Source organism: Caloenas nicobarica, chromosome 1, assembly GCF_036013445.1.
Source record: "Caloenas nicobarica isolate bCalNic1 chromosome 1, bCalNic1.hap1, whole genome shotgun sequence".
NCBI lineage: Eukaryota > Metazoa > Chordata > Aves > Columbiformes > Columbidae > Caloenas > Caloenas nicobarica.
Genome location: NC_088245.1, coordinates 157,212,067 through 157,284,155, shown reverse-complemented (window position 1 = coordinate 157,284,155; position 72,089 = coordinate 157,212,067).

The following is a 72,089-nucleotide window of genomic DNA, read 5'->3' as shown; positions in this document are numbered from 1 at the left end:
CACAAATTCTTTTATTAAAGGGTTAGAGTTACTGCAGATGCTTTGGGGCAAGCAATGCAACTTAGTGGAGAAACAGTGATCTTAATACTTATGATAAAGTGATAAAGTCCCTGTTTTTCTCTGCTGACCATATCAGGAAATGGCCCATTTTGCTTTAAAGGCATAATGACATAATTGCAAAGGAGGAGACTGAATTAGGTAGCCTGTACTTCATTCATCACCTATCTGTCAGTTATGGAAGGGTTAGTGTCAAGGCGTGCAAATTTCTTCTTGATGATCCTATTAGATTTTGTAATCTTCAGCATTCTTGCATAACTGAAAATCTTGGCTTTTGTACAGTTTGTTTTTTGCATTCTTGCTGTTGTAGGTTTTATTACTAATATTATAGGTATTGCTCGAATGGAGGTAATATACAAGAGAAAACTTACTTTAAACTGGATCTACTCTAGATGCACCTGCTTTAGCAGGTGGGTTGGACTAGATGATCTCCAGAGGTCCCTTCCAACCCCAACCATTCTATGATTCTGTGATTCTGTGATTCTGTGATTCTGTGAAGTTCAGGATGTTTATAAGAAGATTGAGTTCTTAAGAGTGATTGAGAAAATTCAGTAAAAGTTTGAGACATGAATGCTGCATTCAGCATCTCTGTAATTTCATGGAAATATTTTTTCAGTTATATAAATTAGTAATATAAAATATTTCTACATTTTCCTTTAATTCAGTTATGTAATGATTCATTTTCTCGCTATTGAAGTCTCAGTAATAAAGCTGGAGAGGGGTATGAAGATGAAGGAAGAGGGACATGTACCTGTTCAGGTATAGTCATAGATCTGATAGTGACAACTACTCAGATGACACCTGGGATATCCTTCCCTATGTCTTTGATGCCTTTCTTGAAAAGTTGTGAAGCATTTTGTTTTTGTCTTAAAGTGATGTTCATAGTTTGAAGTTCTATTGATCAGCTGGAGAGCATGGTCTAGAGTTAATAAGTTTGTTTACTTCCATCTCTTTGGAGATTTGCATTATACTGTTTCTGGGCACCTTGAAAAGGAAACTCTTAAATTAAACTTGAGGTTTTATTCAGATCATTTATAGTAGGTGCCAAAGTAACTCTCAGAAATATTTGGAGGTCTAAGACCAAAATATGAGAATTTCACACCATCTGCTATTTAGAGTTGCCAGACTGATTTCAAGTACAGACAGTACTCTCTGCCTGAACTAGGCAACTATAGTAGATAATCTGAATAAAGATTTTTGGTTTTTAATGATGTCTTTATCCTCTTTTGAGATACCACACAAAAGAGAGAATAACTGTCACTACAAGACTCTTGACTTTCACAATATTTAGTACAGACCTAGGTTGACATTCAACAATTGTTGCTGCCTAGAAGGACATGGGGAGTTTTTCAACAGAAATTAGCTTCAATAACAATATCTGAAGCAGTTGCATTCACTGTCAATATCCTGATGGAATCGGGTCACCTCTGCTGGAATTATAACAAGAGAAGGAAACTGTAGTATTGTGCTGCATTTCTGCAGTTTAAAATTAAGCAGTGTCATGTCCTTGGCCACTGAACCATAAACCTGCAGGTCTCTAGTGGATGGAGAGTGCAGGTGCACTGTCAATCACAGCCTACGAGACCTATCTCACTATTGTCTGGCTTTACATGCAAACACTATCTTTTAATGAGATCTTAGCTGTTAGAAATCCTTCCAGGTTGTGCTAGAATTCCGGTTCTTTAGGCATTCAACTTTTTTGATTACTTTAGCCTCTATCAGCATATTGAATTTTGGTGTTACTTGGGAGAGTTCCTTGGTAAGGCAAAGGTGTGGTCAGAGCACTGCAGTCAGCTCCATATCTCAGCAACTTCTTCTTCACTATGTGAATGGACAACTGTGAGGTCTTGACTACTTTTAGGCAGTCTGGACATTACAGTATTAAATGTATTACCTTCTAAAATAACACTTGACCTTTTCTATAGTGTAAAGCTGTATTAAAGTAGCATCTAGAAGTCCCCACTGATGCCTTGCTGTGTAAGTGACATACCTACAGGTAGTAAGAGACAACCTCTTTGCTCAGGTACCTTGCTATTAAATAGACAAGACAATTTCCTCATGCCTTAATTAAGTGCTTTTCTCACACTTCTGTTGGTTTGCCCAGTGTCAGTCAGGGCTTCTGTGAGAAGAGCAAAATATTGAACCCAGATTTGCTGAGTCCTCATTTGGTATCTTAAACACAGTGCTATTTTTTTTTCCTTTAAGAGCCGGTGTATTTTCTTTCTATTTGTCAGAGGCTGCTTTAAAGACAAGCTAAATTATTAATCAGAGGCATTAACATTTGGAAGAAAAAAAGCTCAAGGACACACACACAGTAGGTCTCAACCTGCAGTGGTGTGGGGGACATTTTTCAACTGATACTGTAAGTGCAGAGTTAGCATAAACAGCAATCATTACTCCAGAGTCTCTGGACTCATTGATGCTCTTGCTGTGAGCAGAATGTGCTCCAGTGTGCTGGGCTCTACTCACTGAGAAAATGAAAGATTCTGAGAGACCACGAATTAATGATCTCCAGTTGGCCAGTTTCACTTATGTAGGTAACAGCAGGTAGGTTGAAGCTGAGGAAAAGTTTCATTTCATGTATTTGAATTTGAAAGGGAGTGTCTGTCCTTCGAGTGTATGGTAGCACGATCCCCTCTGCAGTGTAGCAGGGCACTGTTAATGAAATCACTGCTGGCTTTTTTATGTTTTACTGCTGTTGACATTTTTGCAGCTGTTAGAGCCTATAAGTTCCTGGTCATTTTTCATTTATGGGATATTTTTCTCCTTTACATATGCAATTCTGACTTTTATTTTTAATAATTTCTTGTTGTACCTGGGGATCAAAGTGATATTTAATAGGGTTTTTACAACCTTGCACGGAGATAGGGTCATTATCTGAAACCATCTTTCTCAACCTGATGTCTACTTAGGGCCAAATTCTGACACCCTGGAGTGAGTAGACCCTCTTTTATTCAAGTTGCTTAAGACAATTTGCATGATGCCTCTAAATTTTAAAATTTTTTGTTGATTGAATTTACATGGAAGATCTAGAGCTTACAGTGTTTAGTAGCAGTCTGAATAACAGTGGTGGCAGTGGGGCATACAGTTAACTGCAAACAGTGACAGTTTGGATTTAGCCTTTTTAGTTTTTGACCTTCATAGGATAAACTGATCATTAAATACACAGCTTGTACTTCAAAACCTTCATGAGCTACAGCAGAAACCTCTGTTCTTGAATAGTGTCGATGAGATTAAGGTGACACTTAAAAAAACACACAGAAGAATATATTTAGTAACCTCTAAATAACCTCAATATCTCTGTGTTTGAAAGAATGGCATACCATGAATTACTCCTAATCAATCAAAAATTCATTTCTGTTGATTCAGCTTCCTCAGTGACTTGGCAAGATTCTTAAAATTGGCAGTGGTAAGAGATCACAGTCTGTTTTGTAATTATCAGGAACAGTTTGATATTGCCTGACCATTTTTGCCCTATCCAAATGATATGTTCTACCTTTCTGTAGTAATTATTATACAATTCCATACATATCAGGTTGGAATAGTTAATGGAACTAAATGGCTCATTTCCCTCTTTCCTTCATTTAATCTCCAAGGTTTATTACCCCCAGTAGAGAGAGAGAGGGATGTCCATCGCAAGAAAATGTCTACAGTGTTTTCAAATGAGATTGCATGGAGGTGTATAGATTTTTGTGTAATTACTCATCTACACTTTTCCTGCTAACCTTTATTACTCATGCTGCTTTTGATCTCACTAACAGCATTGTCTTAAAGGATGAGAGGTGCTTTAAAAGGCTTGCTTTCTGAATCAATGCACACACACCTGATTGAATGAAAAATTAGTATTTTCGCCATCCTTCTATACTCTAAATCAGTGGGAACCTGATTCTGGCTGTTCCAATGTTACTAAAGCCCCTGATCAGGGATTGATTCTCCTTGGTGATGCAGGATGAGTCATCCCCCAGCATAACGTCCCTCTCCAGTGGCCTGGACACATCTACATTATGTATCAGGTAGTCCAGCTCTCCTCTGTGGCCCTGTGATCCAACAGGCCTTTAATGACATTTAATTTTGAAATACATAAAGACAGAAATGTGGCAGTGTGCTTATAAGGTTTTTATGGAGAGATGGTAAGAGTATGTGCCTTATGTTGCAAAATGTGCTATGACAGCACATGGGGGTGTTTGAGGATATAAAGGTGCTTGGGATAGTCCTGGAGGACTGCAGATGGTGTGGAATGACCTTAAATTGCCTTCTCACAAGCTGCAGTCCTGTGGACTAGAGCAAACTATCCCTCAACCATACCTGGTTTTGTCTCATAGAAACAACTGAGTGAAAAGAGGACAGTAAAGGACACTCAAGAGTGAACTGGAGTGCTAAGCCATCAGCCTGAGAGCACCCTCAGTTATTACACATGCTATATTGCAGTGCCTTAAAAATAATAATGGTCATGTAATGGCTATTAGGATCATAAGATGCTTCCTATCTTGAGCTTGGATAGTAGAAATGGCATCTATTATCATGGGTAAAGTTTGCTCTATAATATTTTTCATCGTAAGCCTATTATAACTTCCCCAAACATTAATAGCTTTGGCATAAGTTTTTCCACATCTTGAATAGTTATTTTATTTGAATGCCTCAGTTAAAATGTCTCAGTCACTTAAAATAAAAATTAATTTAGGAGAAGAAAAACATTTTTCTTTCAAAAGTAGTATTAAAATTTGCTTCTTTGAAGTGTTCTAGTACCTTTGGGCTTAGGAGCACTTGTCAGGGTGCTTTTCTTCTGTGCTCATGAAAGTATAGTTAGTTTGGAACAAATTATTAGACTCTGAAAAGCCACATGTTCATATACAGTGAAGTGTGCTGTCAAGAAGCCTGCTGTTCAATTTTCTGCATGCTCAGGTGCAGAGCAAATTCCCAAGCCTCACAGGCCTTGATCTATGGATGAAGTACAGCAGCTGAAACCATGTCTTTGGTACTGGGGGAGCAGGGCTGGGCTGGGAGATAGGTGTTTCAGCTCTTTCTTGTGGTTTTGCTAATAATTCTGGGTTCATCGCTGCAAGACCTCATATATCTGCCTCAGATGGGATGGTTGAGCAGTTTCATAGATATTTGGTCTGTCCTTTCCTTTCCCCCTCATTTCCTAGCAGTTCATCCACACAAAGAATAACTTACCTTCATCAGCTATGCTATTCATCAAAAGCTCTTGGTCTAGGCTGCTGTTTTAAAAGACCTGAATCAAAATCTATTGACTTCCAATGTCATGCTGAAATATAGAATTATTGGCTTATTTACAGGGAATTTTTCTTTTTTTTTTAAGCTTCCTTTTCCTCTCCGTTCTTTTAAGAGATATTTTACCCCCACAGCTGAGATTACATATACCATCTTATTTCAGCCTTTGTATATGTACATGCTGATAATCTCCTAATTGTTCTATTTTTATATGTCCTTTATTCAGTGCACAGCCTGTATGCTGAATGAAAAACAGAACAGTAACAAAAGCAAATACAATTTGTAGTTGAGATGAAAACTAACTGGCCTTTCTGGATTTGTCACCGTTCTCTACATAATTTTATTTAAGAATTTCTTATAAGGATGCTGACTTATTATAAGGATGCTGAACTGAAGCTGCAAAGGGAGACTGATTCTGTCATTTCCTATTTTCTGTGTGTTTACCTTTGTGGTTGTGGTGAGCCATGAAGTATTTCATTTAATAATTATGTTTAAAAGAAAGTTAATTATACAAATCCACACATTGCCACACACACATAAATACATTTAATTGTCAAAATTGCTGAACAAAATATCTCCTAGGAAGACCTTTACTAATACATTTTTCATACTTCAACAGCAATTATGTAAATAGCAGAGTCTGAACCCTAATGTTACTTATTTTCCAATGATTAGATGAGTTTTATTGCGAATATTTTTGTTGATAATTGACACTTTCATTTTTCAATGAGACCCATGATGCCTTATTGCCAATCTGAAAAATTAGATTTCTGAATAGGATACTCAGCAAACACAGGGATGTCTCAGTGGAAATCCAGTCATTGATGTGGCCTTCTCATGCTCAGCCACATCATATTTGTAAGATATGTTGATCTTTCTGTGTTTGGAAGTGAAGGCAATACTTTACACAATTAGTAATATCTACTTTAAGCTGCTAAATAGCATATCCTAATAATGTGACAAGTAAGTGTATTGTTAACTAACACAGATAGTGCAATCTCATTGTGAGAGTTAAATGATGAGATGAAATGGCCCATGAATTGGTAATGTGGGTTACAGTTCTTTGGGTATTATAGACTACATCACTAATGAAGCAATTTGTTCTGTGTCCACTCACATTTCATTTGCTACCATCAACAATTAAGAGATGTCGTAGTAAGGTCATTCCAGATTAACACCTTGTCTTTACAAAAATCTCATTAAAATAGAGAGAAATTCTTATTTCTAGCCAAGATAATGTTAATTCAATGGGAGAACAAACATTGTGGAAGCAATTTGTGCAGGAGAAATGAATGTTGGAGGCATTTATCTCTTTTTACTAGAAGAAGTAATCCTTACATGGAAAGACATCTTATTGAAAATAGTAGCAAGGCATATTACTGTAGGAATTGGCCGGGTACCTTGACCTGGTTAAGGAAACATGTCTTGTTGTCTGAGCTTTGCATAGATGTGCAGACCCATAAATAAATCGAACAGAAAATAAGATTTCTCCCTTTGCTGGTTGCCAGCATTACAGCTAAACTACAAAGAAAGTAATTTTTCCAACCATCATGTATTTACTTCCCAGTCATCCTCGGAAACCTGTAACAGTGAAGGGTGTTGTAATTGACATTTCATTCTAATATATTGGCTGCCTTGCTTGAAGTCTGACTGGCTGATAAAGCTCATGGAAATCCAGAGTCTCATCATGTCCTGAACAATTTCAGTCCAGCTCTGTGTCAACCTAAGTGCTTAACCAGCAAAATGAGAAAGACAATATTTGGAGATTCTACTTTTCAAAATGCACAAGAACACATAATTGAAATAATAAAGTTTTCCCTGTATAATGCAAAGCAGAGTGAAGGAAAGAGTTAGAAGAATATACATGATGATTTAAACAAATAAATGCACAGGCATGAATTAATTCCAAATATAACTTAACTGAAGATATGTTTCAGATAAATTTCATCACAATATCACATTTTTTAAAGGACGAAAAAAATCGATGATCTTGTCTACAGGTTTTGCATTACATCCCAGTTATTTGAAAGAAAATGTAATGCACATCAACTCATTCTTCAGGTGATACTTTCTGAATAGATGTGGATAATTTTACACAGACTAAGGTATTGATCTCCCAGATCCTCCAGAAATGAAGTGTCATGTCTTGCAAGTTGTTCTTCTTTACTATTCCATCATGTTTTCATTCACATGGGCTTCTTTTCTTGACAATGAATTACTTATATAATGAGCTTTACTTCATCCTAAGTCTCTGAAAAATGGCCATTTTTTCAGCTTTCTTTTTCTGTACATATGAATGTGCTTTGTATTAGAAATGCAAATAGACGTTTATCTGACATGATAGTTAAGCAGAAGACTTTGTGTACCTTTTTTGTATTTGGGTTGTATAAATGCTGTGGATTTTGGATTTGTTTCTTTTTCTTTCTTTCTCTTTCTTCCCCCTACCCCAATGTTGCAGAGTATCAAAATCCATGGTAACCTTCTCAATAATGGCATGACCACTGGACAGCTGTTTCCCAGTCTGCAAAATGCCTTATTAGTGTTTGGCACCTAGCCACAGATCATTTTTTTTTTAATTGTTGGGCAAATTGTCATGGAGGCATCCCAAATATAAGTTTAGGCAGACTAGCACTCCAATAACATAAGATAAAGGTTCGGATATTAGGTTAGGAAATTATTTGGGGTGCAGCGAAATAAGAATAAGGATCCACAGCGTGCATATACGCACTCACAAGGAAACAAACCAGAGCCCTCTCTGCCCCGTTTTGCCTATAATACATAAACACTAGCCTACTGCGGCCAGGAATTTACACTCGTCTGCCCCAGACGAGGAAGGTACACTTGCCTACCAGGCAAGGACTTATTAAAGCGTATATCCAGTAATTTATCACTCACCCACACACGGAGGTGAGGCGCTCCCAATCCCGGGAGGTTACCTTAGACTGCGTCTCTGTCTAAGGGGAGGGACTCTGGCAGCATGGCAGACCCACAGCTCCGAGGAGACCACACAAAGGGCGGTCGCCGGCGGGAACCCCATTTATAGTCTGCTCAGATCTGACTGTGGGCATTCCAGAAGCTTCTCGGCTTCTCTACACCCCGCCCCCTCGAGTGTGGGCCTTCCAGAAGCTTCTCGGCTTCTCTGGGCTGTGGGCGCTCTTGGCCCCTCCTCTGCTGACGACCCTGCCCAGCGACTCTGGGTCTCCACAAAGAGCCGTTGGCTGCCCCACTGAAGGCCCCAGTTCTGAGAGGGGGATGGGCAGCTACCAGTGCAACTGCCGCACCAGTGCTCAGGACATGTGGGGGAGGAAAGTGCAACTGCCAACACACAAATAAAAAGGGATCATGTAGTCATCTCATTCCCAACAGAAGTAGCAAGAAACTCTCGTAATCACTAAAACACAGAAACTTTCAAAATAGCACTGCCTACCAGACTCCTGGAGCCAGGGTTACTCCTCAGGTCTTGTATTTCTATGTCAAGCTGGAGTCTTGAAAGTCTACTTGTCAGGCAGATCTCTGTGGAGGTGTGTGCTGGGCCAGGGTTTCACACAGGCTCCGTGGGGTTTGCCCCAGAGACGAGAATCCCGAAACTTCAGTGCTGGAGCTCCCTGGTCATGGTCACGGCTCAGAGAAGTGGAGTAGACAGGGAGATGGCTTTGCCTCGTCCTTCCTCTATCAGGCCTCTGAGAATAAAAGCCTGCCAGTAAACTAAAGGTTCTCCTGCACTGAGGTCATAGAGTGGTTTGGATTGGAATTGACCTTAAAGATCATCTAGTTCCAAGCCCCCTGCTCTGGACAGAGACACCTTCTACTAGATCAGGTTGCTCAAAGCCCCATCCAACCTGGTTTTGAACATTTCCAGGGATGGGGCATCTACAACTTCTCTTGGCAGCCTGTTCCAGTGACTTACCACCTTCATGGTGAAGAATTTCTTCCTTGTATCTAATCTAAATCTACCATCTTCCAGTTTAAAACCATTACCCTTTGTCCTGTCACTACACACCCTTGTAAAAAGTCCCTCTCCAGCTTTCTTATATTCCCTTTTTAAGTACTGAAAGGCTGCTATAAGGTCTCCCCGGAGGCTTCTCTTCTCCAGGATGAACAACGCCAACTCTCTCAGCCCATCTTCACAGGAGAGGTACGCATAAACCTTCTTGTAAATATAACATTCAGCTCCTGCTCTCCAGGCAGGTCTAGTAAAGGTCTCTTACCCATCCTGACCCCTGACCTGTGTCCAGGAACTGCTTGGGAGCATACTAATTCATTCAGGCCACAGCAGGGCCAGGAATGGTTCCAGGGGGTTGATAGCATTGACAGCCGAGATCCACTGCCTGTGGAAAGTGTCCTCCATCTTTGTATAAGCTGGGAGCATATGCTTAGCCCTGAAGCTTTAGCACTTTGATTCCCATATGAAGTCACACTTAGAAATCTGTGAAGCAAAATTATTTTGGTTATTCTGAAATGACATTTCTATTATTTTGTCCCTGTGCATAATTTATAAAATAAAAGTGTATCTTATTCTAAAAAAGGAAGGTCTTCTATAGCAACTTTTAATTACTCGTGAGAACATCACTGTCTTTCAGTCCTGTAACTTCCATGTCACCTTGAGCTCTCATTTCCTTAAGGGACATATTATGTCTGTGTTTTGTTAAAAGCTTAATGCATGATAAACAGTTTCAGGGGAATACATTGCTGCTCTGCTACATTTGAGCCACGCAGAGGTAATGGTCCATGTGCATGCCTTACCTTGTGAAACCCTGTTGGGAATCAGAAATTATGCTGGTGAGAACACTCTTGCATGAAACACAGATAAATAGATCATATTTATCTTGGAGCTGGAGAGGAAAAGCATACAGACAGTACGATGGATGCCTGGTAGTGTCCTTCCCTGCAGTAATTTTGTTCATGTGTTTGATCCCTGTGAAGTAACTCTATATGCATCTTTATGCTCTTATCCAGAATCTGTTCTCTTTCATATTCTCTTCTTTGGTCTCCTTCTCTTTTACAGAATTACTTTCCAGTTCTTTCAAGGCTCTCCACAGACATTCTCAGTACTACATACAAACTAGCCAGTACTGTTAAGCTGTCAACTCACGTATCTGATTTCCTTGCTGTGGTGAAATGAGTCACTTTTCTTGAGTATTTTTGAAGGAGCTTCCTATAAATATTAGCAGGGTTTTGTTTTGGTTTTTAATATTTGTGTGTGTGTGTTTAGGTTTTGCAATAGAAAAATACAAAACTTTCTTTAAAAGTGCCCATGAAACACTTGACACCAGTCAAATATCTTTTTGTACTGGGATCATTTTTCTTTCATGATGGTCATATCTTTTCCTTGTGTCTACCCCTCCGATTATCTAGAAAGTAGTTATCTAGCCATGTGTTTCAAACTAGACTGTAAATACTACAATGTGTCAAACAATTGGGGTGTCACTGAACCATGACTTATTTTCTTTCCATATACAAATGCAAAACCAGAGTTCTGTGATCAGCCTGCACAGCAATCGTTACTTTCAGAGGCCTAGGACAGGTGCTGATGACCTAAACGGAAACTTTATTTTAGAAACTAAGCAGGTTCTCTGCTGCTTATAGGACTCTGCAGAAACCAAACCAGCCACCTACATGTTTTCAACATTGCCTTGTGCAGATTAAATATTCTTCCAGACATAAAGAAGAGGAGCTTGGGAAACTGTGGAGAGGAGCTTTATTGACCTAATTTTCCAGAACTTGGGGTGGGAAGGAGCGTCCTCATCTCAGTATAGTCTGGAAGCCAGGATCAATAATGGGTTTTAAAGACAAGCCTGGGGTGATTCTTACTATAATTTCAGTTGATATACGTGGAAATATATGTATGCAGAAGTATACGTATGAAGATAACACATATATGTGTGTGCATGCATATGTATATCTGTAATGGCATGAACTTTCGTTTCTGTACTCTGTGCTACTGAATTAAAATGTGGAGAATATAATCATTTTGGAAGAATTATCAAGTCTAGCAAATCTAAATCAGTTTCAAATCAACCTCTTTCCCCTCCAAGAAAAAAAGCTGACAACATTCAGCATAAAAATGAGTTGTGCATCCCTGACTCACCTTTAAAATTGTAATATTCTTGATATCATTACTTCTTATGCTCAGATTTTGTCACAACACAAAGTTTCATTCTAGAAGCCCCTTTCCATAAAATACAATAATAATAAATAACAATTATTATTAATAATATTCATAATATAGCAACAGATTGAAAGATACTTATGTGTATATAGTCCTGGAAGTGAAGCAGTATCAAGGAAAATAATTTGCTGCTGTGGTAAGAAACTATCAATTTTCTCACAAAAAGTCATTAACTTTTCTTTCTCTTTAGAATTATAATTTGGGCACTTTCATATAACACCAAGGTAATAGATTTTCATTCCATCCGGGATGCGAAAACACTGGCTGTGGAAAAAGCAACAGGGCTCAGAATAATAGGAGCCGACAAACTGACCAGAGAGGAAGTGGCAGCATGGCTGGCACCATGGCTCAGTGGTTGTGACAGGCAATTAGTGAACAGAGCAGAACAGATGTAACAGGAGGCAGCAACAATTTACTGAAGCATTAGCTTGCTCACTCTGTAGGGCAGAGCACTGATAGTGCTTGCTGATACAAATAAATACTAATATGATCTTGGGAGGGGAAAAGAGGCAATGTGCACAGTCATCTTACAGGATTGAAAAAACTTGCTACAAAGCAACAACAACAACAAAAACAACAAAACAAGCTCAGGTAGACTTAAGGGAAAGAAAGCAAAAAAACCCAGTCTTCTAGGCTTTTGAAGACGAGATTGAGATTCTTACCTCATTACCAGGTTGTAACATGCTTTGAAAAAAATAGCATACTATAGAGAATTTGTAATAGCATGTTCATCTTTCATGGTATACAAGGAGGATGCACAATGTTAATTTTATTTCTCCCCTGTTGTTCTGCGACAGACATTACTGAAGCTCCTTGAGACGGCTGCTGGTTGGTGTGCTGATGTGGAGAGAGGAGCCTGTTATGTCCTTACCTATGTGATCAGAGAAGAAAATAACAGTCATGTGGGAGTTTTTTTGTGGTTACAAGTGTTGCCTCATAATTTTTAAAACTGAACCACAGAATTTATACCTTGCTTTTTAAGATTTTTTTTTTTTTTTAAAAAAAAGATCGCACAGATCTCACAGTGTGCTAAATTAATCTACCTCAGTGAACTTATGGGTGTGGTTCCAGAAGAATCTGGGTAGATGTCTTCTGTCTCAGAGGACAAAGCCATCAATATATACAGGGAAGCTGAGACTGGATGAGTTATCATTTTCTACTATACTATGAATTATTGTGATTTTTCAAAAAGTAGCAGTGAAACTACTATGTTGTCATTAACAGTAGAGAGTACAATAGCTTCATTATGTAAATTGTCATAAATTCTATGGCTATGGGAGCATACATTTTACTTAGAACTGAAAAAGAAAATGGTCAGTCTTATGTGTACAGTCCATAGAATCACTATTGACATCTTGTATTGACAATATTAACAGCACAGTAATTTGCTCAGTTCCCACAAAGACTGGACATTTACTTGCAAAGTACTACAAATTAGGCCAATTGAACTGGGGAGAAGGTTTACCTTCTGTCCTGGTAAAGGACTGGACCTTAAGGGGCAGTTTCCTACCACCAGGTGGAGCTTGAGAATAATTTTTATGGTACTAGATCAAAAATAGTCATATTTCACTGTAGTTGTTCTTCCCTCACTGAGAGGAGCATGTTTTACAATAATGGAGACATGATTAGGTGCCATTCACTCTGGGTCATGCCATTTTTACACTGCAAAGACTCACGTGATCTCTTCTGCCTGCGGCTCCAGTTGGTACAGTGAAGGCAGAGATGATTTCTGGTAATTACTCACTGTTTCTGGCTGATTTTCCATTAGGAAGATCTTCTCCTACTCGCTTTTTAGCTCCCTCCATTCAATACTGGTGCTTGGGTGTAAATAAAGAAAATATGCTTAGCATGCATCCTATTTAGTGTTACAGCACTTGTTTCTCTCAAGGGAAAAGCATAGACCTGCACCCAAAGATGTGCTGTCTCTGAGTCCTTGAGGGAAAAAAAAAATGTGTCAGAATCAGACAATATTGTTTTCCTCAGTGTAAACAACTGTATGTGAATACTTGAGAAATACTTTATTTTAATGTGATTTTATTAAGGTAGACAAAAATCACTAATGTAAACTAAACCAAAAACTTTTCAACTAAATTGGAACAGAATGAAATTCTGAAATTTTTCCTTAAAATTAGAAGAATCATTTTAGTTTGCATCAAGAAGGTCTTTTTTCTTTTTAACAAAAATATGTGTGTGCGTGTATGTAAGACACAAAAAAAAGATGGGATTTGAGAGAATATCTTCTCTACTTGAGTGAATAGCTAATTCAGTTTCACTTAAAAGTGCAGTTGTAAGCTGAGAAGAGAATGGGAAAGGGAGGGGTACTGTAGCAAATGACTTAATGTGAAAAACAAACAAAACCAACAACGACAACAACAAAAACAGAAAGCAAAATAAGGAAATAAGAAAAATATATAATAGGATACAGAGCAAGTTTTTTAAAAGAAGGCAGAATGACTAGCTAGTAGCAAAACCCATAATTAGATTGCACTAAACTCTTCATTGTAAAGGATTTGCATACTCATTATTGTGCTAAATTGTTGTTTCTCCAATGTATGTGTCAGGCCTTTTGATGTTCATCAGAAAGAACTTAAACTGTGGAAGTGCCCTTTCCTTGTCCCACAAAATTTGGTGCAGGCTTTTCGTCAGAGCTAATCCAAGGGATGGTAATTTTCCTTTTGTCACTGGCATGCAGTAGGCAAGTCATGGCTGTGGGCCAGGGAACAAATGCCCCTAAGATATGAACCAAGATGACCACCACCACTCCCACTGCAGCAGGGGACATGACATAACTTGGGAGCTCCTAGGGCAGCAGACAGGGCAAAAGGCAGGAGTCCTTCTCCCAGGTCTTCAATGTGTGCTTGTCTTCCAAATCCTGCTCCTCCAGCATCCTCCAGACCCTGCGGCTCACTGTTGACTTGTTCTACCTTTTGAAGGTGGAAAAGAGAAGATGCAGATCACTCTTCACTATTCTCCCCAGGCATATCCCATATTAGAAGTTTCTCTCTTTCTCAGTTACATTATCACTTGCTCTTAGCTAACATGTTCAGTCCCGTGTGCCACTGTTGCTAAAGGTTAAGATTTCAAATCTTGATGGCAGAATAATGTTACAGTTATGTAATTTTGATCTTTCTTTCGTTCTTGAGAGAGATATGTTTCCTAGGACCTCATCTAAGTTGGTTTATATAACCTTTTGGAGATCATGAAAAATGGCAAATGGGAATTGCCTATTGAATCTTAAATCTGGTGATTTTTTTTTTAATATGTTGCAAGGGAAGAAAGATGTGTTTTATTAAACCAGTCACTTTAGTTAGAAATGAAAGAAAAGGGTTTGGTCTCATAAGTTATTCAGGTTTTCTGCAAATGTGTATGTGGTGAGGTATTTAATTACACAACTAGAACTGTGTTTTCCACAAGGCCCTCTCCTTGTTTGCTGCAGAAGATAGCTGGAGAAGAAAGCAGAGTTATGGCTGCAAAAAGAACTGTAAGTGAAGCCTTGAGATTTTCAGACACAGTAATTTTGTAACTGTAGATAAAAGCTATTAGAATCTGCTTATCCACCAAACTGTATAGTATGGTAGAGTTGGTTTAATTCTTGTAGCTGTTAGAGAAGGGTGTTTACTCGTTGGGTCAGGTAGGATAGCAATACTGTCTCTTCAATTCAAATGTTAAAGTCATTATTGGACATTGGAGGTCTTTAGAAGGAGAAATCCATGAGGATATTGTTTTCCTCTTTCACGTAAGCCTAATTCTTTGTAAAGAGCAGGCATAGCCATATTTTCTGTGCCTAACTGCATTTCTCATGTTCACAGTTTCCAAATCTGTTCCTTCCGTCACTTTTGTTCTGCTAAGCTATATCTCAGTCCACTGTTAGGGCCACATTTCTCCGGCTCCTGGGCTATAGGCCCAGTGCTTTGAGAGCTCTCACCATGACTGTTTCCTAATATCTGTTTCCAGCTATTGTCTTAAACAGCTCAGTTTGCCTCCTGAAAAAAGAGACCTGGTATTGTGGCAACTTTCTGCCTGCAGCTTACTACAGCAGCCAGAGACCACTTGCGGTATAACCGCACTTGATGACTTGAATTGCCCCGTGAAAGTAAGAGCAGCAGCAAGGAACAGCAGCCTGGCACTTGAAATAGTGAGAATGGCCAATAAGAGCTGTGGAGAGGATTCACAGAAGTGAATAATGAAACAAGAGAACTGGGTAGGGAAATCCATTTGTGATGAATAATCACCACCTAAAATGAGGACAGAAAAGGATGCTTGACTTTTTGAGTCTGTAGGACAGAACAATAAGTGATGGGATGAATTCTGGAATATTCTGCTGCTATCCAAAGGAACTGACTAACTTAACTGAATAAAATGCTAATGACAGAAACCTCAACATGGTTTGATACAGGAGCCTGGGCCTTTATGCATCAGCTTTTTCTTCATCCTCTCTTTTCCACCTTGGAGGTTTAGATCCCATTAACATTTTCTGCTTCCTTCTTCTATTTAGTCAATGGAGGGACTGGCCCTGCATCCAGGTTCCCCCAGACACATGACCTTCATGGCCTGGTACCCAGCTCTGGTACATGCCTTGCTACAAACATGTCTCATGGCAACTGGTAGACAGATTGAAATGTTTTTGTTGCTCTACTTTTTCCCTAGCTACACGTCCAAGACTGGTTGCAGTTACAGACTTATGGAGTTTCTAATTTAGTTCTGATCCCCTGAGCCATAGCTTATTTTTTCAGAGGACAAAGATATTCTATGAAAATGGCATCTCTATTTTTGGAAATAACCTGTTCTTTAACTGAACATATCAGTAGTATTACAAAAATCAGTGATGGTGTTCTGTGGTATTTCTCTCAGGTTAGTCTAGGAGTCTGTTTTGTCTGTGCCAGACTTCAGAAACAAGTATTTTCAGAGGTCATAGACCTCACAGACCCATCTAGAATTGCTGAGCAGGAAGACTTCTTGTTATCTGTGAAAGAGACTGAATTTATCATCTAGGACATAGCTTGATAACACAGCAAGAATATGATCTGTATTTGTGAAAGTACTCTCAGAGAGATTTGCCAGCTGGTAGATTTTTTTCTTTAAAAAGATTTTACAGTTTGTGGTCATGGAAAGATCACTTGACACTAATAAAAAAATCCCACTGAATAAATAGCAATTCTGAGGGAGAGAAAAACAAAAGGCACATGGTAAGATGTTCTGAAAAAGTTCATATATATTTCAAGTCAAACTAGTCATAGATTTGCACTATGAAATGTGTCAGTAGCATTTATAATACAAACAAGAGGCATAAAAAAATCACAGTGCAGTAGCCCAGAAAAGAGGTGCAGATTTTCTTGGCTTTTTCTTTTTTCTTGGCTTAACACAAAAGTGGATTCAAAAGCAAACCCTGCATTTAAACGGAATGTTAAGATTGCAAAGACAGTCTTCATGAGATTTAAGACTGGTTTATTTTGCTTAATTTGTATATATGGCTTCCCTTGTAATAATAGACTTGTGATAGCTATCTGCTAATATCAGCTAATAACTTCTAGCCTTGAGTTCCCTTAAGATAATGGAATAATATATAGTTTTATTCTAAAGGACTCTAGTGTAATTGCATGTTTAGAATAGATAAAGCTCTCAATAATTTGATTTTGCATTGCTCTATTTGTGACTGTAGATCTTATTTACAATATAACATTAATTTTCTCAAATGGTCTTCTATAACTGTAAACCTTACAGCTTCTGAAGCTCGAAAATATAAAGAAGGAATTTGCCGGTGTTATAGATGGGGTACAAAGGTATTGAAAAAGAAAAGTCAAAACACCCGCTAATTTTGTTGATCTAGATTAAAATGCTGCAGGGCTAGTCTTTTAAATTATTTCGTATTTTAAATACACTGTTTCCTGTTCTGTTTTTGAACAGTTAGCAGAGAGGGTTCCCAGCTCCCCACCAGTGTGTGCTGCTTGAAGGGTGTGTGGCAAAGTCTGCTAAAGGAAGACCAGCAATGAGAAATACAGGTGGAGCTGGAAGGGACAGTTGTAGAGAGATCTTCCTCCAACTTCCCAGAAGCAGATGCTTCCTCATAGAGTTTGAACCCTCATGCAAGGGAAAAGTGACACAGCAACAGCCCAGGATTCTTAATTTTTCAGCTGTTACCCTCAAAGTCTTATTACTGTCAAAATGAAGCATGCAATACACACTGGATTAAGAGACAATCACCATATGGCATAGACTAGTCCAGTCAGCTTTAGAGAAGGCAAACTTGATCCTGAACGTCCTTGGAAAAAATGCATATGGCATGCTGGGAAGACCAAATGGTACATTTAAGTTGGCACAACCATAGTTAGGGCCAAGGTGAAAGTAAATGTCCACAGTGATCAAAGAGTAGGGCTTCTGTTCTTAGCTTCATTACAAGCTTATGCTAACTTGAGATGTTCATTGGACTACAACCGTGTACATACTCTGTTGTTCACTCCTAAATTATCTGTAAATTTCTTAGGATTACAAGCTTGTTTATGAACAAGCAGATGAACAGGTAGATAGAAAGTATGACTTATCAACATTGTTACTGAGATGAACAGTGGTACTTTCTCATATCAAAGCATTTCTTTAGAAGAAAAACTGAGGAAAGCTTTTTTAGTTCTGCAGTTTGACCTAGTTGAAAGTATTCCAAAGATTTACAAACTGAATAATTTTTCTATTTTTCATCCTACAAGCCAAATTCTTTAAAAGAGCAAAATCAAAAGTCAGATGGTCCTTAATACTGTGCCTTAGTTTTCTGTTAAGTTTTAATCATGGTTTAGTGATTTTTCATTCACAGGAATGTGATATACAGGTTTTAAGATAAAACTTTAAAGATGACCAGCTTTCCAAAAGACATAAATTGATATTTATATGATGACAAGAAATAATTCACTTCCTATAGAAGTATTAGAATATTCATGGGAGAGCAACAGAAAATGTCCTGTGGCAAGCATAAATGAATTAAACCGTCTGAAAAAGAAATCAGATTAATATTCCTAGATTTTTTTTCTCCATATTCACTCCTGTCAAATTTATAGATATTGACAAACAGAAGAGAAATTGTTGAGTTTGACTTTTCTTATTATTTACTGAAATCAGCTGATCATATTATAATAACAAATAAATCTTAATTTGAGGGGGGAGAAATTTATATTTAGTTTATCTTTAATTTTAAACAATACAAATATTGCTGATTCCCATCATCTATTCATCCAGACCTTTGTGCCCTCATTCTGTTTATTTCTCTTCTCTGGTCATACTGCCTTATCTCTGTAAAAACTCTTTTAGCTCTATAATTTACTGATGGCAGTACAAATTTCTGAAATGAAAGGTTAACTTTGTTCCTCTACAGACTATAACCTGGCCAGAAGTAAAAACTAAACAAAATCAGAGTTCTAGAACAATTTTTAAAGTATTTGAAAAACCTCTGTTTTTGTTCAGTACTAAAAATTTGATGTCTAAATAAGTACTTAATTTTCAAAAGCATCCACTATTTCTTATTGCAGTTAATATTTACATTTTATTTAATATTATTTTTATTTTTGGTTTAAAAAGCAACAGTCTCTAGGGTCAGATAAAAATTGATTCCATGGCTGCTGACATTTTTTTCGTTTAAGCATCAAACCATCATATAAATCAGAAAAACCAAACAAATAAACAAGCAAAAATGCATGTTTCTACCAAAGGAAAACACTGAGGATACTGAGTTTGAGTTTGGTGTGTTTTGCTTCTATGTTTGTTTGTTTGTTTGTTTGTTTATTTTAAAAAAGGTCAACTAATTTTGTATTAAAGTCTGGCTGGATAACTTCAAATTAGTTTGAAATACATATAAACCTCATCACTACAGAGAAGTGGGTGATTTTGTGCTCCTTTAGAAGAATTACCTCTTTCCAAGCTATTGATTTATTTAGTTTATGAGCATGTTATATACATATATTTAAAAGGTCATTTCTTATAGAAGTTTGCAATAGAAAGCTTTCATGACTTCAATTTTTAGAATGAAAAGTTTCAGGGGTAAGAAGAAGGAAAGATGGAAATCTCTTCTGGTTATCTAAACTGTTTTATTGGTAGTATTTATAATGGAGACACTATAAATTACATGAATACAAGAAACTAAGCTATATTGCTCTGTCTCCCTCCAGATAAAAGCTTGATGTAGAAATGTGAAGAAAAACCTATTCCAGTAGACCATATGGTTCTGTCAAAGCTAAAATCCAGATGAAGTAAAACTAAGTTAACTGGGTTTTTTTGTTTACTTGTTTATTTGGGGGTTTTTTAAGGCAATACAGGAGCTCCAACAATATTTTAATGCTTATTAATATATACAACTATCAAATATAATGCTCTCATTAATATTTTGAAGGAGCTTTCCAATAGAACATCTTATTTAGTATTGCTTTTTTACTAGGAGATAGAGTATACAAAATAACAAAGACAGTATCCAAAGGAAATGCTATGGTTTCCTTTTCTAAAGTCACGCATTTTGATCTGTTCCTGTGGTCTTAATAGAATTCTCTTCCATTCAGAGCAAAGAGCACAACTTAAAATTGTGAATGTCATCCTCTGAAAAGTGCCACTTAAGCTCCCTTCATTATACATGTTTTGTTTGTTTTATAAAGCATTTTTGCACATTATGATATCAAAGTTGTAGAAAATCTAACACTAGATATCGCCATAAGCTATTTTAGTAGCAAATTTTCAAATTCTTTTTCTAAGTGACAGACCTTTTAACAGAAGGTCAGCAAAGTAATCACCCTTGAAGTGTGAGAGGTTTTGCATTCTATTAGATATTTTCCTTCCTTGAAATGCACTGCGAAACTTTACACTTAATATTTTCATTCTTTATACTTTATCCTGTCATTCACATTTGACAGATGCCAGCTTATAAGGCTCTATATTTAAAGCTGTCCACCTAAACGAAGTCAGTAAAATCTGTGTATGTGTTGCATGCATAAACAGACTAACATTTACTTTATATTCACCATGGTATTAACTGATCATCAAGTACCACGTGTATTGAATAAATAGGAATATTAATAGATACAGTGGGGCACAAACTTCCATAAGCTTCTGGTTTAAATTTTGCAACACGCGTTCCTTTACAAGGGAATTCTCTCCTGAAGATGTTCTTGGTACTGAAAATAATGGAAACCTTGCGTCTATAGGTGAATATTTAAAAATTCTGGATAACGATGTTGAAAAAATATTTTCAAGCCTGTGTATTTGATCTGCCATTTAAACTAATCTATTTGGTTTGCACTGAGATGTGAACCATCATCAAAGCTGGTCTTGTGCCGTGTGTCCCCTTTGTGAAGTCCTGCAACTGAATCAGGACTGACAGCTGGAGTGTTTGCCTGACATGTGTTAAGAGCTGCTATGCCCAGGAGTTTCTTACTCATACAAAAGGGCACTGGTTTTCTTTATTCACCCCTTTTCTCGGGTGCTGTTTGATAACAGGTCCATTCTATTTCACAACATGTTTTCACGCACTGTAACCCTCCCATGCCTGATGTACTCCATCAAAGTTTGCTTAGGTGGGAGGCACAGCCTCTTCTGTTCAGACTGCTGGGAACTGTGAGTGGAAATTAGACTTGGCCACAGAAAAATCATATGTTCCAGAAGTCTTGAAGTTCTTCCTTAGAGCACCCCCTCAAAAAATCAAAGCTCTGTTTTGGGGGAGGAAACACACTGCATCAGGTAAAGCCTCTTCCTAGAGATCTTCACTCGTTCAAGTGTGTGCTGGAGAAATGCGTTGGAAAGCTGTTGCATTTCTGCAGTTTCACCTGTAGTATTTAGTTCAAACTAAGTTAGAATTAAATTAGATCAGATATGAAATGGCTCCAGCACAAGCTCCGGCCATGTTTAAAGCGTAGGTAGATTTCTGCCAAAACATATGGCATTTTACTGTAATAGTTTTCTTTCTCATAATTTTTAAAATAAGAATAAATCAGAGTCATCATCTAAAAAATACCTCCACTTACAGAACGGGTCATCAAATTTTATCTAGTAATTATATTGATGTATAATTTACAGAAAGTGTCTTAGATATAAATTACATGTTTCAGATGCTGAAGAAGTGGCAGGGGTAGTAGCAATGGCTTAAGAAAAAGTATTAATTATAAATTAAAAAGGTTTGGGAAGTTGCTAGGTACAAGGCGAATCCTGTAAAAAAGAATCTCGATAACGACTGTGTTGTGAAAGTTGAAGGATATCTCATTTCCTTGAGTAGGCTCCAAGATAGGTAACTGAAGGCGAGCCACAGCAGTTGGAATGGAAGGCAGGCTTAGATGAAAGCCCTATTCGCAACAGAAGGACATCTGGGGAGCTTGTTTCTTTCAAGACATTGTATAAATACAGGTGTCCAGGTTCTGTGATGAGCTGGAAAGCCACAGTTTCCTGTCACCAGTCAAGACACTAGAGTAACTACTATAGCAAAATACAGAAGTACTGACTGCCTATATTTCCTTCTTGGTGGACAGCTGCTGAGTCCAGGCCTGGAGTAACCAAAGCCATGTCCTCAGATCTCCATTTTCTGTAAATCTGACCTTAGGACGCAATTCAGTAGCTGCACATACAGTGCAGGTGTTCCAGTTTGTGCTTTGCCTGCCACATCTATGTATCCCATTTTCCTTTACAGTGCCCTCGTGCATCAGGTGTCTGCTCTCAGGCAGAGGAGAGAGATGGAGATCCTTTATTAAGAGGCTTGAAACATGATGTATGTCATCTGCAAACAGCTTGAATTCAAGTTAAAATAATTTTGCCTAGAATAGCACTGTGGATGAGTAGAGTCAGACCTGAGAAATACTTCACACTTCAGTTAGCACTTAGGGACTTTCATATTGGAGAGCCCATATGTTTCAGTTTGGGCTGTTTAAACCTACCAAATAACTTAAGCCCATTAGTGACTTGCTAGACTTGAAGTCTTCAGGAAGATCATTCTAAGTATAAATTCTGCTAGTCTGGACTCATCTCGATCTTTGCTCAACTCCATCTACTTACCGCTTTAATAACCCTCTGGTATTTGTTTTGAAATTCGGTTTATATGATAAACCTTATGTTCTGCTCACAGCAATCAGGAAAGGCTTTTAGAAACCCTTTCTTAGGAGTTGTTCTGCATTCTGATATAAGCCTGTTTTGTTTTATCTGATCTACAAAATTTTTTTGGTGTCTCAGGGACTTTCTGGGGCAAGCTTGTCTGACAGACTGCAGAGACAGGCTCCTGAGCATCACCGAAATGGAGAACGGTGTAACAAGTTGTCATTTATTTGTTCTCAATTTAGCCGTCAGAAATAAATAATTTTAATTTGATGTTTAATAAACATGCAATTTTTGGAAGAATAAGAGTATGAGACTTACCTTATTGAGTCTGAAATTCTGAAGTACAAAATTATTACGCTACACTGTATGTTACTTTTCCAGGGATGCTGTATCCAGCTAACAAATGCTTTCACTTTGTTTTGTCAAAAAGGAACAAATACTCCATCAAACAAAGAAGCACTGTCACAGAAGTGCTAACATATATGATGCAAATGTTTACATAAAGCCTTTTACATTGAAAAAGTGCTTCCCAGAGCAGGAGTGAACATGGAGACACATGCATACCCTTTTTGATGAATTAGGTCTAATGCAGCTTCCATTGATATCAGGGATTAGAATTCAGATAAGAATTAGGCTTCTGTAGATAAAGGGAAGGCAGAGGGATGAAGAGAGGAAAAAGGGACACTCATGCACAACTCTGGGCCTATCTGTCCTAAATATCCACATATAGACTCTCCTGGAGTTGATTCTCTCTTTTGACTGGCTATAGAGGTTTAAGCCAAATGCCTGACTTTCAAACGGCTGAGATCAGTTCTATACCTAACTTTTTAATTTTCTTCTTCCTAAAAGCATATATGCAAGAAGGTCAGAACAGCTATACTTGTTTATACAAAAGGTCTCCCAACAACAGCCAGTAGTTCGTGTCCAGAAAAGAACATATGATCAGGCAAACAACCCTGCTGTTCCCTATGTATTTAGTCTTCTGTCATCTGGCACTGAGTCTGATTCCTTGTTTGGGGTCTGACTTTTCTACCACATTCTGGTTTCAGATATGAAAGTGTGAGTGATCTAATGTGATCTTTGTCCACCAGAGAAAGATCAAACATTAAGGGTGCCATTTTTCTTTATGGCTACTGAAGATTCAAGGACATTGCATCTAAATGAAAAACAATGCTTTAGACAGTGTTTACTACAAAACTATGGGTGTTTTTAGCTCAACAAAGCTAAATCAAGATTGTGATCTCCATGTAAAATCTGATCAGAGACAAGCTAGTTTTAACCTGAGACCACTATCTGAGATAAACGTCAAGAAGGACATACAGAGCTGACCTTCACTGGCCACATCAAGGCACAGATGTAGATGGCTATCTCATTGTTTGAGATATCCTCTTGTTTGTTTTAGTCAAAACAAAACATTTCTGTCCTTCGTTTACCCTTACTTCAATGGTACAATATGGCTGCCTTTCCAGTTCAGAGGTGAGAGTTTTTCTGTGCAAAAAGGAATTAGGTTGCATTTTTCTGCCATGATCTGTATAGGAAAAAGGTGACATCTTGGAAGGTCCACTGTTATGGAGCTGACAAGATAAATTTGTATTAAAAATTACCATATCTTTCAAGTTAGTAGCATCTCTTTCACAAGCTTCATTTCATGCTAATTTGTTCACATATAAACCAGCACATTTTAAAGCTTGCTGTTTCCTGATAGAAAGCAATGCTGTGGTTGCCAGATGCAAAGGTGCTTTGAAAGTTATATTGCCTCATTTCAGTGATTGAATAAAGGGGCTGGCATTACCTGAGGGAATGTGTTTTGCCTCTTTTTCTAGAGGTTACATTCCCCAATTATAAGAGCTCTGTCCTTCATTTAGAGAGACAACAGTGGAATGAGATACTCTGCAGGATATTTATAACTGTCTATTCTCAGCCTGCTGCATTGTGGCTAGTTACAAGTGTAACATATGGCACTGATGAGAAAATAATTATTACTCTTTGATAACTTACTTAGGGGCAGTTATTCTAGATGACTTGCATGACAGACTCTTAAAAAACTGTGTTCTGTAAAGGTATTGACACAATAATGCAGTAAATGCATAGCTTTTTTCACAGTTTTCAGTGTTCCTAATACCCTTTAATGTGTTTTTAAACTTCCATATATGTATCTATTGGTGGTATTTGCAAAAGTCTCAAAGGTAATCACTGTCCTATATTCAGATTAGTTGTTATTTATGAATAACTTACTGTGGACCAAAGTTCAAGAGGAGGGTAACTGTTTCAGACTACCTTTTACCTAAGGCCGATGAATTTGGGGTTCCAATATAGTCAGTCAGAAGAAGTGGTCATAGGAAGTACGTTAGAGAGCATTAGTGAAAATATTGCCCCTTATGGCAGATCTTTAGTAGAAAAACAAACAAAAAACCAAGCAAACAAACAAATGTTTTTGTTCAAAACCCAGAGATTGGTTTTGTTTAATAAATCCCGTCATGTTTCAGATTCTGTTTTATTTGAACATTATCCCCACTTTTACAAGATGCTGTATTTATTTAGAAAATTTTTGTTTCAACACCAGTTGTAGAACATATTTTATCATGCCACTTCACAAACAGACTTGGGCCCATAAGCGGAAAGGGAGGAGGTTGATGGCCAATTTTGTAGTTTCACAGGAAGTAAAACCAAAAGGAAAACTTCTTTAAGTGTCATGGAAGAGACAATAAAAGCTCCTTGGGATATAGATTTAGGTTGTGATAGCACAGGGGCTGTAGTGTTGCTCTGGGACTTGCTGTTGAACTGGGGGCTGAAATTCATTATATGCTTTTTCAAGCATAATTACCTGGTCTTTAAGTAAGTGCAGAGAATTTTGCCCCTGAGAAGAATCATTATCCTGAATGACTCCATTTGACTTTTGATTCGTGCTTAAACTAAGAAACAGCAAACAAGAAAAAGAAGTTAATTTCCTTGTCATCCTAAATTATATTTCTCATATTTGTGGCAAGTTTTTTAGAAATATAGCAAGATAGATGGGTGTCGAATGTTTTCCTTCTCACAAACATATGGAAGGTAAAAATCTACACATCACAGTTCAGGAGGAAAGAACTACACATCTTCCAGTTAGCCAAAGGCAGAGATAATTCAGAGTTAAAGGAGCACCTACTGGCCTCCTGAATGAGGAGAATCAGACTCTTTTTCATATATCTATCACCACAATCAACGGGTCTTTAGAATTGTGCTTAAAATATTGCCCACAGGCAAAGAAGCAGCACACTTTATATGAGAGTAAATGAATAACATCACTGAAATCTTAAGAGTCTGAGCATTATTAGTCCAGGCCTACTTATTACAGAAAAAGAAAAAATAATAGTGGAGTTAAACTTCTTATACACACACCGAAATTCTTCCAGTTTTCCTGGTGTTATGTTCACTCTCCCTATCCTCCTACAGGTCCAAAGGTAGGTGGTTTCACTCTGGTGGTGGCGGTGGGAGGTGTTACAGCAATTTGTGAGCATCTGCAGTTCTTTGGTGGGAGGAATATGATGTTCGCATTGATAGTTTCTTTGTCATCACCTTAGGTTCCATGTTGGGGTGGGATTTTTGGCTTTGTTTTTTTAACATTTTTACTAACATGCTTTCATGTTTTTCTTTTTTTCATTGGTTTGAAGATGTAGTTGGAAATTACATCTGAGTTTGCTATATATAGTGCCTTTTATGCACAATAGATGCCATTACTTTGCTTTCTTTATTACCTCTAAAACCAGTTTTGTCCACCACCAGGTCCGCATTTCTTTAACTGATCATTGGTGAGTGGTTTATAACTGTGAGGTTTCCCATGCCAAGCCTGTGCCTTATCTTTGATCAGCACATGCCTATGCTTCCCTATACCGCATCCTCTGTCTCTCTCAAGACTTCTGCTGCTGTGCCAGCCTGCCTTTCTCTACATCATGCTGTGACAGAGTCACAAATAACTCATTCTACATTGAGTAATTTCTTAGTAGAATCACAGAATCACAGAATATCCAAGTTTGGAAGAGACCCATAAGGATCATCAAGTCCAGCTCCTGTTCCTGCATATGACAGCCCCAAAATTCACACCATGTGTCTGAGGGTGTTGTCCAATCGCTTCCTGAACACTGTCAGGCTTGGGGCCGTGACACCTCCCTGGGGAGCCTGTTCCAGTGCTCCACCACCCTCTGGGTGAAGAACTTTTTCCTAATGTCCAACCTAAACCTCTGCTGGCACATCTTCCTGCCATTCCTTCGGGTTCTGTCATTATTTGCCAGAGAGATCAGTGCCTCCTCCTCCCCTTGTGAAGAAGCTGTAGCCGCCATGAGGTCTCCCCTCAGCCTCCTCCAGGCTGAACAAACCAAGTGACTTTAGCTGCTCCTTATATGGCTTCCACTGTAAACACTTTGCTAACTTCTTGGCCCCTCCTCTGGACACTCTCCAGTAGCTTTACATCCTTTTTATCCTGTGTTGCCCAGAACTGCACACAGGGCTCCAAGTGAGGCCGCACCAGTGCAGAGCAGAGCGGGACAATCCCCTCCCTGCCCGGCTGGCCATGCTGGGCTGGATGCACCCAGGACACACTTGGCCCTCTTGGCTGCCAGAGCACACTGCTGGCTCATGTTCAACTTGCTGTCGACCAGAACCCTTACCTCCCTCTCTGTTGAGTTGCTTTCCAGCTTCTCATCTCCTAATCTGTATGTACAGCCAGGGTTGCCGTGTCCCAACTGCAAAATCCGGCACTTACCCTTAATCTGCTGTCTGCATAAAATTATTAATTTTATATGATATGAAGTTAGATAAAAGTAAAAAATATCTATGGAAACCCGGCCAATTAGAGAAATTGCTGTCACAACTAAACCAAGTCAAAGCAGTAAGCAGGTCAAGAAAAGCTCAAACAGAGAAGATCTGACAAGCATCAGTCCTGAGGCCTCAGAAAGTCAGTAGAAAGCTTACAGCCTGTTGTTAGCAATGGCAGTACCATATTACAGAGTTAATCAGTTCCACTAGTCTCAATCACACAGCTGAAACCCTGTACTGGTTTTTCTGTCTCACCGAGACCTAAGCATGAACATCACCTCCTTAGTGTCTCGAGGTCCCCTGTCACCTTCCTGTGGTGGCAGCCTGCGCTTCAGTCATTTCTGTAGTAATTCTCTGGATAATCTCTTTTGGCCTCATTTCCTTGGGAACAGGCTCTCTGAAGTGGTGGTCCCACAGTTCTATTAACACCTGCTTTACAATGGTGTGAAGATGGGTGGTATGCAATATGAATAAATGAAGTGTATTTCAATAAATCCAGGTCATAAGTTACTGAAGACAGGTAACTTTCCACCCATAGAATGGGAATGCAGAAACTATGCATAAGATAAAAATATTAGAAGGTCACTTACTTTTTATCCCCTGAAATATTTTACATAATCACATGCAAGACAGTATACTTAATGACTATTAAGTTTTCATATTTGAACATTTAAATTCCAATAAATGTCACAGAGAAGATTGCCCCAAAATTCTGCAAATGTGCTAACCAATATTTTTTCTGCCACCTCATGATACATGCTGTATTTATCACAGAGAAGGAAACGTCTATTAAATGACTTTTAGGAAAATTTTTGTAGAAATGAAATAAGGTGATCTTCTTGACTCTATAAAGCACAGGCACTGAAATATCTCAGCAACATTTGCCCAGTCTTCTTCTGAAAAAGGCAGAACTCTTGTCTTGAAATTCCCTTTCCCATAATATGGATAATAATAACAGTAGAAATTCTGATAATAATGATGCTTTCAGCCCAAGGTTATATTTTGGCAAAGATATATCAAATTGAAGAGAAAATTGGGTTTTAAAATCAAAGTCATCAGACAGTCTTAACTCTAGAAATTGCCAAATTGTCTGCCTGTAATAAGTGACGTGATGTTGTGCATTCTAACATTGAAGTAAAATCATTTCCATGTCCTTTTTATAAAGGAGGACCATAAACATTAAAAAAAAAAAAAAGACACAGCACATATTTAAAATAAAGTGTGATCTGTAATCTAGTTGTTCCAGAGAAAACTCCATCTGCCATAGAATATTTTAGAAGTTGCTCCACTGCAGTACATTATTCTTCCTCCCTTAGGCTGTCCAGTTGCACTTTAGAAAACTCAGCAGTTGGTATGATGATATCTTTTAGACTTTAGGCCATGAAAAATCATTTCTGATTAAACTGACTTGAGAAGAGAATTGCAGTTGATTATATTATAAAGATACGTCAAAAGGAACACATTTTCAACTCTTGTGTGTCTGTGTACTTTCTAGATTGTTAAGCTATCCTCATACTACTACCTCTTAAATAGTTTTACCTTCGCCCTGTTTTACTGTAGCTATAAATATTTTGAGCTATTATGTTAATTAACATTTTTTTATGTCTTCATTCTTTGACTTATGTCTAATTTGAATTCATAAATATAATTCTTTTTAACATGATTGGTAGTATATGCTGGCAAGACATTATTTTTTAAAATCAATCAAAAAGAAAAGAAAGCTGTACCTTAACAATTTTTTATAACATGAAGCTGCAGGTGCTCCAGAAAATATCATTCAATCAACGAAAAGAGAGGAAGTGGGATCAAAAGGTTAATCAGTCAGCAAGGATAGAATTTCCTTGAAAAGTATTAGATCTTCTCTTTTGAACAGCAGCAATCTTGACTAGCATATTATTCATATATGTATTCATACATTGGTTTACTTATGTATTTGTATTGCATTTCTACACTAAATTCCTATTGGGAAAGGTGTTATAAAAGTGCAGCATTTGAAGGCAGCTTTAATAAAGGTACAATCTTGCTTATTTTTCTCCCAGTACATAAGAAAGTTGTACATCTAAATTTTCCAGAAATTTAAAAACAAGTTGGATATGTAACAAAGGAAGTATCTAAGGATTTGGTCTGAACAGTCCTAATAATTACTGTCATATCTTACAACAATATTAAAGTTTTTTGTGTATTCTTCCTCCATCATTACACTATTTCATCTCACAGCAATACATTGCATCAGGTCTGTTACAGTTTTACGATTGCTTCATGTTGAGTATCAGGTTAAAAAATATCCCATTTTTTATATAATTTCTTCTCTCTCATTGGATGCGTTTACATATTTATTGTCATTCATACAGGAAACTCCTGGTAATTACCAAAAGATACGAGAGTCCCCATGTACTATGAAGACTGTGACTTTCAGGTATTGTAGTCTGGTGGAACTTGTCTAACTTTCCTTCATATAATACTTCAGAGCCTTATTTTTATTTACTCTTTTCTTACTTATTTCTAAGGAGATATTGGAATTTTGTAAGTCTCAGTATCTAGTCTTGCCAGGAAAAACATACGAAAGTTAAAGCGCGTAAAATGTGTGGGAAATCTAATATTAAACTCTTCACGATTGAAAGAAATAGAAACAAGCCAGAAAACAAAGGGGATTGTGTTTATAAAAAGATATGCCTTTGACTTTAACTTCTGCTGTACATACAAGTACTGCCTACGGGTTCAAACCTATTAAAAATGCTGCAGTTAGTCATCAGACACAGTATGTCAAAGGCACCCATAAAATCTGTGAAATTCTCATAGTGAAACTTTGTTACTAATGGGTACATCTTACTTGAGAAATATATCCATTTATATGGTTGACAGCTATATATGTACTTTTTACATAGACAAAGCTGCTTTTTGTGCCCGTCTTTGCTCATAAAGAGTCAAAAACATAGTTATAAGAGTCCCTTTCTTAGGTGAATGGTAGATGCTGTAATAGTACAGTTTCCCTCTGAGAGCTGCCAACACAATTGTCAGTCTGCACTCCACAAATTGTATGAATAAGGAGGAGAAAATGTTACTAGGGGCAACTCTGTAGATGATTTGGCATAGACTATCATTGCTGGCATTGCATGAAATATTTTCTGTGGTTATCCTCTTGATAGTTTCTTCTGTATGCTTTTTCTCTATCCAGCTGAACTAGGTGTTGCTTCATTCGTGTCACCACAATGTGTGGATCTGGCTTCCCTTGGACCTACTTCTGTTTATTCCTGTTGCTTTTTCACTGCACATAGTGCATGCCAGTAGCAACATGAGCAGTTCCACACCTGTCCTCCCGAAAAAACTTGCGGCTGTGTTCATTATTACTGGTGCTGGCAGATAAAGCTCTTTCTGTAGGTGAGCTTAGGCCAGCTGTAAATATGTTTTCAAAAATACAGGTACACATCACAATACTGGAGCAGTGGGGGTTAAGTGTCACACTAAATACCTATCTGTTTTGTCAATATCTAAACATATTTTTTAAATTATTTTTAATTTTTTTATGGTTCACAAAGGTGTAGCCTTATCTGCTACTTTGTACAAATAATATACTTGTTGTTATTTTCCTCTAGAGAAGAATAGATGCAATAGCAGCAGTACCTACAGGTAGAATTTTGTAAATAATGGGATTTACAATAATCAGTCTTTCCCTGGAAGAAAGGTTAGCCTGTTTTTGCTGCCAAAAAGTAAGCCAAGTCTCTGGAAAGATTCTTGCTATTACTGAGACTGTGTGGTGCTTTAGAAGGCTTTTGGCTGTTTAGCATTAAAAAAAAAAAAAAAAAAAAAATCTTTCTCACATACAAATTCAGTATTCACTGGAACCTCCATCCTGTAAAACCCTTTTATAATAACCTCAATTCCAAGTAACAGAGTAAAAGAAGTGTTTTTTTTCACTGTGGCACCTCCTGCCATATTGCCTGTTTGTGACAAAGCACAAACTAGTGACCAAAGCAGACCCTTCTGGCATTACATTTTTAGTCCTAAAAAGAGAATCTTGACAGGGGTACTCTTACAGCCATATTCCCTGTATCCAAAACCAGGTAATGATTTTGCTTAAATTAGCTGCTGCATCTGCCCTTTCCAACAGAAGAGAGACATTTTTTGTGTTGTGAATTGACTGCAAGACAAGCTTAATATGTTCCATAATACTCTTTATGGAGAGAAAGCAATATTTTATATAGACAAAACATACTCAGGGGCAAGGGCTGATTATAGTCATACAATTAAGAGAAAGACATTCACAGTGTGCAGAGCTGCCTGCCTATCAGCGGCATGGTGTGATGAGGATGGCTCCACACTCAGCAGCTGCTTTGAATACACTGGTCAGGCTGCTGTGCTGAAAATAACGATTTTCTGAAACCCCCATTTGCCTGGCAATGGCTCCTTCACAGGTGTAATAAGATTAACAGATCCACTTGAAGGACAGAAAAGCTTTGCCAGTCAAGTGGAGATTAGGATCTTTTACACCGGCGAACACTTAAAATAGACAAAGCTTTTCTGAAAGATGAACAAGACATACACAAGACTAAGACTGGGCCAAATTCTGTAAGACTGTAGGTAATCGTGAGTTGTTCAGTTAATAAGGAATGCCATCCACAAAGACTGGTTGAACTTTAGAAACTAGTGAATAATTAATATTTAAACTTAGTTAGACTTGCGAATTTAAGTCAAGAGAAACTTTCAAAATGTTTCAGGTGTTTTGGCACACCTAGTTTTCCCAAAAAAACACCAGAAACTGCTAAACCAACAGACCACTACAGTTGTGTAGATGCCCCTTGGTTGAAAGACAGGGCCCTTGACCAATACAATGCCTTGGTTGAGAGAAGTTTCTGGCCCACTACCATAAATGACCACAGCTCAAATTCAACTAGGGTATAAATGGAGGCTGCCAGAATTACCTGTTGAGTTGGTCTTCCTCAGAGAAGTGGATATGCAGTTGAAGACTTAGACTGGCCATCTAAGGAAAGTCACTTGAGCAATGAGACACCTTGCCTTATTGGTAAATGATCTTCTTGTTACCCTTGTGAGAGTCCAGTATGAATGGGAAGACGCGCAATTTTGAATCATCACTCTAGTGTTCTGGGATCTGATCCCTTAAGTTTGAATTGGCCGTGTGGTGATTGAACTCCTAACTGGTATCCGAATCTGTGTTTTATGATGTTCGAGTGCCGAATAATTTTGGATAAACCCCATTTCTCGTTGGTTCTCTGCTAAACAGTTCTGGTTAGAATAAAGTCTGTTTGGAGCTTATTGCCTGTCTGAATTGACTTCTGGGGTGCCTCTGTGGCAGGCATCAGGAAAAGCAGATAGAAAACTCTACTTCTCTAAGTTATTTCTGCCATAAGCCTGCAACAGAAAACTCACAAAACTGCAAAGCATACTTTCTCAGTACTAGAAAATGAAATAGACCTTGGAAAACTATGGATAAAATAAGAGTACAATAGGTACACTCAAGAATAAAAATAACAAAACAATCTCACTACAACACTAGGTGACATCTGTTGTATTTGTTTTACGAGTAGCAGAATATACTTTATGCCAGTATCAAAAATAGCAAAACCTAAGAGAGAGCAGAAGTGCGCTGCTTTTATGAATGTGTCTTAAAGCAATGAGTTTACCGAAATCAACCAGAATGTCGAGAGAATTTAAAAATAGGGTAAACACAGTGAATTATGGTAAATAAGTTCTATGATGAACTCAGAGGCTTATGCTCGGTCGCTAGTGTTTCTGCTTAGACTCATGCTAAGTACAGGCAAACAGTATGAGCTTTCTCCATTAAGTTCTGCTAGTTCAGGTCAGCAGTGACCTGCAATGCACTTTCCCTGTCCAGAGTTTCTCCTGAGCAAAGCTTGCCAATCATACAAAATTACTTAGAGGTTTTGGGATCTGGACATATATAAACAAGGGAATAAATGGAGACCACTACCAAGCTAGTTTAATGTGTATCATAAATCAGAAGTGAAAGTTAGTCTCCCCGGGAAAAACAAAACTCAAACCAAAACAAAACCCCAAAAAACAGGCCCAGTGTATTTAAACACCTCGATAACTTTGATCTTCATTGTTCATAACATGAAGAATTTTCTAAACACCTTTAAACTGAAACTGAAAGATATACCACTGAAACTCATCCCAGCTTTCTACTCATTCTTTTTGAGAAAATGTGGGACTTAAATGCTGTCCTAGACACAGATATGTGATCACTTGGCAATGTTCAAAAATACTTACATGAAATCTGTTTTTATGCCTAATAAGTGCAGAGCCATTCTTCTCTTTAAAAGGTTATCTTATGTGCATAGGAATATTTTTTAATAGTTTTCCTCCAATTGATATTATGGGACATAACAAAAGACTGCATATACTTTTGCCCCTGAGAAGACTGTGCACCCATGTAAGTGAAAGATCTGCTGAGCTTAATGCAGTTGTCAATCTAATATTAGCATTCCAAGTTCTATGATTTCTGTTTGTAATGAACTACATGCTATTTATTATAAAAAATCTAACTTGTTAATAACAGTTATGCTTAATACAGCCATGGAATTACACTTATAAATGTATTTAATTTACAAATTGATCTTCTATTTTAATTGACTCACTGCTACAGGCCAATTGTATGAGATTCAACAAGGCCAAGTGCCAGGTCTTGCACTTGGGTCACAACAACCCCAGGCAGTGCTACAGGATTGGGGAAGAGTGTCTGGAAAGCTGCCTGGCAGAAAAGGGCCTGGGCATGTTGGTTGACATCCAGCTGAATATGAGCCAGCAGTGTGCCCAGGTGGCCAAGAAGACCAACAACATCCTGGCTTGAATCAGAAATAGCGTGGCCAGCAGAACTAGGGAAGTGATCATTCCCCTGTACTTGGCACTAGTGAGGCTGCACCTCGAATACTGTGTTCACTTTTGGGCCCCTCACTACAAGAAAGACATTGAGGTGCTGGAGAGAGTTTAGAGAAGGGCAACGAATCTGATGAAGAATCTGGAGTACAAGTCTCCTGAGGAGCGGCTGAGGGAACTGGGGCTGTTTAGCCTGGAGAACAGGAGGCTGAGGGGAGACCTTGCTGCTCTCTGCAACTACCTGTAAGGAGGTTGTAGCACCCAGGGTGTTGGTCTCTCTTCCCAGTAACAAGTGATAGGATAAGAGGAAATGGCATCAGTTTGTGCCAGGAAAGGTTCAGATTGGATATTAGGAAAAATTCACTGAAAGGGTTGTCAGGGATTGGAACAAGCTGCCTAGGGAAGTGGTGGAGTCACCATCCTTGGAGGTATTCAAAGGACGTGTAGGTGTGGTGCTTAGGGACATGGTTTAGTGATGGACTTGTTTTCTGCTAGGTTAGCAATTGGACTTGATGTTCCTAAAGGTCTTTTCCAACCTAATTCATTCTATATTTCCATGAGTGATAGCATTTTTGATTGAGGTTTATTGCTCCTTTGTTGTGGATGTGAACAATGGCCAAAACTTATGCTTCATGAAATGACGAAATGGAGCCAGAAATACTGAAAAAATAAAAAACCTGCAATTATGTCATCCACCAACGAGCTTACAAAAACAGTGTTAATGTCAGTGCCTACAGGACCATGTTGAGCAGTTACAGTGAATCCACACAGCTAGTCCTGTCTGTTTTCTGTGGATTGTTCCTTTTCAATGCAGCCCTGGAGCCACGGGTACCACTGTCAGGCTGAATCATCCTCTCAGATGTCCTTTGCCTGGAAGGCGCAAATCTGTCATGGACCTCAAATAGACGTCATGAAGCATCTCATTTCCTCTGCTCACAGTCACATGCTTGCTTGGTGATATCATCAAAGTCATGGCCTCTATGGGAAAATAACTCAATGCCACCTACATGAGATTACTCAGATGTGGATATATTTGCCATGACTTCAAGTATTTAAAAGTTGAACATTTGATTTTAAGGCTTTTTTCTTTATGCACTGTATATGTGAAATGTTGAAGACCAGGGTGATTCAGAGGATGACTCAGAATGCCTGAACTAGGGCAGATAAGTATGTAATTTTAGTCACAATCCAGTTGGCCTCAGACTAGGCTAGTTACACCCCTCCTTAAGATAAGTTTTTAAGATAGTTTTAGATGCATCACTTCAGAATCTCCTCCTCACCCCCGATATAATGGCTGATTTAGATGGATAGCTTTTAAAATACTCTAAATGCAGCAGATGAGTTGGCGTCCTTAGGCATCTAAGTTCGATGCCTCAAATTAGGGTCTATGACTGTCATTTTAGCTGTGTCATTTTGGATACACAAAGTCTTGTCTCAGCATCACTTAAGGAAGAGACTTTCTGTAGAAAAGCTCTTTATAAGTCAAACCTCTGCCATTCTGGGCAAAATACAACTGTAATAGGTATCTAACTCTTAACTTACAACTAAAACACCAGGGATCACCAAGAGGATATTCCTCCACTTAATTCTCTCAAAGTACCTAGCATTTTAAATGTTCTCTGAGCTAGAACTATGTAAATTGGGAATTGAGTCAGAGAATTCTGATAACAATTTTTGTTGTGGACTTTTGGTAGCTCTTTTATTGACTTTGACTCAAAAGTGCCAAAGGAATTGAGGGCAGAGTTATAGAAATACAATTTCCTGAACAGCTTTTTTCAGTTCACATTGAAAGAAGTAATGAATGGAATTCTTCATTTCAGGCTCCATCTTAGTGAGCAGCATTGACTGGTAGACCTCATGCAGTTTTGGTGAAGAAAATGAAGGAGCTGTTCATTGTTGCCCCTGCTGAGCAGCTGGAGGCATTTCTCTATAGATATACCTGAGGAACTTCAACCTGAACTATCGTGTCCAGAGAATATAATCCTGGCCAGCAAAACTGTCCTAAAAGGGACATCATTAGGAATAACAATTCCTAAGAGATGGTATAGCAGTTCCAGGGAAGAAAACTTCTTGCCAAGCTAGAACAAAACATTTTGAAATTTCCAAATTAAGACTTCCAAAAAATTATTTTAGCAGTGAAAAAAAAAATCACATTTTGAGTTTTTACATCAGTTTGTGTGCAGGACAACAGTTACTTTTGATAATAATTTCTTGCTGTCGGTTATTGTTTCTTGACTGACTTTGAATGTTGCTCCTACAACTCTTTCCAGGGGAAGGAAGGAGTTATTATTGCTGTGGTACTGGCAGAGAAATTGAAACTTGATTTGAAGGGCATTACCTAAAGTCAAACAAGGTTATTGTAATAACCACTGGGGAAATTACAGGACCTTGCAAAAATTTGAAGGTGTTTTTGGTAGGGCATCTGTGTCTTGAAACACTCTACATCTCTTACTCAAAATAAAATTGTATTACATAACCTCAGTGATTTCAGGAGTTAGTAAGTGACTGATTTTCTCTTCCCTTGGTGAGTAATAATTCATGCAAACAGATTGACTGAAATTTTACTCTGTTACTGAAATGAGAAAACAGTGAAATATTGTTTGAGACTTTCCAAAAGTGAAAATGACAGCATATGAGGAAAAAATGTTATAAAGGTGGATAGTATTCAAAATATAATAATATTGAGAAAGCTAAGCTCATTCTTTTGAAGCAAACAATATTAAACTGGTAGGAAAAAAGGCCACTCATTTCATGTACTTGGAAAGAAAAGAGGCATTAATATCTCAAATGTGCCCAGATCAGCAAATTTATGAAGAAATGTATGAATTGAGAACACCTGACATCAAAGCCACTTATAATTACTGAATGGTTTACATTTAATCAAAAATGCATGGGAGGAGAGAAGGACCTGGGAAAAATGAAGGTATATTAAATGTTTTAGCAAAGTAAGAAAAGTTTTGCCAGTTCATGCTGGTTTTAGAGGCTATTTGTATATAAGTAAAATTCTTATGAAATGCAGGTATCATCACTTGCTTAAAGAAACCTTATATGCCAAAATAGAATTGACATCACTGTCAGCAAAGTACAGCTGAAAGGAAAAAGAAATAAGCCGTGCCCTAATTTAACACATGAAATGGAAACATCTTGGATACTTTAATTTTACTGTGGAAAACCAACGTAAGGTGTTATGCAGGTAATATTTATATATCTATTCTGTTGTATTGTCATGGTCAGAAGAATGAATTCTGTAATTGTTTACAGAGCAGCTAATTACAGGAAAAATTGTTTCCGTTTAATAGGGTCTGAGAAACTAGAAACCCTATTTCAGAGAATAATTTGTCTCATTTAACTTTAAACGCCTGTAACGTAGAAGTCCACATCTGAACTAATCACCTTAGGCAAATTTAACTTTTACCTGGCCCACATTACTTTAGGGTGAGATGAAGTCTGAATTTAAACCCAAAGGAGCATTTGAAGATGGAAGTAAAAGCACACACTGTGATTATAGAATTGTATCCCTGGGAGAGAGAAAATTTCCCCCATGCTTTGAGGTATTAAGAAAGCTTTAGGAAATTAGCATTCAAAAATCCAGATGCTAGCATGAAAGCTTTTCGGGTATCTTGATGTCTAAAAATAATTAATCAGTCCTTTGCTTTTATATTCATATAAAGATGAAAGTTTGGCACAAAAATTATTTCCTAGTTTTCAGTAGTTAAGATTCTGTAAAGCCTTCCATGAGGATGTTTCACAGATGATTTAACATCACCTTAAAAATATAGCATACTTCTAAGAGATGTGAAGGTTGCCATGAAATATTTAAATATCAGTGGATTAAGATGGAAAATGCCTAATGGCTTTTCTTGTGGAATCGTCTATTGAATATTTTGGATCCATTTTAAATCTTAAGGGATCCACCTAACACCTTAATCACTGGGAAAATGCTGCAATTGTTACACCTGTACCAAAATTGCTTTAACCAGGTCTTGAATTAAAAAAAAAAATGTATTTTTATTGCAGAACATGAATTCCAGTATATCTGTAATGGTAAAATCCCCTGAAAAACCATTAACCAAGAGAATTACTTGGCTGAGGAAATCAACCTACTAAGCAATTTTGTGAAAATTAAAATTCATTTCCTACACAGCATAGTGTGCTGGTTTCCTATAGCCCCAGTAAATAGCTTTTTCTGTTGATGTTTCCCCTTTTTAAATTGGGAGAAGCAGTCATCATATTTCCTCCAATTCAAGAGCCTTAATACCAGCTGAACAAAAGTGCTGAGAATTTGTGAGGTATATTTAGGTTATTATTTCATAATGTAAGTAACTACCTGGTAAAACCAAATCAAATAAACAAACCTCATTTTTTGTAGCCTTTCTTCTTATTCCAGTGTAAAAAAAAAAGTACTGCTTTTGCCTAGATACCTGACAGGTGGACAAGTCAGTAATTATTTTAGTAGTGCTCTTCACCATTTAGTGGATGTGGGGGTAAATATAGTGAGAGAGAATGAGAAAAAGGCTGAAGTACTTAATGCCTTCTTTGCCTCACCCTTTAATATTAAGACCATTTGTGCTCCAGGTACACAGCCCCCTGAGCCAGAAGACAGGGATAGGAAGCAGAATGAAGCCCCAGTAATCCAAGAGGTAATGGTTAATGATCTGCTACATCACTTAGACATGCACTAGACCGTGGGGCCAGATGGGATACACCCAAGGGTTCTGAGGTAGCTGGCAGAGGTGCTCACTAAGCCACTTTTGACTATTTATCAGTAGCTCTGGCTAACCAGGAAGGTCCTGGTTGGCTGGAGTTTAGCAAATGTGGCGCCCATCTGCAAGAAGAGATGGAAAGAGAATCTGGGGAATTACAGGCCTGTCAGTTTGACCTCGGTGCCAGGGAAGGTCATGGAGCAGATCATCTTGAGTACCATCACATAGCACATACAAGACAACCAGGCGGTCAGGCCTAGTCACATGGGTTTATGAGAGGCAGGTCCTGCTTGACTAACCTGATCTCCTATGAGACGACCTGCTCAGCTTATGAGGGAAAGGCTGTGGATGTTGCCTACTATAGACTTTAGTAAAGCCTTTGACACCGTTTCCCACAGTATTCTCTTGGAGAAGCTGTGTCATGGTTTAACCCAAGCTAGAAATGCAACCATGATAGCTGCTCACTCACACTGTCCTCCACCCCCCTCCCTCAACAGGGGAGAGAAAAGGGAAGGGAGCAACTTGGATTGAGATAAACACAGTTTAATAAAATAACAAAATGCTAATACACTGCTAGTAAATATATATATATAAAATAGAAATAAAAGATACTCAAGGCAATTTCTCACGAACTCTGTCCACACTGAGCAGCCAGTCCCAACAAGCCACACCTGGTCTGAACAGCTGATCTCAGAGAGAGAAAAGAGAGGAAAAAGGCAGAAAAGCCTAGAGGCCTCTGCAGGATGGCAAAAAACCAGGCTAAATGTCCTGACCAAACTCCCTTGGCTCGTTAACAAGAGCAAGAGATAGTGGAAGAAGAGAAAAAGGGGTGAGAAACTGGAAAGCCCCACTCTTAAATGCAAAGCATGGCGCCAATGGGATGGAATACTCTTATTGATCAATCTGGATGTCAGTCAAGCTCTGCCCCATCTCTGCCTCCTCTTCCTTGACACCTGTAAGCAGGGCACTCAGAATGTCCTTGGCTCTCAGACCAGAGCAATTAAAAACATTAACCCTGTGCTGTGGCGTTGTCTACTTGTTTTCAAACTAAGTCCAAATAATGAGCATGCTAGCTATGAAAAAGACAGGTTTCTAACTGCACAAAAAAAATTAACCCATTTTCAGTCAAACCAGCACAAAACTGGCAGCTCATGACTTGGACTGGCATACTCTTTGCTGGGTAAAGAACTGGCTGTAGGGCCAGGCCCAGAGAATTGTGCTGAATAGAGTTAAATCCAGTAGGTGGCCAATCACGAGTGGCAGTCCCTAGGGATCAGTGCTGGGGCCATGTCTCTTTGATCTCTTTATCAATGATCTGGACAAGGGAATTGAGTGCACTCTCAGTAAGACTGCAGACAATGCCAAGCTGGGTAAGAGTGTTGATCTGCTTGAGGCTAGGAAGGCTTTACAGAGGAATCTGGACCAGCTGGATTGATGGGTTGAGGCCAATTGTATGAGGTTCAACAAGGCCAAGTGCCAGGTACTGCACTTGGGTCACAACAACCCCGTGCAATGCTACAGGCTTGGGGAAGAGTGGCTGGAATGCTGCCTGGCAGAAAAGGGCCTGGGAGTGTTGGTCGACATCTGGCTGAATGCGAGTCAGCAGTGTGCCCAGGTGGCCAAGAAGACCAAGAGCATCCTGGCTTGAATCAGGAATAGTGTGGCCAGCAGGACTAGGAAAGTGATCATCATTTGGCACTGGTGAGGCTGCACCTCGAATACTGTGTTCAGTTTTAAGCTCATCACTACAAGGAAGACATTGAGGTGCTGGAGGGAGTTCAGAGAAGGGCAACGAAGCTGGTGAGGGGTCTGGAGCACAAGTCTGATGAGGAGCGGCTGAGGGAACTGGGGCTGTTTAGCCTGGAGGAAAGGAGGCCAAGAGGAGACTTTGTTGCTGTCTGCAACTATCTGAAAGGAGGTTGTAGCACGGAGGGTGTTGGTCTCTTCTTCCCAGCAGCAAGTTATAGGACAAGAGGAAATGGCCATAGATTGTGACAGGGGAGGTTTAGACTGGACTTTAGGAAAAACTTCTTCACGGAAAGAGTTGTCAGGCATTGGAACAGGCTGCCTAGGGAAGTGGTTGAGTCACCATCCCTGAAGGTGTTTAAAAGATGCATAGATGAGGTTCTTAGGGACATGGTTTAGAGGTGGACTTGACAGTGCTAGGCTAATGATTTGACTTGATGGTCTTTTCTAAATAAAACAATTCTATGATTCTTTGATAGTGCTGCTGGGAATTTTTAGTCTGTCTTTGAAGATTTTGCTAATGTTTTGCGTGAAGATTATCCTGGATACTGGAAGTAGCCAGCTTCTACGACAGAGCTGTCTATCAAAAATTGACAGGTTATCTGTGGCATTCAAAACAAGTCTTCTGGTTCTCAGAAACACAGGCGTTATTTCCAGCCTATAAGAACTGGAAATCAAAACAGGCATCAGCTGTTCAGTAGCTTCATATTTTTCTAAAAAACATGAAGTTAGCATGGATTAAAGGTGTAATGTGTTGTTTAAAGTAGCTACTATTTCAGAGAATATCTAGAAGAAGCAGAACTATATAGGTTATTAGTATGACAGGTGAAGACATGGGGGAATTGATGAATGCTTGTAACTGCAAAACTTTTCACTTTATAAATCTGGCTGTTTATTTTCATGAACATTTAAAAAAATAACCATATCGTTCATGAGTTGAATTCACACTAATTGTGATAGTCCTTGCCAGGTGAAGTGTTAATAGGCATGTGACTTAAATGCCCAGAAGGTATCTCTGCGTCCCAATGAAGAGATTTTGGAAATAGTTCAATGAAAGGATTCGGATTACTTTGAAAATTTTGTGCAATAAATGTTCCAAATCCTTACTCTTTTTTTTTTTTGAATTACTAAAAGTTCAGAGAGAAATTATCTTAGCTGAAAACCAGCCCACAGCTTTCCTGTGTTAAAGTTTAAAATGCTTTTTCTCCTAAGATAAAGCAAAAATTCTTTTTTCTTATTGTATGCAGGAGATTTTATATAGTGTGTTACAAAGTGGCACAAAATAATGAAGTTTAGAGGAGGCATTAAGGAAACAACGGTGGTTTTCAACTAAGTAAAGATGCCTACAATTCCAACAATAGTACTGCATTTGGCAGATAATTAGTCAATGATTGTCTTTTGAACTCTGCAAATAAATTCAAAAGGAGCAAATACGCCGTGCTTTAAAAAGTGACAGCTTTCACTGTTGTGTTTCTGCTTTTTAAGCCTTTTGCCTAAAGATTTTTTTCAAAGTCTGTTTTCTAACCAAGGACTCTAATTATGTATACATGAATAGGCCTTGAGAAAACCATACAGGTCTATTTGACTAAATGCTATACAGATTTTAATTTTACAGATTCCTATTAGTTTAGTTCCACTAAATGCTTTTAGCTAAGGTTGACCAAAACTTTTCTTTTTGAGACCCTGTTTTGAATTCCTTATAATTGCCATATTTAAACTTTTCAGGCTGATAGGCCCCATGCCAGATGTCTGCCCCAGGACAAATCATTTTGCAATATTAAAATAAAAAAAATCTTTTGCCCCCATTAATATTTTATTTGGAAGCAGTTAACTTGATTATTCTTGCAATTTCTGAATGAATCTCTCTCCACCTTACAATTATGTATTTGTAGAAATGGGTCCAAATGAACCTTCAGATAAAATCTTAGCAGCAAACAAACAATAACAAAATCTTAACAACAAACAATCTCAGCAACAAAACAAACAACCTCCCACACTTTCCACCCCTATTAATTTTATTGGAGTCAAATTCTACCATTTGTAGGTGTTTATATTTTTTTTTACTGACTTCTAATATAAATTTATTATTGTTTAAATGTCTTCTGTTTGTTTCTGTTTTGTCTGCTTCTCTCTTTTTGCCTTCCTCCAGCCCCTTGCACATGAACAGACCAGTAAAACCACATGAATTTTAATGCAGCGTGTACAGCAATCTGCAGGCCTACAGGAGTGAGCATGTAGATGCCTCAGCCGGATGCCTCTTATTTCAGTATGCTGGTGGGAATGTGGAGACACCACAGAATCATGGTAACAAGAAGTTCTGCTTGAATGAAAGTTCCTTTAGAAGAAATAATAGCTAATTAAAAGGGCAGAGTACTCAAAATAACATTTTGACTGTACAAATTCATTTTTTTAACAAGCAGATAGTTTCCAAACATATTAACAGGGTGAAACAGAGAAGCGTGAATAAGACCTATCTACATATACACATCTCTTTTTAGGCAGCAACATCTTAAGCATGTAATATGCTGCTCTGTCTAACTTCTTTAATTTTCATCTTCACAAGAGTCCTTTCTCAAAACCCTCTGGGAAGATCTTTAGGGAAAGGTAAAAGTGAATTTTTAAAACAAAAGCTTTTTGGCTGTCTGTGGTTGAAAGTTGTGTTACTATTTACTTACAGTAGCTCAGAGTATGTTAGGCACTAACTCTACCAATTGAAAGAAAACTGCGATCCTCATGCAAAATTTGCCTAAGGGTAGAAGTGGAAAAAGATATTAATGTCTCTACAGATTTTAACAGACTAGTGTTCACAAATTAAACCTCCAGTTCACTGCAGTTCACACTGAAAATGTATGTGATTAACTCTAGTCAGGCAAAGAGTTTCAGGCTGAGTCCACCTTCAACTGCTCGTGCACTTGTGTCCACCGCAGATGGGAAGACTGAGCAGTGACCATGCCGGCTTTCTTCCCGTGGAAGCCACTCAGTGCATCTGTGCATTGGTGTGTGCAGAGGTGTGCGTGTTCATGGGTGGACATGATTGTGCTCATATTACTGCCCTTCTCTCCAGATACGGAGTTTGAGGAAGGCTGAACTGTATACTTCTACAAGGAAATTTGGGAAAGTTTCTCAGTTTAGTAAAATAAGGATAGATTTAGGCTTAGGAAAAGTCTTTGAGTGGTTAAATATCCATGTAAGTATTCGCAGGATGAAAAGATAGGTTGAGTACAGAAAATGAAACGGGAAGTAAAAATATCTGTTAGCTTACCACTTTAGGGTATGTAATATGCTGGTCACACATTTTTGTCATGATGGAGGTATATAATTTGTTTTTCTGTACTAACACTTCAGCTATAGTCTGCTGGGAGTGTCCGTATTTATCCCTGCTTTTAAATCGTAAACTGACAAAAGACTTCCATTTAACAGATTAGATGTTCTTGATAAGTTTTTTTATTAAAAAAAATGAACGAATCAGTGTGTTGAAATTAACAGCAATCTACAACATCTCCTAATATTCAATCACCATTTAGCAGATAAATAATGAGGATGAAAGTTTTTCCATTTTCACTATGCATCACCCCTGGCTCAAGTTTGCCACTTCAGCAGCTCTCTGAAAAAGATATTTCTTGCAGCATGCCCTTAAGGGCATTAGATTTGGGCAATTTCAGATTAAAGAGACTTCACTGAGAATGCACTGCCAAGACTTCTTTCTCTTTCACATCTAGAAGGATCCAGTCTGAGTGACATCTGACATGTTGTGGTTGAAGAGGACCTGGAAGAGATATATGCCTGGAAAGACAGTACTGGCTTTACAGATCAGTTCAGAAAGGGCACGTCCTGCCTTCTAGCCTTCAAGGTCTCATCTGGATGTACATCAGCTAAGACAAGGGATTAAATTAATCTTTATTGCTGTTTGACTTTATGCCCAGATAAGGTGCATACTTCTCCAGTCCCTCTAAAATTTTTACATCACTGCTTCTCTTCTCCACTGTCTCCTAGCCTATTCTCTTCCTCAGTAAAGACACTTAGCACCCACAGTAATTAAGAATAGTCTTATTGCCTTATTAAAAGGAGGCTGCAGCAGTGTCCCTTGCAATTACACAGTGCACCAGAAGGCACAATACCTAAAGGTCAAACACTCATTGCCATTACAGGTGGGATTAGTCTGATCAAATATAGACACCTAAACAGTAGATGCCTACATCTGAAGCAGTTACCCACCAGAGAGAAGAAACAGACTTTTTTAGGCCATAGTTTTTCTGACCCGTTTCAGTCACCCACTTCAGGAGGTTAGTAATGTCCTAAAACAGGGGTGTCAAACTCGTTTTCACCGGGGGCCACATCAGCCTCGCATTTGCCTTCAAAGGGCAGGAGTAGTTACATTTATGCAGTCCTAAAATTACATTTGGCCCTTTGAAGGCAACCGCGAGGCTGATGTGGCCCCTGGTGAAAATGAGTTTGACACCCTTGTCCTAAACTCTTGATTGTTTCCATTAAAAATACAGGGAGATTACAGTATGTAGCTCACATGCAGACACATGTATATCTAAAGGTAGGTGAAGTAAATCATGTGCTGGTGAATGTGTGTCAGAGCAGCCTGTGAATTCTCTGTGTGAGATTGGGCTGCACACCTTCATCCGAAGAAGGTAGAAAGTACAGCATTTCTAGTTTCTTAGAAGGAACTAAGTTATCACTCAACATTGTTTTCTTCTTGATTGCTTTAGGTACCCTAAATAATTTTGTACATAACCAAAATAGGGATTAATAGAGATCAACTATGGGTTTGGAATTGTGAATAATGGAGAAAGAGATTTATGCTCAAGAAGAGATAAATTTTATGAAATAAACTAAAATTTGATGCTTCAAAGAGGAGAAAAGTAAGAAATTATGTAAGACCAGCTTATTTATATTGTATGTTAACATTTTCTAAGGAGGCCATTGTTGGCTAGATAGAAAAGTACACAGAATAATTTGAAATAATATTTTCTTAAAATCAGCCCATTACTCTAAGGCAAATCATACTAACATAAAGGCAATCTAAATTTTGTAGTTTTGGTTTATGTCATATTAAACCTTAGTACCAATTAATTTTTAATTTATTAAGTTCTAGCAGTCCTATCACTTACAAAATAAACTAATTATAAAGCTTGTTAGTCAAATCAATTTAGTTTGTAATGTTATACTTCTAAAAACACTACAGAAAATTCCACGAATCTAAGAATTTACCTTAATTGCCAATGGTTTTGGGAAAGGATGTATGACAAAAGGCACATTATTAACTTTTTTGAAAAGCACCCCTACGTTCATATAATTGGGAGGAATATAAGTTGCTTTACGAAATTTATTATAATTCCTTGGCTTGGTCAAATAAAAGCTCATTGTGGGTAGAAAGAGAGGTTTCAACTCATCTTTTGAAGTTTTTCTCTGGTTGGCTCTCTGGTCTGTGTATAAATTACAAAAATCTAGAGACCACTGTAAGAGTAAAAACATCTTTCTTTTCCCTTGTTGCCTTTGACTGGTGGAAGTTACAGTAATAATTTTGGTATTGTTTAGCCTGTCACTTTATTTTTTTTACCTGTAGTGAATGCTGAAATTAATTTTAAGTCAGCTCTGCGTTACAGGAGCAACATTAAATGTCCTTTGCCTCAGAACCTGAGGCCGTGATAATTGTTCTGGCTCACTATATAAAGTCTACATTTAAAAAATAAGTAAGAGCTTTGACATCATGACATCCACCGCTTGATATTATTACAGACAAAGTCTTTCACATACATTCATTTCCAGGACAGCAGTGTCAGAAGCAGCAACACTGAAAAGTTTCTCTTTGTACAGAAATAGATTCATTGTGAGAGTTTAAGTGGGTTAAAGCCCCCAGTAGACTCGCACATTGTAGCATTGGTAGTCCAAGTTGTGCATCATTGTGCAGCACCACAAATGTATGTATGTCTTGCAAATGCGTGTCTACTCACAGAGGAAGAGAGCTCAACAGTAATCAAATTCAGTCTTGGAACAGTTTCCTACAGACAGCTCAGTAAAAGAATAGATCTAGTTTGTAGATACGTGATGTGGACACATGACGATGGTGTGGTGAGGTCAGAACAGCATTTATCTCTGTAAACTTAGGGTAAAAACTCACCATGCAAACAGTCATTTTTAGGTTTTGCACTTTGAAGTATCTTCAAAAGACACGAATGCAGAAATAAACATGGGTTTCCATCTTTCCTCAAATTGAGCATGATTGGATGCCATTTACAGCAGGATATATTTTCAATATTATTAGAATCATAGAATGTCCTGAGTTGGAAGGGACCCACAAGGGTCATTGAGTCCAGCTCCTGTCCTGACAACCCCGCAGTTCACACCATGTGTCTAAGGGTGTTGTCCAGCCTCTTCTTGAACACTGTCAGGCTTGGGGCCGTGACACCTCCCTGGGGAGCCTGTTCCAGTGCTCCACCACCCTCTGGGGGAAGAACCTTTTCCTCATGTCCAACCTAAACGTCCCCTGGCACATCTTCCTGCCATTCCCTTGAGTTCTGTCACTGGTCACTAAACAGAAGAGTTCGGCACCTGCCCCTCCTCCCCTTGTGAGGAAGCTGTAGACCACATTGAGATATCCTCTTAGTCTCCTCTTCTCCTCTTCTTATTTCCAAAGAGCAAAAAGAATTTTTACTTCTTTGGACAAGGTGCAGTAAATGCAGCAAAGAATGTATTTCTGTAACTTGTCAGCAACAGAAAACTAGGGTTTTTTTAATTGTATGATAAAGAAACTGCTTCAGACTGCTCGTGGTTATTCTAATGTCGCTGTCTCTAATAGCAAGCTGTAAAGCTGTGGTTGATGGTGTTGTAAGCTCTTGAGCAATACAGCAAGAGATTTATTCTGGTTCGTGTATCAGGATGAGAAAAATCAATTTTCTGTCAAGAAGACAGAACTAGTAGTGTAGAAGAAAAATACCTAAATATGTATAATGGCTTTGTGACAGCAGAAAGTTAAAGAGAGATCAAAACACAGAGACGTGCATATTGTATGCCACGCTATGTAGAGGCCACATCAGAAAGAGTTTAGTTTCACCATCTGCCAAAATAAAGGAAGTAATGTAACAAATATGCATGTACTACAGTGTGATGGAGAACAGAGACATGCCTAATATCTCAGTGAAAATGTAATAAAAAAGCCCTTTAACTTAATCAAAAAGTATCTCCACAATAATGACATTTGCAAGTGATAATTTCCTCTGTGATCTAATTATTGTTAACTATTGAGCAATTCATCTTGTTTGCATTTCAGCTTCTGGACTTTTCCCTGGGTACTGGAGTGAATATTACTGGTGACACAGCAGGTGGCACTCTTTCCTTCGTGTTTGTTCTGTATTAATCTCTTCAGCCACAGAAGGCGTAAAATAATTGAAGATATTATTTTTCAACAGACTTGAGAAAAATTTGGCTGAAGACCAACCTGAGGGTCTCTGAGTCTTCTTGCTGTTCCTGTACCTGCCCAGAACGCCGCTGAAGTAGTTTTCAGATGCACAGCTAAGTAATTTAAGACTGAGAGCCAGGCTAGCTAGGAAATGGGATATAGGCACAAATTGCCTTAATTCTCTTTTTATCATGAGCTTGTGTTGCTGTTTCTTGGAACAGAGGTGAGTGAGGACAAAGCAGAAAGTGGGAGAGGTCCTACTTTGTAGGGAGCTAAAGAAGTAATCTGTCAGGTGTCTTTGATGCAAGCAAGACTAGGAAGTATCTAAAAGATGTTTTGGTAGAAAAAGAGTCTTTGCATTGGGGATTTAGAAAGCTGTCATCTCATAATTTGCTGTCTAAAGCTAGAATTTATCGCAGAGTAAAGCAAATTTTTTTCCTCAGTGTACCAGGGCTGGTTTTATTTTCTGTCTTCCATCTGGATGAAAAATTCTTAAGGCCAGAAATGCTTCTGCTACGTGTTTAAAAAGAGTAATACCTATCTATCCTACACCATGAAATACTGCAGCCTTGATCCTGCAATGCACTGTATGGAGTTTGTTGCCTAGTTGATACAAACTTTCTATCTCGCCATGGCAAGTTCAGCTCACCCTAGGGACAGGGGTAATTCCTGTCATACCACGACAAGGTAAGTAGGACCCATGGTAAGTAGGATAAATGTCCTTTCAGGACTAGGGACTTCTGCTTGATATATACAAGGATTTCATTATTGAATTACATAAAATCTACATTGAACCTTTAATTTTTTGTTTGTCCTAAAGCTATGTCTATGGCCAGAGGAGATTAAATGTGTGATGGTTTTCTAAGCAGAGATGTTACACAAATGTGAGGCATCTGGTATTATTAGCAGACAAATTGTATTTGAGGAGTTTAATTTAACAGTTTCCGGTTTTGTATTTCCCCTACTTATCTTTGTAGGATATGAGAAGTACAGAACAGATTACATTACATTATTTAAATACGCATAGAAAAATTTAAGATTATTTATGGCCAGAATTAAGTAACAGATTAAACAGCTAGGTCAGGAACTGTTGTAAGGCTTTGCCATTTCTATTGAGGCCTTCTGCATTCTCTTTGCCTTCTCCTAGAATTAACAAATTTAACTGTATTTTCTTCCTGCCACTTGATAAGCATATTGCTCTAGAAAAGAGAGGTAATGAATGAAATTGACAGTTATGAGACTATTTTATGGTAATGGTGCTGAATTTTTATTAAGTGAGGCTACACCTTGGTATGCTCTGAAGTTCCTTTTTGCGCAGATATTTTTCAGTTGTCAAAAAGAAATTGGAGATTTTGTTTGCTTTGAAAAAAAAAAGTTTATGAAAATTATAATGCCTATTGTGTCACAGAGTTTCTACTGTCTATCAGAATCTGAACTCTTTTGGAAAAAGTATTTTCCAGCAGGTAAAGGCAATCTGAAAGCACGTAAAATTGAAATTAGAAAAATGATGTTGCTAATCATTGGGTTGGCTTTGCAAGCAGCCACTGAATTAGTCTTCTTAAGAATTCATTCACATTTAATGTTTATTTTTTATGGAGACTCAACTTTGATTTCATTTGTAGGTCTAGTTGCATGCAGTGCTGGCAATCTTGCTAAGAAGGAAACATTAAAAATCAGAGGAATTTGGCTTCTGTTTATGATGTACTGTGAAATGTACTGTAAAATAAAAATAATGTAATTTGGCCAAAGTTGTACAAACTTGCTTCTTGTTCCATGCAGAATGCAATGTTTAAGTCACTAAGTCTCATGAAGTGAAAAGCTTGTGTGTCAATTCAATGGACTTTTGGCTCCCAAAATCTGAACCAGTCAGCCTTAGCAGCCATGAGGACAAGGCTTTGCTTTGGGGAGCTTGCCTCTGGGCACAAGGCTGAGGTGACACCAGTGCTCGCTTCAGGGTTTGAATTCCTGAGGAGCTGCTGCCTTTTTTTTTTTTTTTTATGAGTGAGTGAGTGAGTGAGAAATCTGGTGTAATGGATGATCTTCAGATGGTCAGTTACACCATGGTGACTGAAGGGGATTGACTCTTTCGCCTGTCCTTTAAGTGAGAATTAGCTATGTGGCCTCAGTTTAGAAAAATGCCTGATTCACAAAATGTCATACTGGGTTCTTCCCTTGTCACAGCAGATGCAGCAGTTGTGACAAACAATTCAGATTTGTCATCAGTTCCTCCTTGAGGCAGCTGGAGCTGAAGGAGCACAGTGATAAAGGTCAGAATCTACTCAGGACAAGCTCTTCCATTTTGCTTGCCACATTTAAGTACTCTCTATGGCTGAGCTAACAAAAATGAGAATGACTCAGTGACTGAGTGATTAGGCTGTTGAATGAGGCAGTATGTACCACCTCCACCAAGTTATATTGTCTTCAGTGCAAAATGGAGTACTTCAGCTGAGTGGTTTTGGAAAGGTGAGAACAAAACCATCCTGATTAAATACACTGACCAGTGCACTGCTGGGCAACGGTGTAGACTTTTATTAATACTCTATTCCCTTCGTGGTTTTTAAAATGATGCCTTTGCCTAGATCTCTTTGTCCTATGCAATCAATAGAGAGGGGTGGATGGCCCTGAAAGGTGATTTATGTCAACTTTCAATTTATCTCCTTTCATTGGTGACAGGAGGAGTTGGATGACTTAATTAGACTAGACATCTAAACATTGGTTGGCAAAGTTAGCAGAGACGGTTCTCAAACTAAATGACAGCAATCTAGAGAAAATATCAGTTTTATCTTAAAAATAGATAGACATAATTCAATATTTCTGAATTGATCTTCCTGAGGTTAAAAATGACACAATGAAAAGAGGCAAAGTTTCCTGAAAAAGTGGAGAATACTGTGCTGTGATATATAGAATAGTTAAGAGAACTGGCCAAGCAAATAGCTAAAATGTGGAATGAAATGAATGAAGTCACATGGAATCTTAGAGGAGAAAAAACTTAAAATGCAATAATATTGGAAGAGATAAAATGTTTGTGCATTTTATGTGGATGATTGTATTTAAAAAAATAGCAGAGGCTGTAATAAGCAGTAATTTCAATCAGAGCTTCAAAAGCAGTACTTGAGTTGCTGAATAGCAGTACTAAATACGGTAAACAGCGGAAGAGTCATCCTCTCTACCGTAAAATTAAAAAGGTTTGTTGAAACTAAAGATGTTATGATGACTTATATCAGCTGAAGAGTTTCCCCATGAAGTTTATCAGTTCCATATTGAAATATGAATTGGAAGGAGTGTATAACAATGACTTCAGCTGCTTCCATACAACGTTTAAACCTGCATGCTATATCTAAGGGCTGCCTCATCCAAAAGGATTCGAGAAGGAAGCCAGAGTGGGAAGGGGAGGCAAATCAGAAAAAGCAGAGCTTATATGCTTTAGAGATGGAAGGAAAGACAAACACTTCCTTATTCTGCACAGCACAGGATTAACAGAGTGCTACAGTGTGGGTTTTGATTTTACATTAACACATCTCAGTCTCCAGACAAACAGTAGTAAGAGCAAAGGATGCAAGCATTAGCATCAGATATGCCTAAACCACTTAACAATCATGTTCCAGTACTCGGAGCAAGCTGCAAGCTGGAGAGCCGGGAGTGACAATAATCAGCCACCATTGTGATAGAGGCAGATGCCAGTCTGGAAAGTTACCACAGAATGGATGAGACGAAGCCTTTGCAGCTTGGCCAGTAGAAAAGGATATTGGGCAATGTATTGGTGGCTTGTGGCTACAATGAAGGACAAAATTAGTTACTTTTTGCATTACTTCATGAGGGTTCTGCTCCTTCAGGGAAAAAGGGCAGTACTCATGAAGTACTTCACTAAGAATGAGGAGACATTCCTTTTTACATCTTCATTTCTTATCACCCACATATCCTCTCTTCTGTTTTCGCTCCTACTCTTTGCAGTTACTTACGCTTCGTGGCCTTATATATCTGTATACACATATATATACACACACATACACATATATGAGAAATATATACATGTTCCTCTACCTGTCTCACAGGGATTCATTTTTTACAGAAAATAATTGTTAAGTGAACCTTTTGAGTTTCTTAAAGAGATAACATTAAGGAAATAAACAAAAAATAATCATAAACCCCTGACTTGATTAGGATAATGGCTTTATTTTATGAGAACAATCACAGAAGAATGAAAAGGGTGGGTGACATGCACCCTTTATCTAATTAGTTCCTCAATAATCATGGGAACTATTGCATCAGTTTGACTTAGAATTTTCTTTTTATCTGAGCACAAATTAATTGTATAATATATGCAGGCAAAAAAGCACCACTACAATGAAAAGAACACCTGTTCAGTTCCTGTACCAGTTAATGAAAGAGTAAGCTTTTAAAAAGTATTTCAGTTAGAGACTTAGCATAGTATAAAATGGATTAAGTCTTTTATATTATTAAGATGTTTTTACAGCTATTGTCCTTAAACCTGCCTGTGTTTTCAGGGTGCAAAGAGATGCTTGATACTATGAATAGATTTATTCAGAACGTTCTTCATGGAGACAATACTACAGACTCCCTGGACTGAACCAAGGAGGAATAATACTGAAAATCTGTGGCAGCATGTGGGGAAAGTCATCTCGGTGCAGTCGAAGCAGACCCACCCAACTCTGGCTGCAAGATCTGAACTGGGATGGGACTGGCGTCTCTTCAAAATGGTGTCATCTTATGAAACACATGTAAGAAAAGACAAATGTCTTATCAATTCCTACTCATTCAAATAATAAAAAGACTTTTAGGAGTGGGGAGAAAATCCTGGAGGTCAGCAATTGAGAGAAGTGAGATTGTGTCATTCAGAATGTTCTTTTTTCCTTTTCTCTTTTCTTTTCTTTTCTTTTCTTTTCTTTTCTTTTCTTTTCTTTTCTTTTCTTTTCTTTTCTTTTCTTTTCTTTTCTTTTCTTTTCTTTTCTTTTCTTTTCTTTTCTTTTCTTTTCTTTTCTTTTCTTTTCTTTCCTCTCCTCTCCTCTCCTCTCCTCTCCTCTCCTCTCCTTTCCTCTCCTTTCCTCTCCTTTCCTCTCCTTTCCATTCCTTTCCATTCCTTTCCATTCCTTTCCATTCCTTTCCTTCTTTTCTTTTCCCACCAAGCATTGGACATCTCAGCTGGTGCTGCTCTCTTCCCTACTTGCATGTGCACAATTACATTAATTTTTGCATCAGTTTAGAATGGAGCTGTTTACAGTGCAGTAATATATGGATATGCTGCCCAATACAGGTGTTCCAGGAAAGGGAATATGCCACATAAATGTGGCTCTGAGTTTTTGAAGGTAAACTGACTAATTCTAGGGATAGAAAAGGATGTTCCTGTTAACAAATGAAAGACTCTGGCTTTATTTCAGTATTTATTCATATTGATCTAATGGAAAACAGATGGCCTATTTATGGAAGTTGAGTATTAAAGGACATTGTCACCCTTATGATGCTCCCATTAAAGGGTAAAATGAACCACTTCTATTATCTTAGAGAGCTGTCAGCTGCATTAGATACTAGGTATGCTTGATTAACGCTCACTGTATTTGCAACTTATAATGTAATATGGCCTCAAATGAAACACAGGTAGATGGCATTTTAAGTTTGAGTGCTCCTGCTGGAAGTAACATTAACTTTTTTGCTCTTTTGCTACAGAGGAAATCTGAATAGACTAATTGCTTTTTAAAATCTGTAAGCTCCTTGTTTTCTTTAGGCATAGCAATTCATAAAGTTGCATTTCAACACATCTTTTTAAGGCAAAGTTCATGTCACCATTATCCCTACAGATCATATGACTAATGATACAGTAGTTTGAGTGTAGTACGTGCTATATGGCTCATATAGAAATGCAAAATGCTCCGTGAAAGAAGCTGAGATCTCATTTCCAAGTTGAGATATGCTGAACAACTGGACCATTGCTTTGAGAAAAGCTTTGTGGATGAATTTTTTCATTTATTCTTTTCATATTGTACAAGAGATATGAAATGTATTGTAGAATTGTTTTACTAACTATAGTGATGTACCATTTTTTTTCTTTTATTAAAGAATTACTTAAACAGACTGAAACTAAAAATATTTTGATGTGTTTCAAAACGTGGTCTTTATTGATCTTTTATTATTTTATTTTATTCTCACAGATAGTTCCACTAATCAATTGAACTAATGATATGTTAAGATAAACATGGATGTGAGTTTTTAGAAGCTTTACAGTATAGTAGTCTACTAGAGAAAAATGAAAGAAAAGCCCTTGTCATTCAGAGCCACGTGTCTTTGTAATTCTTTTTTATTCCATTATCATTTCTAATTTGATTTCTGTCAAATGTCTTTTGTTTTACTTAAATGGTTAACACCTTTATGAACCACCTCTATGTATTTCTTCTGTGCACTTTTCATAAATTTTAATTCTTGCTAGAATATTTTCATGTCTCTTTTTAAAAAATTATTATTCTGTATTGGAGTCTAGCTAGATAGTAAATTCATCTTTCAAGAATATACAAAATGAAACCTTAACTGAGACTGATATTCAAGGGATGGGAATATTCTCCTATGGCAAGGTTGGAGGTTTATTTCCTTGATTATACATTCTGTTATTTTCTGTGTTAATTTTACTTTGCTACTGTCTATGAGATAGAAGGTGTATAAAAATGCTTATGAATTTATCTAATCTGCCCTTGTACTTCAAATCCTTTGATTGTCTTAAAAGCTCTTAGTGCCCTCTTGCACTTAGTGCATCTACCCAATTTTAGTCGTCTGGTTTCCATGGCTTCCAAATGTTATTCATTTTGTTTAATAAATATCATTACTGACACTCATCTTTCCAGCAGACAGAGCAATTTTATCCAAGTGAATCCCACAATAGTTTCTGCAGTCTGACTTAATGTGATCCTGAAAATTAATTTCCCATGCAACTTCTGCCATTAGGACTGAAGTGGTTACATGCTGAACTGATTTTCCTCTGAGTTCTGAACCCCAGTGCTGGCCTCACTTCTGGTCAACATAATTGTAGCCAGGCAGCAATAAAATACACTTGAAGTGAAGAGCCTTTAAATGTTACAAGATCAATTATATCGGTTGGTCTTTTCTAGGAGCCAGCACTGACATAATCAGACTCGTGAGCTACCATTATTAGTTGCTGAGAAATGCTCCTTTCTCTGTCCAAAATGAATGTGCTCTCTCACAAACTGCAGAATTTTAATGAAAACAAGGCTTATTGCTGTCTTTTACTGCTTCTATATTGCAGCTGCAGAAATATCTACTGAAATGTACTTTGAGATGGAGACAAAAAGTAATGTCAGGTAGGAAATATGGCTATGGGATAGAATTCAAATTTTGCTGGATAGATTTGTGGCTTTGATAAGGATTTTTTTTTCCCCAAATGCCATACACTTTCACCAATTTATAAAAACTCAGTTAAATAAGTCTAACTGATATCTATGCAAAAGAAAAGTAGAAGACTCAGTCCAATCATAATATGAGAAGCAAATTACATAAATATGGACAACTCAAGACAGGTAAAGTGCCATAGTCATGTGATCTGGTAATGTATGAATTACAGGAATTACAGCCACATATTTGCAAAGTCTAGGGAACTCTGTACTTCCAAAGGAAAACGCTGATGATAAAGGAAGCCTTTTATATAATTTGTGTGTTTGTGTTTACTCGAATGTTTTTTCTGTTTTGATAAAGTACTGAAAGGATACTGGAAAAAAAAAAAATCTGAGCATTCGTTTCTTTTCATCTGTTGGCCCAACTTGCTTGTATTTTTCAGAAGGGTAGTTCTTTGCAAGACTGATATTTCCAAAGAAAATAGGATAGTTTGATTTGAGTGCTTGATGGCACATTTCAGGGTGAAAAACTCTAATGAAATGTTGTTTCAAGAAAATTAAAAAGAGAGACACAAATGAACTATGTACAGTAAATAATTGTTCTAGCAAAGTCAAGGAGGTCTCTAATAACTCAGTTTTACTCACTAAACTAAACACTAGCAGTTTACTTTGTAAAAGACCAAGTGTTTAAAATTAAAAACCTTCACAGAATTACTCTGGTTGTAGGTATCCGTGGCAATGAATAGCAATATACATGTGTATAAAGTAGTAAATGGCTTGCACAAAGTAGTCTTTTAAATTACTGCTTCAGAATTCTTGCCGTTATTGTAAAATATTGACTTTCTTGCAGCAATAAATTCGCTTTTGGGTTGCTTTCCACTGTCTGAATACCAATGTGATGTAAATGAAGAAGTGACATTTGGTGACTGGCAATCTTATGGCTGCCAGCCTTTCCGTTGGTACCAACAGACAGAATCCCAATGATTTGTATGCAGTGCTAAATCACTCTATCTACTGCCTAACTGTGCAGCAGATGTATTTGACCATAACGTCTGATAGCATTGAGAAGTAATTTCATGTTGAACCATTTACCCAAATGCTTGACTTTTTGGCTCTGCTCACTAATAAGTTCCATGGAAATGAACCGTGGGGCTACCCTGGACTCGCTTGTCTCTTTGCTTCTAATTTTAATCTTCTTCACACTAGCAGCGGACCATTAATCCTGAAAGAAAATTTATTTGGTCTCTTAAGAGACGTTGGTTTACTGCTCTGTGCCATTACTTCAGCTAAAGACAGGCAAACAAAGATAGGTTCCGCTCTTTTCAAATTTGCTGTCATTCATCCTGATAAAGGACTCTGCAACTTACAATAGAACATCTTTGTTTTCTATAAGTGCTGGAAATCAATAATGGTTTCTATCTCAAGATTTCTGTTTACATTATGTCAGGAGGATTTTTAGGACACGCATGAAAATGAGTACAGTAAAAAGAAACAAATGAAACTGTATTTTTTAAAAAGCAGACACTAAGACATCCTGCACTGAATAGATTAAAAAAACTTTGAGTAAACTAAGGAATAATCCAGCTGATTTCTTTTTGATTGTTCATGTTAGTTTACTATTATATTCTGGGATGTGAACATCCAGAGTAGAGACCATTACCTAACTTCTTACAAATAAAAATGTTTCATAATTTCTTACTCTTTGTCAGTATGGTGCGGAAGGAGTGCTCTAAGTCTGTGAGCTGAGGAAAAATTACTTTCGAACTACAAGGCACAAAATGGAAAAAAATGCAGTTCTAAAAGCTTCAGTGGGAATTTTGCCACTATAGAAGAAGCAGTTCTGCTCTTAATTATTTAATTATATTTTCACAGAGTCTCACCCTTCTTCTTTTCTTCCTACTTTGGTATCTTTGCTCTACCATACAGCTGCCAGTTATCTTACGTTGCCTTGTGGAAATATAATTGGGAGTTCCTCCAGAGGAGACGATAGATACACAGAGCAAAACCCTCACAACTACACGGGTACGGAGAGGAATAAAACCAAGTATCACTGCTACAATTTTGCAGCTTATATCATTCCCCATCTTAGCATGAGTCTAGGTAGAAAGATCATATTACAAACATAAACCAGCCTTTTGTAGCACAGACACTAGCCTCTGAAGTCCTTACAAAAGGGCTATATGTCAGGAAACTGGAATGGAACAAATACTGCAATGATGCTGAACAGTTTTCCTTGTAACAACAGAGACAATGTTAGATTCAAAATAAAAGAGTTTAACAATCTGCCAAAGCAATAGCTATGGTTTCTATCTAGTGCCTTTGGCCACATTCATCTCTGAGGATTAATCCTGTGGGAGATATAAAGGACAGCTAAAGCTAAAGAAAACTTTTTTCTGTTTCATGAGGATGTTAGAGATCTTGCCAGAAGAGGGGGAAATGTGCAGCCTTTTCATGTAAGATAGCCAAGATGACTTAGGCAACATATTTTAAATTCCAAAGAGGAACTCTTCTAGGATATGGTAGCAATATTTTAAAAGGATTCATTGATGACTGTCATGCCATCCTTATCTCTATTAATTACTAATAATGTACTTGTATATTTGTTTGCAAATTTAAGCATTGTTAAACACTACTATTTTTGTCTGCACTGATTCTTTTAATAATGTTTAAAATAGTTAAGATCTTTTGCTTTAAGGAACTACTCAGTTTTGCTTCCTGGACATTTAGATTATATATTTTGACAGAAATGAGTTGTCTACTGCTTCACTGTCTGTGGAAAAACATCCCGAGGAACAGCAAAACCAGGATTTACACCTCAGTTTCACCCCCACAGCTCAACCACCTGCAATAAAAGGAAATATGCTAAGAAAGAGGGGTGCAGTGTGCTTGGGAAGCCATTTAAACCCTAAGATAGTGATTATTTGTGAATAAACCAAGGACAGAAGCTACAATAATCTTTAGACTGTAGGATTAGCTTCCATCCTGCATATCGCTACAGTTTGGTTTTGTTAATTGGCAGTATAAAGTTGGGGGGGGAGGTAGTTTAAATAATTCTGTATTTGCATTTCTTTCTATTTCCAAATCAGATGTTGAAGTCATGATGCCTTAGAGGACTTCGTTTCCATATGGCAGAGCAGTAGCTGTGAAATCCACATCATGTGAGGGAGCCCTGGAGTAGCACCAGCCTCTGACTGAATTTGTTTTCTGTAATTGTCCATCCCAACATATTTTAAACTGAATACCTGAATATGCAAATAATTATATTTAATTAAACTATCTACTTTAATTCTATAAAGGAAAAAGAAAAATAAATCAGCCAACACAGCCACCCATTAATAACTGTGAAGGAATCGATCAAAATTTTTTTCTGTACATGGATTTTTTGAAATAGCGTCATCTTTCTGACTTTTGAAAAAATATTAGTAAAGCAGAGAATGCTATTCATAATCACTTTGAATTTTCTGGGGTGGGGCAAATGTTCTGAGATTGCTCTGATTGAGAACAGGCAGTTTTAAATTCCATTAAAATAGTAATTTTTCCTGATTATTTTAAATTGCAGACAACTTTACTAGTTTGATGCAATGGAATGCCAGTTCAGCTGTGAAATTTTGTGATGTGAAGCAGCATGTTTAGGAGCATATTTCATTCTTGACAGTAATAATACTAAATTAACATGTCTCAGCAAGATTCAGAAAATCTGGTTCAAATTTAATGCTACTTATACAAGTTTTGCAGAACAGTAAGAATTAGCAACTCATGTCATGATTTCGAATTAGCAAAATAGATAGAGAGGAGCTGTTAAAAGACCAAGTTAAAATGTGAGAATGCTATGAAAATATTACTTTGTGTGTTCAAGGACAATTAATATTTATTTTAAAGAGGTTGAAGATGTTTGTTTTGTTCTGGTTTGTTTGTTTATTTTCTGAAACATATTCTAACTTAATCTGTTTTATAATAGCAATATTAAACGAATTTTTAATAGACCCAGAAGAAAATTTTCCCTAGGCTAAGTTCCATTTCCTGCTGTCCTTCTGCTGACCCTCCGATTCGCACTGAAACAGAGTTTGCTGAAGGAAATCTCTTCACATGTGTGAAGGTGGGAAGTGGCTGTGTTGTGGATAGGTGCATAGTTTTCTCTCCTCTCTGCTATTTAAATTTTCCTTTCTCAGCTGACAGAAGGTGCCAAACTCCTAGCTTTGTAAGCTGGAAGAGTGTATGCTGCAGATTCACACAGCTGCAGAGAAATGTGGAGGGATGTGAGAGAAAATCAGCTTCTTTAGGATAGCTGGGCAGACAGTCTTACTACAGATTTTAACAAGTGACAATGTAAATCATTTGTCTTGATACACCAAAATCAACTAACTTACACATCTATTGGGGAAATCCAATGAGCATGTTTTGTATGGGAGTGATCTCATCTAGGCTTCCTTTTCAGTGATAACTGAACTTCCATATGAATGCAACGTTAGTATGTTTCCCTAATTTGGTTATACTTGAATGTTTTCCTCTGGAGAGGTTCATTGTGTGTAGAGAGACTCATCTGCAACTAAGTTCCTTTTTTTTAGCTTTTTCTTTAGAAGTTTTATTACTAGTATTTGATCATCTCTTGCTGTTGCAGAGGCAGTAATTCCCTTATTTACACCTCTAACAAGAGTTAGGAAAGATAAGATGATCTCTCCCTAAATGTACTCATTGGATAACCAAGGTATGAGGATATCAGTATGTGTATCTGTGTAGGAAACTAGCACCAACCAACCTGATTTTCAGTTCTGTGAACATGATACATTTAATTGTCATGTATACAACCTCTCAAAGACATGAGACCCCTATATGATTGCTTTAGCTCTTTATTTGTAAAAGCATTTTTTTCGAAGACTTTTAAAGTCCTTTCAGAAGGTTACATACAAAATGGTTTTGTTTTTATGATTTCAGCTTTTTTAGTAAAATACGATTTCTTCTGACTATAATAAAATTCTCTGTGGAAGTATCAAGATGCACAGAGATTAAACACATTCAAAAAAAATGGAGAAAATGAATGACCTGTACATTTATATTAAAAATTCATCTGGTTTCCCTTTGAATGAGGGTAATTTTGGAGATGTGCCACATTTACTTTCTTGTATATCACATTACACTGGATTCTATGTCTCATTACACTATGTTATCACTTCATGGTATTGTAGTTTGCATGGCGACAGTGAGAGTATAATGTAATGTGATGATATACTGTAGCTGTGAAATACTATTACATGATGACACTGTACGGATTCAATAAAATACACCACTTCACTAATCTCAGTTTCAGAATCTGTAGGAGAGTGCTAAGGGAAATGCTAGCCTTGAAAGGATTTTCTGGATTTACTTACCTCATATGTGACCCGTATGGCTTACTGCTGAAAGTGCCATTTTAACAGGATTCTGTTGTTGGAGTTTATATCTAGACTTTGCCTGTTTGCTGCAGTAATGATCCGGCAATCCGTTAACTGTGTATTGTTAAAGGAGTGGGATCTCTTGTGGAAATAGTCATTTAATTTAGATTACGAATGCCTTCACTTGGTGCTTGACCCCGTGTATGGTGTAAGCTGAGAATTTAAGAGACAAATTTACCTGGGAAGGCTGTGAACACTGACACTTTGAAAGTGACAACTGCAAAACCCCAAACATCAGACACTTCTCTGTATAACTATTTTTGACAAAAACTGTCAAAGCAAATCTGTGTTTAGGTTTTTGTTTTAATTTTAAGACCACTGAAGCAGTACTGTACCAACATGAAATACAGGGTAATCAATTGTCTTGCATTACAAAGCATATTTAACCTCGAGCTATCATGATTCATATACTGAACTTCTAATCCGATCATACAGATAATTATTACTTTTAATCTTCATTTACAATAACAAATGTATTTCATTGCTCAAGGAAGTTCTTAAAATGTTATGGATCTATGACAGATATACAGCTTAGCTGCTGGCACATGGCTAACAAAATTTTTCATTTTAAATGATATGACATTGAATCTCAGATCAGTTATCATCAATATTATACAAAGTAGATGGATGCCTTGACGATTCTTCTTTGTGAGGAATATCTCACTTATCTTTGTTACTTTCCTGTCATAAGACAGAATAGTTGTAGAGGTGTTGGAGTAGAGGGCTTGGGGTTACTTTTTTTTTCCCCCCACTTAAAAGTAGGTAGCTATATCGATCTGCTATGTATAATATGTTTCCTTTGTTTGAGTGTAAATCACATCTTAAAGCATTTTTGAGAATCTTAGGTGCTTCATCACATCTGGTATTTGTGCCCTGCATTGCTGTTGGCCTAGTGCTTCCAGAACCATGTCATGGAGGAAATCAACAATTACATTTTTTCCCTCCTCTCCTCCAAGAGCTAATTTGTGGAGGAAAGAAAGAATGGCACCTTCTCCTTCTATAGGGTAGGTGTTTTCTGCCTCGTTGCAGTGACTCCTCAGTACCTTGAACACCCATGGATATTCCAAATGCTCATACTGGTGTGTCTCAAGAATGTGTTTCTGGCTTTTCCTAAGGTTATCAAAATATTTAGGGATATCACACAGAGATATACCCTATGGTAGCATGGTCATGAGTGCCAGGGTGTGTGGGAGAACATGAGCAGGTACCTAGACTGGTTTTCACCTTGGATAGTGCTGGACCTTCTCTATATACATGATATAGGTGGTATGACATAAAGAGTGGAGATAAAGAGAGCTTTGGCTGAAACTCAGGAATAAAAGGAGAGATTATTACCTTTGGAAGAAGGGGCAGGCAACTCAGGAGATCTACAAGGATGTCATGAAGCTATGCACAGGGAAAATCAGAAGGGCCAAAGCCCAGCTTTCCTGGAGATGGCTGAACACCTGCCTGCCAATTGGAATTAGAGAATGAATTTCTTGTTTTGCTTTACTTGCACGCACAGCTTTTGTTTTACCTATTAAACTGCCTTCGTCTCAACCCCTGAGTTTTCTCACTTTCACCCTTCTGATTCTCTCCCCACCCCACTGCAGGGGCGCAAGTGAGCGACTGTGTGGGGCTGTGCTGCTGGCTGGGGTTAAACCACAATAAGGCAGACTGGAAGGATGTAAATGGTTGGGCAAAGGCTTTTGTATCACTCTTCCCTGTATGGAATAGCTACAGTGTGATAAAGGATTTATATAATGAACTCACTATACTGAATTTGATTGTGAATTAAGCTGCCTTTCATGAGGTAAATAAAGTAAGACAGTACAAAAACTATTCATGGATTCATTGGAAAACATTAATAATAATTCGTATGTTAATTTACTTCTGAAAGCTAATAAGGGAATCATCAGTTCTCTGTAGTTCTGTATTATAACCTTGCCTTTGATTTTCTCCTTCATTACCTCCTCATGCTACATTACAAGTTGATCCATATGTACTAGCATTTTATATATCTTGAATTTACAACAGCATTTTCTGTCAAAAATTTGGTACAGTAATAACATCTCACGACCAGTTGTGCTCTGGCCATAGATCTAGTTAACTGGAATTTAGAAACATTTTTCAGTTTCTGATACCTTTTATCAATAGTTACTGATTTATTATTTGGAAATGTTTTACTTAGTTAAAAAAATTCTAGTTATTTATGTTACTATTTTAGAAGCTGTCACTGTTCTGAAGCAATTTGTCATTTATCTGCTTGACTTCACATGTGCCCTTTTAATAAAATCTCTGAAAAAGAAATGTAATGATTCCTCTGCTGCCTCTCTTTTATGAAAACGCACTGTTTAAAAGTTTTCAGTTAGCTTCGACTCTGTTCATAATGCTAATACAGATTTAATTTTTCATTTGTGGCTGAAGTTTTGTTTTAGACCTTTTAGAGCTTTTCTAAAAGTCATGACGTGATGTGGATCTCAAGGGTTTTTTAAGAACTTGTAGGATGCGAATTTTTCACACATAAAAAATTTCTTCAGTTTTTCTTTTGTATATATTCAGTCCATTCTTCATCATAAACCTTCATTTTTGGTTTTGTATTTGTGAACTGGAATTACTTGGGACTTGCAGTACACCACAAGTGATTTCTCCAGGCCTTACATTTACCATGACCTTGTGAGTTTTCATTACACTGTAAATAAAACTTCATCAAAAGTTGACCAATCTACTTCACTGGTTAAAAGCTGGACAAACTCTAATTATTTGCCAATAGAAACCCAGCATAAACACTGCAGTCGAGATTTCATCTTTTGTTCAGTTTTTTTCTTTCCTGCATTTGTACCATTCAGTCCTTCCTGAAAAGAGCAAACAATTGAAAGTCAAAATGATTGACTTAAAATCTCCGTTGGACACGATGCATCTGTCCATGGTTAATTCATCTATTTACCCTCTAAGAAACTATGGTCATCCCCATCCAAGCAGAATCTCAGCTGATAATGGCCAGGGTTCATTAGAAACTAAACTGGCAGGTTTCTGCAAAGCTGTCATTGAGTACCAAGTGCCAGAGAAAAGTTTTCTTAATCACACTAAAATGTTGCAGTTTGTTTCCGCCTTGCTGAAAGGACTGTTAATTAGGAGTGCCTTTCCATGTATTAATACGTATGACTTGTTATTAATGATAGATGACCTTCAAAAGCTTAAGCTACAAATAAGCACATTAAGGTTTGTGCTAGGTTGATTAGAACGGTAAAATAGATCTGCCTCTATGATGCTGCTTCTTTGTGCGGGGCAAACTGCCGTGACCAGGCGGCACAAACAGGGTCTTGCTATGGCCGCGCGACGTGGTCCAGCCCCCAGCACACCGTGGCAAGGATGTGGCCCCTGGGGGCTTCCTTGGCGGGCAAATGCTGGCAGGCTCCAGCCTGGCGCCACTGTCCTGACAGTGATGGGGTGCCAGGGCATTCTAAATATCTCTCTAAAATATATACGTATGTAACGCAATTAAACAGTTTCTAGGGGAAATGCCAATATCCCAAGTCAGTTACATTTTAAAGGACCTCAGCAGAGCCTCTGATATCATCTGAAAGAAGTAACAATGAGTGGAAAAGTACGTCTTGCTACAACAATATCTGTTCACTAAAATTCCTTCAATGGATTTCAGTAGGTTACTGTGGTTTTCTGACACTAATGTTTAATCCTGTGTATCTTTTCTGACTTCCTCCATTTTTTATCGACTTCAGACAATCTATTAACATATTTCTTTATTTTACATCTATGATGGTGGACTTGCTGGTTATTACTGAATACATTGCCAGAAAAGTGGCATTTCATGGTGTGCTTACAATAAAAGTACTTTATAAACTTATTGCACCTGCTGCTATACTCCAGTATATCACAGCGTAGGCTGAAAATTTGAAAGAACAATCCTTCTAGTTTAATACAAAGGAAAATATCAAATATTCAGTTTAATACAAAATAACATATTTAATTCTGAAATATTAAAGTTCTGAAATATTAAACAGCTGAAGCTGTTCCTTGACTGATGATGAATTATTTCTCTAACTAGTATGATTGTTAGTAGTCTTGAAATCTACAGATCATTTCTTCCTACTTTATAACACACTACTGTTACACTTAAAAGGACCAGTGATTCTCACTTCTCTGCTTTGCAGCTTCTGCTGACTGAACAGGCAAGAACGCAGAGGAGGTAAAGTCCTTTGATTGGGCATTTTTGCTGTTACCATAGAGACCCATTGAAAAACTCAACTGAATGTACTCCTTAAAATGTCAAACACAGGAAGCAGGAGGGAAATTTCAGTGGAAAAATATATGAAAAGCATAAAGCTGTTATATTAGCTAAACTTACTGCACCACTCCTTCATTCATTGTAGGTTAAGTAAATCCTGCTTCTGAACCCAAGGGAATTATTTCCTTCAAATATGGGCTTTCAATTACCTTTGAGATATGAATTCTAATATCTTTGGTAGAAGATGAAAATTAACTGTATCTACCAATGCCAGTCTTACAAGAAGCTTAATTAATTTGGATGTGATTTTTCCTCTCACTTCATTTAGGAAAAAAAAAAAAGTAAACATACGAGCAATAGTCTTACAATCCACAGAACACTAGGTTTACCTCTGATTTTAGTATTGAGAGTTAAGAATGAGTCAAATTCATTTCAGTATCACGATTTTTTATTAACAATTTTCAGTGGTGGGGGTGGGCTTTCAGCAAGGGCCCAGTGAGCAATGAAGCCAACACAGCTGTGGGAGTGGGTCAGCTTTGCTGCCCAGCTGGGAGATGCTGAGAGCGGGGCAGCGCTCGGTGCAGACACCCTCTGCCCTCCCACTGCGTTCCCAGCCTTGCCCACACCTGCTTTTACCAGCTTCCCCCCTCTCCTCATTTAAAGAGATTAGGGAGGACTATTTGGAGAAGAGTCCTCACTATCAGCAGCAACACTGAAGTACAGAAAGCCCCCAAAACTCATATGAGATAGCGCCGTGACATTTTTTGTAGGAAATAATGTGCGCATGCTGAACTATAAATGTAAGATGAAAATTGTGCGTTACGTGGTTTGCAGGAGAATTAATATCTAGTTGCCTAAAAGACCAATGGGGATCAATTTTAGAATTAATATCCTGTCAGTTCTGGGTAGCCCTGTCATGTAGGCTAAAACACTTTGGCTAGAGTGGATATATTAAGCGCAGTATTTATTTTGTGGTCTAGAGTATTGGGCTACGGGCCAGGATTCCCAGGTTCTTTAGTCCTTTCCCAAGTTTTGACAAATACTTTGGAGAATTTCACTTGACCTTCCTTTCTTTTTGCTTGTTTATCTATGAAACTGCCACCACGGCACTGTTTATTTAAGAATATTCCATGTACCTTAGGCCTAATATTTTAGTATTTAATCTTGAAAATAAATGATTTCTTGTAATTCATTGTATCTCAAGCAAGAGAATACTGTAATGAATTAATAGACATTAAAACTGCATACTTTTTTTTTTCATTCATGAGTCTCAGTTAAATTAAATTTCTTCTATTGGAGGGTATACTTTTTTCTTTCCTGTAAAAAGCTTATGTTTAAAAATCAAGATTCCTATTCAATGATAAACATTTATCGATATGTAATATTTGAGTTATGTTTAAGATCTAATAATAATTAATAAAAAAATTATAAAGCTTTGTTGTGTGGAACAGTGTGAGTTCTATAGTCCGGGTTTATATCTTCTAAACTATTTCAGAGGTGCAGCTTTTATGACAGTGGAAATTTCCACCAAACACTTTACTTAAAATAGCTAGCAAGTGAACACAACGAACATGTAAAAATCCTCAACGTATTATTTTTTCCTCTTTTTCAATGCCAAAATGAGAGAATAAACAAATAAAAGGCAGACAAAGGAGAAAACTCTATGTAAAAACTTTTTTGTAAAAAGAAGTTTTTCAATATATCTTGAAAAATATTGTGAATTTTATGTTTTTTGCAGTCCAGTTTTCAAGTCTCTTTTGTTAAAAGATATTACATAGTGTCAGTATTTTTTCAGTTATGAATAACTTTTCAGTTATTTACCCAGATTGTCTCAATGTATCCATTATGTTATAATTCTTGTTGCACAATGAACATGATAAATGTGGAAATTCCTATTTTGATACTATCATGTTGTTAAAATAAATAAACCATAAGAAAGACAACTTTTAAAAAATGAAATACTTGTGATTTTTTGAAGATGTATCACTTTAGTGCCTGCAGTGACAACTCTTAATCCTTCCTACAACAAGCAAAATGTTTCACAGGAGAAAAATAAAGGCTTTTAATGAATCAACAGGAAAATAATAACAATAATTTAATAATGGGAAATTCCTTGGGAAATCTTTTACGTGGATTTTAATACTCTAGTTGTACTTAATGAAAAAGTGTTTATAAAGATATTTAAAGTAGCTTGTAAATGAACCAGTTTTAAATCTCATGAGTGTTGTGCATCCCCTGTTCATAAGAAGGATGCTGAGAGACAGACACTTCTGTTATGACACTGTTCTAAGTCTCTGTCTGGAAGAACAGAGGACAAATAACACAAGATACTCTACAGGTGTGAAGGACAAATCACTTGTTTTTTTAACCTCAATTTCTGTCAAATTAGTAAAAGTGATTTCTGAAAATCTCAGTTTACTTCCCCATGTGTTGTCTATTGAGAAATCCAATGACTTATTTTGTTGATAAACAGCAGCCTCAGAATGAATGTATTTGATAACAAACTCTTTTTATAAGGTAATGGCCTTAAAAAGTCCTGCCATTGGCTATCCAAATGACCAAACTTGCATGATAGCTGGACAATGTTTTGAAATTTAATCAGGAAAATAACTTTGGTTCTTACTTTTGGGAAATAGTTTTAAAACTTATTGTCTTTACAGAAATTCAGAAAAATATTAAAAGATTATGTATATATCATGCTGGTAATAAAGACCTAACAAGGATTTATGCTAAAGGACTAGTGTCAGCCCTTTCAGACCTTCTAAGTATTACTAAATGCCACATAGAAGAAACATAGTATAGTGGTATATTTTATTTGGGTTTTCAGAGAGAAATATACAAGACCCCATAACAATTTTCAGGTTGTTTTATGCTATAAAATAAGGAATTCTCATTACTCCCCATTCTTTATCTTTGCCTTTATCTTCCTGCTATGACTTAAAAATAATGTGTAAAAGAACCCGGGAGGAAAAAAAAAAAAAAAAAAAAGCTTAGATTTTAAACACTTGGGTTTTTGTTACTTTTCTTGCTACTGATTTTTGTTTTTCATGGCTGCTGTTCTGTCCTATGTTGCACTAAAATGTGTAATTTGGAAATCAATGACAACATTTTTCCCATAAAACATAACGCCCTCCAGAGGTTTCCTTGGCTCAGTATAGGTCAAAATCTCTGACCTTGCAGTATTTGTAAAATACTGGTGGTAACTTCTCAGATTGTCACATCGAAATTGTTTTTATGTCTCCAAGGAGGGTTCAGATTCCAGTGTCAGTAGCAACAAAGGTAAGGGCAACAATTATGTGTCAGCTCTACTATACCTTCAAAGAGGGCATTTTGCCAGTTTGACACATTGGCTGAAAAACCCTCACACATACAAATCTCTGTTTTCTTTCTAATTTATTTTTGGAGATATGGTAGAACCTGAGATGGATCAATAAAAATAAATAGGACAAGAGCAATCGTATACGACCACCATATATGTAGTCACAGATGAACTAAGATTTAGTTCACTTTCAGCTCTTGGAGGAAAAGATAAATACCAACCTTTTCCCGTTTTGCGGTTTCCTGTAGTAATAAGTTTTTTACACCGAGTAAGTCAACGGCAAAGAAAAAGTAAATTGCCTAAATAAAAATAATTGTAAAGTAGTCTAAGGTTTCAGACTGCATGTGGGGGGTTTTATTATTTTTTAAATTACAACCTTTACAAACAATATTATTTTTCTTGTTCACAAGGCTATAAAGGATTGCAGAGAAGTGTAGAAAGAATTTTCATGAAAATAGTATTTGATTGACTGCTATTTCTTCTTCGCTTTTAGAAAAAAGAGAAAGTCTTGTGTTTATGTAATGCTGTTGGCAGAAAGATCTCTTGTCATTTCTGGAAGTATGAAATAATTAGAGAGGAAGACATAAATGAGATTATCATCATAATAATACTAGGGAGTATTTTAATTTATCGAAGAAAGGAGAAAATTCCTCAAGGGAGCAGAAAGGTTACAGATAAGAGAAACATGATTAAATACCATTTTGGACTTGCGAGGGAAGAATTAAATGAAATGCACTGTCTGTGAGTCTTCCTGGATAGCCTCTGTGTAGAAAAAAATTAGAAAAAGGGGACATCCACAGAGGTATTAATCCTTGATATTTTTTTTGAAAAAATAAATACGACAGTCAGAGAGAGCTCTCAAGAAGAAATAAAATCCTGAAAGACTGAAGTGGTGAAGAAGCAGTGTGAAAAAAATAACTAAATTTTCATTGGCCTAGATAGAATTTAAATGTTCGACTAGTAACTTCTGACTAAATTCAGCTTTGATCAACTTCAGGCAGGAAGGACCCTTTACTTGCACATTGGTTTAAGACCAAAGAAAAGGTTATGCAACTGCTGAAACTGGGTCTACTAAACTTTAAGATTGCTAACACAGTACATAGCCCACTGATGTTCTACATTACCTCGGGGAGACAATTGCTCTTTCTAAAAGGATAAGTATGCATATATAGAAATGACTCATAATACATATTTATACTTTGAACTAATTATTATTTAATGAGTGCCTGATAAAAAAAATAAAACCTCAGAAGAGGTAATTTCCTGTTGGTTTATTGCATGAGTAAGAGCCATGTAAAGCCAGCTGTGTAAATGTGTATTCTTCTTTCAGGCATGTTATTCTAGGCAGAAGTAGTAGCAATCTCTATTTTTAGAGTTGCCTGATACTCCCTGCTGTGCAAAGCTGTGTCTATTATATCAGCTTTGCCAAACTTTCCTGTTTGTCCTGAAAATCATTATGGTAAACATCTTCATGAATGTTTCTGAAAATTTTCAGCCATAAAAGTACAATTCTGACCCTGAAGGCAGAGAAAAAAGTAAATATTTCTGCCTTAAATACTGCTTAAGACCCAGAGAAATGCTTTAATGCATTGATTTAACAGCTTCACATTTTGCAGACATTATCTCTTGTGTCAAGAATGACCTTTTTGCCATCTCTGTCATTTAAAACTCAACATAGTTGCACACTTTAAACAGTTCATATGTATGTATGTACACATACATTAAAGCAAGAAGTATCCAATGATGTATCCTCTGTCACTGTCAAATTTTTTAAACAGATATATTGTTCTACTGTCCAACTTGAAAAAAAAGGAATGGGCAACTGACCTTTCATGCCGGTCACGTCCCTGAGTCTCTGCTCCATGAACTAGAAAGTTTAATTGTCCCAGCAGAGGGACAAGTTATGGTGCTTCTCAAACGGTGACATGTAATAACAGCAGAGAAAATCCAAAAACATGCAAAAAGAGATGGGACTTACTATAATAGCCATTTATTGAACTCCTAGAAGTCTATTGTAAGGATGATGTGATCCACAAGAAGGGGAAGAGAAAATATTTGCCTTCTTTTCTTTTTCTACTTAGTGCTACACTTTCCAACTGTTGATAACATCCTGAATGTATCAACTTTGTTTATGGTAAACTAATTACCTCTCCCAAAAGATACTTGTGGTTTGCTTTATCAAATAAATCGTTACCGACTGCAGAAATCTCAAACACCTGTAGAGTGAAGGAGAACATTTAATGCAACTGGATATTTTGGGGTCTGTAATCAGGTTATATTTGAATGGATATAGAAAAGAGACACCCATATTCAAGAAGGTATTAATGAAAAGCATTTAGATGCTTATTTAAATTACAAAACAATAATATTCCTAAAATAGATATTAACATAAAATTTACAAGGCAATATTAACCTGTTAGAATTGTGCCTAATTGTCAGTTCTCAGTTAAATGCTCAACTTACCTTGTTGAAACAATCAGAAAGCAAAATGTCCAAGTCAATGTAAAAATACTAGAAAAACTTGGAAGTAAAACCCAAGTGTTAACCAAACTGATTCAAATGGATGAGAAGATTCTGAGCTGAGTAATAAAATAAAACTATTCTATTATGTCTTTAAAGCCCCTAAAAGCAATACAGAATCTTGAAGTTGATCTCAGAACACAACTGTATGAGGTGTTATCTCTGCAAAAGAAAAAGCAGTTATGAAAAAATCTTTTAAAGGTTAGCGTTTTATTAAGCTATAGGTCACAAAGAGCTGAGATGTTAAAGTGCCACACTGACACCAGAAGGAGTCCCTCCTTCAGCTTCATTCAATATAAGGTCTTACCCAAAAAAAGTAGTTTTATTGAACAATACAAAAAGAGGATGAGTCAAAATGGCATTGCTGCACCTTTTTTTTTTTCCCCTCCCCTCAGAGGTTATTATCAGGAGCATAAGAGTAGTAGAAGTCATAATAAGGTGAGTAATATGTATTAATATGTATTTACTGTAAATTTCAATCATTTAAAAATCTGAATATGACTATTGTCCTTAGTGTTCCAAATGAAGGACTGATTATGCTGACATGCTAAAAGGTAGAAATGGATGTGCTTCTTTATGAACAACACTTAATTGTAACAAGAAATCGATATCCAGTATTTGTAAAATATATTTTGCTGTTACTACCCCACATGTCAGCTGGGTGTAACACTTGGATGAAAAAGGACAGAATGCTTATTAAAGCATTGGTGGATTAGGTTGCCTTATCCAGATGGTGTGTGTGAGAAGAACATGACAGCTGATGAAATGATCTTCCCCTTGCTGTAACAAAGTAAAGAGAAGAGAACCTAGACACGGTGCAACTGAGATTTCACCTCCATGGGGGTTTGGAAATTACAAGGAACAGCTCTATCTCCTGATTTTGAGGCAAACCAAAGAGATATGCCCTAAAGATGAGAGCATGCTATGGCAGTTTTTACACCACACATACGCATAGCTGAGCTTACCAGCTCCCAACCATTGGTGAAGCAGTAAGAGTCATTGAGGAACCTCGATTCCACACTACATGAGGGCTACTCACAAAGGACATAGACACAGGGGCTGAGTGCAGAGAAACATAGGCATTTAGGACTGAAACAAGACCTGAGAGCTTTTTTTGGTCCCCTGTGGAGAGAGCACCACGGAGTGCCTCTGAAGTACGGTGCTTCGTTTAATTGCTGAAGATATACCAGTTATTTAGTAGCACATGCTCAGGGTTGTGACTGTTGACATGATGCAGCCCTGA